Raw genomic sequence first — 71,514 nt, forward strand, 5'->3', positions numbered from 1 at the left:
ATCTACTTCGTGGCAATGGAGGTTATCCAATTTACATCAATGGAAGAAAAAGAAATCGAGAAGGCAAACAAAGAAGATAAAACTATTCAGGCAATAAGAGAAGCATTGGAGGAAGGAAAAAGGAGATGAAAGGAATCGCTCTGGGTTTATGCCAACGGGAGGATGGAAACATGTGGTATGATGGAAAATAATAAATTCCTGAAGAAAAGATAAGAACAGACATCTTGCAACAATACCACGATATCTGAACAGTAGGACACGGAGGAAGGGCGAAAACAACAGAATTCATTATAAGGTCATTTTATTGGCCAAGACTGCGTGAAGATGTCAAAAGATATGTCAAGAATTGCAACATATGCCAAAGGACGAAAACGGCTAAACATACACTATACAGATTACAGAAATCGAACGAAGTTCCTGAACGACCATGGGAAATAATTACTATAGATTTCATCATGGACCTACCGTTATCAGAGAAATACGATAATATCCTGGTCATGGTAGATCGTCTGACTAAAATGAGTTATTTCATTCCGGTCAGAAAAGATATAGACACGAGAGATTTTATACAAACATTCTTCTGTGAAGTCATCCAACTTCACGGCCTCCCAAAGAATATCATTACCGATTGAGGAACATTGTTTACATCAGGACTGTGGAAAAAAGTAACTGGAGAAATGGGGATACAAAACAGACTGGGTACAGCATTTTACCCACAAATGGATGGATAAATGGAATGGGTAAATGCAATACTCGAACAATATTTATGGGCCTACATCAATTACCAACAAGATGATTGGTACAAACTGCTATCAATGGCCAAATTCGCATACAACAAGGGTAAACAAGAAAGGATTGGCATGACACCCTTCTTTGCGAATTATGGACATCATCTACAAAGTCAGGCCATATATTATTTGATTAACCGTATAATACCGGATAAAACAGATATGGGAAATCTACAAGAAATATTACAATACGAAATGAGTCAAGCACAACAACGGCAAAAAGAACAATATGATAAATACCGAAGACCAGATCCAAAGATACAACCAGAAGATATAGTATGGCTAATACCACGCAATATTGATACGACACGGCCATCAAAGAAATTGGACTATAAGAAAATCGGACCATTCAATATACTGGAAACGGTGGGCAATCGAGCTTATAAACTTGACCTTCCCGCCTCAATGCGAATACATAACACATTCCACATCTCACTCCTAGAATTACGCAAGGACAATAAGTTTCCCTCACAAACAATTATTCCTCCTCCTCCAATTGAACTCCACAGAGAACCAGAATATGAACTCGATAAGATAGTCGATTCTCGCTTCTCCTACAGAAATCTACAATACCGAGCCAAGTGGACCAGTTACTTACCAGAACATGATAAAACTTGGTACTCTGCATACAAATTCAAACACAAACAAGATGCCATCTCAACCTTCCACCAGTGATACCCAGGCAAGCCCGACCCAGGTAACAATCACATTCTATCAAGACAAAGGTGAGAGAAAGGCTCCCACACCATTGCAACCACACAAGGGCTGGGGCGATAGCCCCTGCCAAACTACACCAACCAGTCCTGAATACTCATTCATGGGGCCAACCTACGAAGTACGCAGGGAAAGGGAAAAACAAGCACAGCATAACACTATGACATAGACGGAATGCTACAATGATGGAAGTCCTATAAACTATGGGGACAAGGAAGACTCGGGGTGGTTCCCAAGAGAATACAAAAAGTATGTGTCGCGCCCGGATGATGCCCTAAAGCACTGGAAACAGTGCTTCAATACCACGTGCAAGATGTACAGGATGAGGAAAATCACTGCGGGATACTACCCGCAGAAGGATGAAACAACAAAAGAGTTGGACGGGAAGAGCGCCCCGATATGGCAGAGGGCTAGAGCCTCGAGGATGAGGCCCAGGGAGAGGGGAGATCAAAATTCATGCACAGAAACGGAACCAGATACCAGAAGCCTACATAGGGAAATCCGAAGACTCTGAGAACAACTGGACCAAGCCGAGGCCACAATTTTGGTAAACAATAAAACGATCACAGAGCTGAAACAGCTGGATGATGCCCAGTGGTGCACAATCAAGATGGCCAACCTCACCTTGGAAATGGTGAGGGTAAGATTGCAGGAAGCAGACGACAAGTTCAATAGGTTCTGGAGGTCCATGCGTTCAGCAGGACAGGAACTATTGAAACTTGGGGATAAAGCCTGATGGGACTCAGGCTTAGGGGGAGAGGAGCTAATGTCACAGATATGGCTTGGCACGGAAAAGGTTTTCACATGACTCATGGTTATGAGTCATAGGTATGTTATTGTTTCACCCATATAACTCATTTAGATCATATGACTTATTATGTTATGATTTGTTATGTTTCACATATGACTCAATTATGAGTCATGAGACATGTGCCAGGCGAGTATGCCTTGCAAGTATGCCTTGCGGGTATGCCTTGCACATATGATTTATGTTTTACACATGACCTTGTTATAAGGTCATGGGTTTCACGCATATGACTCAATCAAGTTATAAGACTTGTTTATTGTGTTATGATTGGTTTATGAGTTTTCACACATAACTTCACTATGAGGTCATGGGTTTTGAGCATGTGACCACTTTGGTCACATGACTAGTTTGTTATGATTTGGTTTTGCACATGTGATCACTTTGGGTCACATCATTATGGGCAGGAAGAACACTATATAAGGAGGCCAACACAGCTGAGAAGGATATGTTCTTCATGCTTTGTTCTAAGTACTTTTCCTACTTCTTGTACTCTGTGTCGAAAGTGAGCATAACCAATACGATACCTTCTTGCGCTCGTGATAAATACTTCATCTAAGGTTACTTGTTTGTGTTTTTCATTTTGGGCAGTCAGTTAGAAGTAGTTGTTCTCACTTAGAAGATACTTCAATGTGAGATATCCGTGGCCTGGTCCCGGTAATTACTGATTATAGTTTGTGCGAGGATGGCGTCTTTGACAGCCTCCTCTTCAACGGATTAGCCCTCCCGTTCAAGGATGTCGTCCCCTGTTCGGTTTGACTCCAACCCCTCCTCCTCGCTTGTGACAGCCCGTTCGGCCTTGTCTCTTGCACCGGCTACTGAGGCTGACTGTGGCCTTATCCCCACAACTACACCGTCAGACGTTGCACCCAAATGGAACTTTAATTTCCTACAGTTTCATCACTGTCACGGGCGTCAAAATGCGGTGAACCTGTAGTTTGATAATTTAGTTCGGCAAATGGTTGCTAACGCGAGCGTTGCTACGATGAAAGAAGTGGAGGTTTTGGTGAGAGGTTTCTTAATGGGGAGAGACTGTCCAGCCATATGTGGCTTGGACAAGGACACTACCACAGGACTCTTCGTTCGGTTCAACTCTGATCATAGCTCGGAATACTCTCCAGCCCCAGCATCCTCCCCCCCAAAGACTCTCAAGCAGTTGTGCCTGAATCCTCTATACTACTAACCAAGAGTGCAACTACCATGGAGATAAGTTCATGGTCTACTACCCCTCTCCTCGCTAGGGGCGTCTAAAGCAAAATGCCCAGTTTCCTCCACCAGGCCCCTATAGGCAAGGCTGGCTCGTCAACTCCTTCCATTTTAGGTGGGATGTCATCTGGAGAAAGGACTCTTTATGAGACCCCAAAGTTCAGATTACAGGACCCAGAAGATGAGGACTACAAACCCCCTACTGCTGGAACGCGACGCTATGCGCAGTCGGCATCCCCCACTAAACAATCCGCTGCTCCAGTTCGGGGTCCACGATTTTTGAGGGCCATCAATGTCGATGAAGGCTGGAAAAAACAGATCGTTCCCGTCCTGCCCGGGCTGCCCCTTGATGTACAACCCAGGTACCTGGCCATTCCCCTACTTGTGAGTCTCTCGTCGACTATTGAGGCTACAATGCATTCCCCATCTCCGCTGGTAACCGAAGATGTCCTGCCTGCCTCAGAAGTGCTGCCACGGGACACTCTCATGGATTTGGAAGGAGGACGTAACTCTGAAGCAACTGGACTGGGCGACACCATCCACGCCCTTTCTCTGGCAATGGCGTCCTCACCGCCAGCCTTTGATAAAGAATGGACCTTACAGGAAGGAGAGCTATCGAGCTCCTAGGAGGTTTCACACAACGCCCAGACACCATTAGAGGTTTACCTTCCGGATACTCAACCTGAGGAAGCCAATGCCATTCTGGCTCAGGCGGACTCCATTATGGCAGGGGTATGCGAGATGCTTGAGGAAGGTAGAACTCCATCTCCCGGGCCCAGCTCGGGTAGAATGATTGGATCCATGTTGGAAGGGTTGGAGGACATCCGCTCTGGCAACACTCAACCCCTCCTCTCTTCAGAATCTGGGTCCATTGAGGATGACACTGTATATGATGTCCGGGCTTAGATGCACAATGGCTCCGCATTTGGTAATGAAGGATCAGAGGGCGGAGTGAATTACCGGAACCGAGTACACCTGCTGGAATAGGTGGTGAAGGTGCTGATAGATATTGTTGGCAAACAAGAGGAAGAGATAGAGATCCTGCAAGGTAAGTTGTCCCCCCATCGCTGATCCCCTTCAGTAGGGTCTGGCAATACCCCATTTGGTTTATTGGAAACAACACTACCCCTTGCCTCTGTTAAAAGAAAGGAAACTGCTACGGCAGCTCCTACAGCCAAAGCCTCCTTCATGGAGGTAGTGAAATGGATGGAATACATGCCCAAGCCTCGTACCACTCAGAGAGAACAGGCACCCTCCACCCGCCCCATATTAGCAGCATCCTCCCACCAGTCTAGCAATAGGGGCTCTTTCAGTAAAGGGGGAGTAACTCTACAGGTGGCTCGTGAGGGAGAAGGCAAATCGGTGAACAGGGAGAAAGAGGATGGGGAGGAAAAAGGAAAGAGAAGGGAAAGAAAATGTGGTAGACACCTGAGCAGTGCTGCCAGAAGGAGAAGAAAGGCTGCCACAGGATCTGGTGGCGATAAGAAGATGGCAACCCTGGCCAAGACTAAAGGGAAGAACGTTAATAGACAGGAACTGACTCTGGCAGCAGCAGTGCCTGCTACTTTGCTAATTCAATCAGGGCCTGGTGCCATAGCCAGCATCAAGGTAACCGCAGCCACGATGTAACAAGAGTACCAACGGGTCCCGCAAGGACCTCCTGACCTGCTCAACTTGGTACCGGTGCTACCACAATTGTTACCGACCCCGGATGCCCACGTGAGGCCTATTACTATGCAGTTCACTACACACAAGGAGGTTGCCTTACTAGAAGGAGTTGGCATCGAGGCTATTATGAATCAGATCAACACCACCTTCTCAAACCAAGGAAAGATCCGAGGCAATGCCCTATACATCCGGGCCGGGCACATCCGCTCTGAGATTGGTTGTATTTTCCTAACGCTAGCAGGATATTCTGTTACTGAACTAGGCAACCAGCTCAATAAGGCTAGGCCTGATCTACTCAGAGAACTGTCACTCCCGAAATTCGAGTTGCAGAGGAACTTGGAGAAGGTGAAGATTTCGTCTCTGGCGTCCCACTTACTGACACAGGAAGAGGATCAGTTTGGAAAGTTGAGGGATGGACTGGGAGCACGGCATTTGATGGCCTATGCACTAACTTGGAGCAATTCAACACTGGTGTAGTTACTGTTTCTTGACCAGATATTATGGGGTCCATCCACACTACGAGGCAGGCCAATGCTAGGATGTGTGGCATCTGCTTTGTGGTCAAAAAGAACAAGTCCATCGGGGAAAGGCTAGCGGAGAGAAAAATCTGGTTGAGAGGAGGGGCCCGCAACGTCCAGGTATTTGAAGAACATAAGTACCTGAAGGTTTGTGGTAAGTACCAGGAGATGGCCCACTGTGAAGTCACATGTAGTCGCCCACCCCGCTGTTATTTTGTTTTGGAGTACACTTCTCCTGGGAACACATGTGTAGCAAACTTGGACGCTCAGGGGGGGTAGGCCAGGCCTGTGGACACACTAGGAGACAATGTTGGCTCAATGACCTAATGGACCATTTCACTGGATATGAACAGTGCCCAGGTGTCAGGTCGTCGCCCCCAGCTCCGTCATCCTCAAGTCCAAAACAACGGAGTCGGCCAAGAAACCAGAATACCAGGGAAGTCAGACAGGGAGTCCCAGGAGACAACACCATGGTCGTGGAAGGTCTCCAGCACCACGACTGGTTGAGATCAGTAGCGACGAGGAAGATGAGGGTGCCAGTCAGAAGTCGGACAAGGCCAAGGGTAAGAAACCGGAACGTCCCTCCCCCTCCCCCTCCCCGGCACGTGGGATTCTAAAAGCCACAGCCACCACCAAGCCCCACTGGGAAGATACCTTTTTGACCACTCGAAACCAGGATAGTGGTGTCCCCTATGCCTCTGGTCCTTGCGGCCTGAGTAGATCAGTTGAGGCCCCCTTTTAATACTTATTATGATAATGGTATTAAATGTGGGTAGGAGTAGTCAGAATCAGGCACTAGCATTTGATTTGTTTTCTTTTATTGATTTGATTTTTATTATTGAACCACTGGTTAATCCAGAGGGGCTACATGTACCTATAGATGTTGATGGGTAGGATTTGCTATCTTTTGTTAAAAGGTCGGGTGTGGAGGTGTTTGTTCGATCCCACATTTGTGGGATGTTTGAGATGGTGAGGGATGAAGAGAGTAGTGCCAGTTTTGGCTATTGGAAAACAAGGGTGAAGAGGGTACTCGCCGGGGTTTACTTCCAACCAGACTACACGAAGGACCAATTTGTTGGCTGGTTGGACAAACTCGGGAAACCAGACATTGCATTTAGTAACTTCAATGCCAGACATCAAGATTCGGACCCCAATGTAGACCACAACACTATGGGTGGATGATGGCTGAAGCAGTGGTTCACGGCCCTAACTTGCGATATGAACATGGTTCCCCCAACAGTACCAACCTTCCAGGATGTTTTCAGAATCGACCTCTACCTACACCAAGCACCATATGTCTGGCATCGATACCTGGATGCTGCTAGCTATGAGCACAGTGCTCACGCCCTCAAATTAGGAGTTGATCTTCCTGACAACATCATGCGTCGGAGGCCAGCCTGGAAGAAGGTGGTCAGGGAGAAGGTTGGGAAACAGTTGGATGCCCTGCAAGGAGTGGAAGATGGGAAGTCATGGGAGGGAGTGAGACGAGTGGTGGATGCACTCCCACGGGCCTCTGTTGGCAGAGGTCAGTGCGAGTGGTGGACACCTGAGTTGGATACAATGAGGTTGGATGTGGCCCAGCTACGTCTATACACCAAATGCAGGGCAGAGCGGCCGGAGGACTACAAATTGGCCTGATGTGTTTACCGAGCATACCTACTAAGGACTAGATTTGAGCATATCAGGGAAAAGATAGCTGAGAGCCAAGACCCAGACATATTTAGGTTGGAATGGAAGCTGGAAGCTAAGCGAACCCTTCTCTCCATGGCACGACCAGATGGGTCCTATGATGCTACACATTCAGACATTAGTAACCTGATTGCACCGCAGTTGTCCCCTGTCAACCCCACCCCTTGGGAGGGTTCCAAGATTGATACGGACAGTGCTCAAGAAATGGAAATTGCCCTCTCTAGGTCCCCTACGAATACAGGCCCAGGCAAGAACGATATTGGCTATCCCTTCCTACGGTTTTAGAAACAAAGAGATATAATAACGTTGAGGCGCCTGGTAGATTACAGGTTGTGGCACGATATTCCAGACTAGTACAAGGCTGAGGTGGTACTCATACCCAAACTGAACAAACCCAGGTATGATGTCGTGAAATCATGGAGGATGATACATCTCCTTTCAACGCTGGCAAAAGTCATGGAGTGAGTGGTCCTGTTGAGACTGGCCGCCTGCCTGGATCTGGGAGAAACACAATTTGGGTCTCGACAGAAGCAGAGTGTCCATGATGTCCTGGCAGTAGTCTTTGAGTTCTTGCTGTAACCGGTATGGGTACTCGGTTATTGGTTTTGTTTTATGTTTTGTTTTAAGTATCGCTTTGATACTTGGTTTGTTTTAAGTATCGCTTTGATACTTGGTTTGTTTTAAGTATCATTTGATACTTGGTTTTGTTTTATGTTTTGTTTTAAGTATCGCTTTGATACTTAATTAGTTTCACCAAAGTGTATCGATTGATATCTTTGATTAGTTTCGTTCATGCTAGACATGGACAGATTTGTGTATTTAAAGACCGCCTGTTTCTACAATAGAAAAGGCAGACTTCAACAGACAGTATTTCAATATACTTGGTTGAACAGTTACTTCTTTGTTCCCCAGTACACCCTCGAAGCCTCCTTTAGTTCTCAGCTCTCGCCTCCTCTCTGGAAGAGCAGGCCACCTGCCAACTATCGTATCTATTACCGTTAACATGATTAGCACCCTGTGAACACGTTATACTTGCGGTATAATGAGGGCTACCAAGAATTGACCTTATCAATGGACATCGAAGGGGGGTTTGATAACATTGATGTCGATCTCCTGTGTGACTTTCTGGTGGCCAGGTGGTGCCCCGGATACCTTTGCCAATGGATTCGTCGATGGGCTTCCTGTCGGTCAGTACAGTTTCGTTTCAACAGATACATCTCTCACCCCTACCATGTTAGTAAGGAAGTACCTCAGGGCTCGCCCCTTTCTCCGTTCCTTTTCAGTGGGTACGTGGCAGATGCATTCAGGCCACAAATGCGATACTCCCACAGCATATGTCAGCTGGTAGTCTCATATATCGATGATGGTGTTATTATGGTAGCGGCGGAGTACTGCAAAGCAGTCCAATACCATTCGGGAGAAATATTTACAGACTGTGACCATGTAGCCAGAGCGAGGGGAATGGGGTTCAGTGCCCTCAAGACTCAGTGGATTGGATTTGGAGATAAGGCATAGGAAGGAATAGATTTGTTAGGAGAAATGGTGGTGCCTTCAGAGGACTTACGGGTGCTCGGTTATAGGTTTAATGTATTTCTTAATTTTTCTTCTCATGTAAAGTATTGGTTGGAAAGGGGTTTGGGTGTTAGGAGAAGAATTTCAGCATTGGGGAGGAGGTTTGGGAGTGTTGGAGGGTTGGGGGCATGGGAGACATACCGCTTGGTGCAGGCAGCCTACTTCCCCACCATTTACTGTGGGCTTGAGTTTGTAACTAACCATATGTTGTATGTGAAAGCAAATCCAGGTCCACGTTAATGACTGCCTCCAGTCACTGCTCGAAACGCCTATGAGGCTGGCAAACAACATACTACTGGCCGAGTTCGGAACACTGCCTGTTGCTATTCAGGGAAGGTACCAACAGCGGAGGTGCTACAGCCGGTTCATCAATTACCGGTACTCTGACAAGCATCCATGGTTCAGGGAAATATGGTTATAGTGGAAGGAGGAAGGCATGGTGGCATATCGACAGAGTTCAGATAAGGAACTCACCTGCTACCTGACTGTTTCAATTAGGAAAGATAAGGTGATGATGGCTACACGCCGCCAAGTATTGTACAAGGACCTCTGTACATCTTTGGATGTGGTTATATACACAGATATGTCTAAGTGCTCTGAAGGTGCTAGTATAGCCTGGGCGGTGTTTGAGAAAGGGGCCTTGACCTGTATTGACGGGTGCTTGATTCCTCCATCCTAGAGCATTGTGGAATGCGAGTTGTTTGCTGTTGTATGTGCCCTCCAATATGCTCAGGATACGGCCAAAAGACGCCAGGTCCATGTGTTCTTAGATTGCATACCGGCCCTGATCATGGTTGACAACATGTTTTCAGATGGTGACTCGGCTGAGTTGTGGGAGGTAATGGTACCCTTGTTGAAAGCATTCTCACACGTTAGTTTCGGTTGGGTCCCCAGTCATATGGGTATTGATAGAAACAAGATAGTCAACTTGAAGGCTAAGGCATGTATCAGACGCCCCTTACGCTCCCTGCTTTGGGAAGGAATTAGCTTTGGGATTAGTCATGCGGCCCTGGCTTAGGAGCTCCATAAGGAGGAATAGGAGACTTGGCATGCTAAGGAAGGGCATGAGTATTATGCTCGGGAACCGAAGGCGCCTCGACACCTCTGAGGCCTAACCCGGATGGATTCCTATATTTTGATGAGGATCCATAGTGGAACAGGCATGGTCCGCCATGACAGATGTGACAAGAAGGAAGACCGATACCACTGGACTGAGTCCCACCACTATGCTAGAAGCCGCCCTACTGATGAAGATCTGTATAAGAATTCGGCAGTCCCGAGATGGAAGTGCTAGTAGATGGATCATCGGCGGCTGAGCCTTGGAATCCCTCACTATGTTAGATTGATAGATGGAGAATTGGTTGTGGCAGGTAACCCCTTTGACAGCATACTGATGGTAGAAAGGAATGGGGGATCAGTATTTATAAAAGACCCTACAACCTGCACGCAGTATGAGAAGAGACAAGATGGCAGCAGCTGCATCTTGCCAAGTGAGGTGACCCTGCTGAAGAAGTGGTTCTTTTTACCTGACCTCCGATGGTGCGATTGTCACTGTTGTGGTACCGGTATTGCCGCTACAGCCACAAAGAAATGTGCCACCTTCGCAGAATACTTCGAAAGACGTCCCCATTGTTTACAGATTTGTCACGATCAATTTTGGCATTCTCAGCATTTACAGTGGAATGAGCTAAACTTTGCAATGTGGACGTCAGTGGTCTTGAGGTAGGCCAAAGTGAATGGGTCGTTGAAGGAACCCAGATGCCCCTTTTGTGGGGTGGTGTTGACAGAGGGATATTTGGACCTAGGGTTGCATTACCAGAGGACAAAGGGATGTTGGGATAGACAGCATGTTTCTTTTGTTGAGTATGTAGGTCAGATTATGTTGGAGATGGATAGGGGTGAGGGTATGAGGCGGTGGCTGGGTGGCGAGGTGGAAAGATGCGTTAATCCAGGGCGGCACTAGTTGCTGCGAGCACCCGTGAGCCCACACAGGTAGTGATTTTTAGATTTATATTTGGGAGGAGCCATTGCAAGGTGGAGTAGTCCATGGTAGTGTATTTTAGAGAGTTGGATTTATGGGGTGCAGGGGAGACGAGTCGTATACCAGTGTTGGCGGTACTAGTATAAATAAATTTAGATTGAATTCTAAGTACTTTTCCTCCTTCTTTCATCCCGTGTCGGTAGTGAAGGTTCAGTCTCAATCCAATCTGAGTCCTTGATTTCTATCTCATGATAGGCTTGAAGTCTTTAACTTTGAATACCTTTTAGGGACTTCATTGTTATACCTCCTCCTACATTTACTAGAAGTCCTTTCTTCCTTTTACTTATCTTTTCAGTTGTTCATTACAGTCACCTCCTTACAGTCGCAATGGCTAAGCGAGCCTCCACCTCCTCCGCCACATCTGCTCTAGGTTTGTCGGTGGTTTTCTCTCGTGCCGTCGAGAAGAACTTTGCCCTAGAGGACAAAGTCTCTTACCTTCGACATCACATCTCTGTCCTTTCTCAGCGATTTCATCGTGCTGGGAAAGCGATATCTGCCTTGTCGGCTGCTCTCAAGAATGAACGTGCTATTAATCACAATTATCTCACGATGTTGGCAGCTAAAGCTCCTACGGTTATCTCCTCTTCACCTGTCCCCTCAGTCACTTCGGTTACTACAGTAGTCTCAGTTAGGAGGTGTGGGCTAGACTCTGAGAATTCTCAGGGTCCAGCAGAGGAGCTCCCTCGGGGGAATGTTGCGCCACCGGTTATCCCGACCGCTCCTGCAGCTGCGGTTGTAGGAGGTGGTGTGGGTGGACTGGTTCCTGATTCATCGGGGCCTGTTGAGGTTCTTGCTCCTGGTGTAGGTGGGGTGGATCCTAGTACGGTGACACCAGCCACGGTGGTATTACCCCCTTAGGGGGGAAGGTGCCTGAGCCCTCTGTGGCTGAGCCCGTGGCTGGTCAGGGTAACGCCGCTAGTGGTGTCCCTCCTGTAGCGGTGGGTGGTAATGAGGGTGGCTTGTCCACTCCTGTTACTAGACCTGCACCTGGGGGTGGAACAAGGAAGAGAAATAAGAAGGACCTGGTTAAACAAAATGAGACCTCACCTGTGTCCCTTGTCCCCGACTCGGAAGAGTCATTGCTATCACCGGTTTGCGATAGCAAACCGGCTACTACAGAGTCCGTGGTGGGTTCACCGCCTGCAGAGGGAGCTGAGGAGTTGGAGGAAGAGTTGAATTCCTGGGCATGTTCAGTCAAGTGCCGATGGCTTGGAGACTATATCATCCTGGCTGCTTCCATCGAGGTTTTTGGGCTGCGATGCCAGTATAGTGCCCCACTGATTCTCTACGACGGTTAGTACCCCCTTGGCTAGGGAGCCCTCACCTTGTAAGTCGGCTTTCTCTCAGATTTACGCTCTTGGGTATTGGGTGTTTCTTTTGTATGGAAATGGGGATGGGTGCTGGGGTGGTCAGCAGGGTGTCTCGGGATCATTGAGTGGGGATGCTTGGGTAGGTTTCTACTGTGGAGGAGGTTTTTACAGGGTCACATTCAGGTAGTGGTAGTAGAATTTTTGTATTTTGTATGGGTAACTTGGCTGGTGGGTAGGCTAGGCTGAGGAGGATTTTTCTTTACTGTTGATGGCTTTGTATTTAGTGTTCGTGTTGGGGCATGGCGCAGGCATGTTTAAGGTACAGGTTTGGAGATTTAGTTAGTCCGTAGTTAGTGGTATCCGGAATGCGACAACCTGGGGGCCCAGCCCTGAGGCTCATTGTATGCCAGTATTGACGGTACAAGTTTAAATAAAATTAGATTGAATTCTAAGTACTTTTCCTACTTATTACTTGAACGAATATAAAACACCTTTATGATCTTTATCTTTATTGCAACATTATCATTACACCGAGAAAAGCTCTTCATGAAGAAGAGTTAGAGAAAGCTTATGATAGGCGTTCCCAATAGAAGACAAAGGTCTTGCACTCTTGGTAACGTATGCAAAGGCCTAGTGCTATTATAAGACTCAGAAAAGAAACAGAAGAAGAATAGAAGTATCATTCCCCATCACCAAGAACTAACTATCCGAGGAGGAATCATTACACAGAGTTTGAGAAGATGAGGATATTGTCAACGTAAACCCATACAAAATGGTGGAGGTATTTGCTTAGGAGGTTTTCCATAATTCGCAGGAAGGTGGCAGGCACATTCATATCACCTTGTAACATAACTTGGCTAATGAAACTTCCCAAGTGTGTTTTGAAACTGTTATAGCATTCACTTTCTGGATCTAACCTTGTCGGAAAGTAGGCATCGCTTAGGTCAATTTTACTTCGGAATCGAGCCTGTCCAATTGTGTTCAAGATTTAGGTTTGGTTTGGGATAGTGGAACAGTCCATAACCATGTTTTCATTCCATAGTTTGAGGTCAACCAGGGGGCAGATTCTTTTGCTGTCTGCTTTGGATTGAACAAATATAGGTGTGGCACCTGGTTCTTCCACTCGGTAGATGACTCCTCTTCTTTGTTGTTAGTTTATTCAGTCACATAGCCGATTTTTGTATGCCTCAGGAATGGCGTAGGTTGGTTGGTTCTTAAGATTAGAGGGGTCTCGAAGGCGGATGTAGTGGTTCACTTCCCTTACAAGCAGTAGTTTTTCAGGGATCTGATCAGGAAAAACATCAGAGTACTCATCCAATAGGCATTGGGCTGTTGTTTCACAGACTGTGGCTCGGTACTCTCTACTTGTTGGTTTGCATGAGACTCTGACCTTCTGATCTGGAAAATCAATGGTTGATTCCTATCACAAATGTGGCTTAGTAAGGAAAGGGTTTTCACATGACATATGGTTATGAGTCATAGTTATGTTATTGTTTCACACATATGACTCATTCAAGTCATATGATTTGTTATCTGTGGAATTTTTGATGATTTCGCACATGGCTCAAATATGAGTCATGGGACGTGCGCCTGATGAGTATGCCTTACGAGTGTGGCTTGCAGGTATGCCTTGCGCATATGATTTAAGTTTCGCACATGATCTCGTTATGAGGTCATAGGTTTCATGCATATGACTCAGTCGAGTCATATGATTTGTTTATCGTGTTATGATTGGTTTATGAGTTTTTGCACATCACCTTACTATGAGGTCATGGATTTTGAACATGTGACCATTTTGGTCACATGACTAGTTTGTTATGATTTGGTTTCGCACATGTGACCACTTTAAGTCACATGACTACGGGCCGAAGGAACACTATATAAGGAGGCCAATAGGGCCGAGGAGGATAGGTTCTTCACACTTTGTTCTAAGTACTTTTCCTTGTCCTTGCCGTCGCTTCACCCTGAGCGTTTCTTTCATACCCATGATGGGCCTTGATGCCTTTGATTCTGGGGGAGATATCTGAGTTCACTCAGTAGTTCCTGGGGTCTTTGGTGTTGATGTCTGTTAGGTGTTGCATGGCGGACTACTTGTTTACTTCTCGTTTCGTCGCCTGATAGCTTCTCACGATGCTGTCACTTTAAGCACTTCATCACGGTCACTTACGAGCCTCTTTCGGTAAAATGTCTACGGCTTCCTGTTTATCGTCTACTCGCAGGTTTTGCGTTCGATTGGGGCGATTGAACATTGTGTTTGGGGGGATCACCCGTGTCATTCTTTGGCCCAGCTCATGTCTTTTGTTGGGTTTTAATGGAGTCTTTAGTTCTCGCGAGATAAAATGCCCTTGAGTTAGACTGATGACCTTCCCAAGTATCAACACGTCATAATGGCCGCATCCATCAACTGGGAGGGGGGCCTCGCTGGCCCCCCCCTCCTCATTACTATATGTTTCTACGGTCGAAAATCATACGATGTTGTTTATTGCCGTTCCCTTGGAGCTTTGTCCTTGTGGCATTTACTGTGGTTCAGTCAGGTGTCTCCTCTCTGCCTTGGTGAGGATGGCTTTGACCCTGAAAGACTCTGCCCCCTAATGTAGTTATCTATGAATACCTGGGGTGGTGTGGGACAATTGGCTACCAGACACTCACGTTGTCTGTACATTGGATTGATTCGGTTGTGGTTTGTGGTTGGCGGCTTCACCCATTGCAAGTGGAGCCTACCTTCTGTTTGACTGCTTCTGTTTCCCTTGCCCCTCCCTTCTTGACGCATTGGTTGGGAGTGCCTCTTCCCCGTTGTTTGATCTGTGCATTTGCTGAACCTGTGGGGTTGGCTTTGGCTGGCTCTGCTTACTCATTCCCGACTCGGCTAGACTTCAGTTTGGCTGGGCTGGACAATGTGGCTGGTGCCAATGCTTTCGGGTGTTGGTACTGCCTCCTTTGTGGCTCCCAGTAGTGGCTGGTAGGTCCCCCTTGGCTATACGGTGTTGAGAGTTGGGGCTCTGTTCATGTGGCCCAGACCAGTGGCTGCCTGATGGGGCTGGATATACGCTGTCCTGTGGCTATCGGATGGTTGATCTGTCTGAGGGGCTGGGGGGGCTGGATGGGCTCTGTGGCGTCTGGTGTGTAGGACTTGGAGGGGGCTGATTGGGGGGGGAGAGGTACCTGCGAGTACCGGTCAGGCCTGCGTCAGGCTGGGCGAGGTCTAATTAAGTGTTTCCAGTCCCGCTTGGGCTGTTGGGCGAAGCTGCTAAGTGCTGTAAAGCTCCCCGATGGACCAGTTGGCTGATAGCTACCTCTGTGGATAGTGCGTTACGACCACCTGGTTGGACTTGTTTGGGTCTTGCGTGCTAGGCTTTGTGGGGTTTGTTTGGTTTCTTTGGTTTGGTTCTGGGCATGGCTGGCGGAGGCAAGGCACCACGGGTGGGAGATAGGCCCCACTGGCCATGTCGGTCTGTCACCATCTCTCTGTATTTCTTTTGTTTATGGAGTTTTGTTTTTGGGGGACAGGCAGCAGGTACAGGTCCTCCTCACCATTACACTCTTCGGAGGCACTTGGCAAAGTGGGTTCATAGGGTCGATGGCTGGGCATACGGATGCGAGAGGTAGACATGTTGGTCACCTCCTCTCTGCCATTGTGTTGCCTGTAGTTTATATTTGTTTTGGTTTTTTGTTGGTTTTCTACTGTGGTGGAGGTGTTACGGGATGGTGTTCAGGCCGGGCGGTAGTGATTTTATATTTTTGTTAGACGAGGAACCTAGTTAGGTTGGTCTTTTACTCGGCTTCGGCTATGCTTAGTGCTAGTTGGCTTCATACCAGAGGGGCTACGGACTTAGACTAGGGCGGGCGCTAGGTTGTTTAATGGTCTTGTAATTAGTTCTCGTACAGGCATGACTTAGGGATAGTAGGTGCGGGGCCGTAGACTTAGTTAGCTCGAGTTTAGTAGTATACCGGTTAGCGGTATCCCTGTGCCGGTGTGGGCTCATCGTATGCCAGTGTTGGCGGTACGAGTTTAAATAAAATTAGATTGAATTCTAAGTACTTTTCCTACTTATTACTTTAATGAATATAAAACACCTTTACGATCTTTATCTTTATTGTAACGTTATCGTTACACCGAGAAAAGCTCTTCATGAAGAAGAGTTAGAGAAAGCTTACGATAGGCATTCCCGATAGAAGACAGAGGTCTTGTACTATCGGTAACATAGGCAGAGGCCTTGTGCTATCGTAAGACTAAGGAAAGAAACAGAAGAAGAAGAGAAGTATCATTTCCCATCACCAAGAACTAACTATCCAAGGAGGGATCGTTACAATTCTCCACATCTGGTTATAGCTTTGTAACAGTTCAGGAATGGCATCCCTATCAGGGCATCGTATTTGGCTAGGTTTCTAACTAGCATCTCCTGGGGGGGTAGGAGGGCGGAACTAAGTCAGATAGTTGCACTACAACTTTTATGGCTTGTGGATCGTGATCCTTTTACTACGATTTTGACTGGTATAGGCTGATTAAGGTCTCGAGTTGGGAGTCCACGGACAGAGACAAAGGCATTTGTGATCATGTCTCTTCCAATCACGCCAGTGTCGAATAGGACTCAAGCTTTCTTGCCATTTATCAGAATAGTACCTTCTAGGGCGGTGTGTGCTTTAAATGTAGCAAGAGGTCAAATACTATTGCATTCCACATCAATATATCTGATATGGATTTCCTCATATTCACTGGCTTGGGCATCATCACTATCGCTCTCAATATTGTAGGCCGATGCCTCTTGCATTATTGCCTTTTCTTTTTCTTTCTTCGTAGGACAGCCTTTTGCCATTTGTCCTGTTTTTCCGCATTCAAAGCATTCTCCTTTCTGTCATCTCAATTCTTTAGAGGATTTCATTTTCTTCTTGAAACCCATGGGGTATCTTCTTCAGAGTTTTTAGAGGGCTTGTGTCGCAGTTGCCTATGACTACTAGAGGATGTCTGTGTCTTGTATGCCTTGGTTTCATAAAGGATGGCGTCCTTTCATTCTATCCTTGCAATTATTATTGCAATATTATCGTTATCTTCCTCGAGTGGTTCTACCTCTTACCTGAGAGTAGGATGCATGGCCTTATAGAATCACCGCTTTAGGATATAGCCAAAGATACTTCCTTTCTTCATTCAGTCTCTGTACATCATCAGATCTGTCACTACATCTGTAATTCTTTTGACATATGTTCCATTGACTTGGTGGAGCTGGTTGAATTTGTTTTATAGGAGGTCATTTGTGATAGAGGATTGGAATCGGCCTTTCAGGTAATCGAGAGCAGTGGATCCTCTTAATCTTACATTTCTGCCATATTTCTTATAGCATTGGTGGTATGCATTTGTTATCTTTCCTTCACAGAATGATCTATTGTATAGTCCGGTTGTAAGGTCTTCCACATCTTTTCCTTGTAGGAGAAGGTAGTGTGTGTGAGTTCAGTTGCCCATTGATCAAAAGCTTCAGGTTTGATATCTTTTCCTTCTTCTGTGAACTTCACTGAGAGGTGGGGTTTAAATTTCAGGAGTTCAAATGCTTCGGGTATTTCCTCTTCTTCAGGCTGAGCACAAGATTCTCCTCCTCCTGAAGGCCCTCCTCCTGTACTATCCATATCTGATTTGCTACTGGATTCTGGATCGATTGGAGGTTCAAAGAAAGACTTCTTTGCTGAAGTAGAAGGGAATTCTACTGGGAATTGTGTGTCTTCTGTGTTTGCAGGTTCTCCCAGCTCCTTAGTAGAGTGCCGGGGTTGTTTCTTTCTGGTAAGGTCTAGCTGTAGGATTTGCTTTCCACTCCTGGTCGTTAATGACTGTATGTTGGTTTTGAGACAAATTCGAATGGGCCATGATTCTGCCACTTCTCTCCGCTAGCGTTCTGAGGTGGATGTTGATAGGTTGATCAGGCCTAAATCTGATGACAGGTTCTAACCACTTGCTGAGGTTAAAAAAATGTAATGTGTTCGCAAAGTGCTAGTCACATTATCAGTAAATGGTACAATAGTTGGCAGGTGGCCTGCTCTACCATAGAGGAGACAAGAGCTGAAAATTAAAGGAGACTTCGAAGGTGTACTGAGGAACTAAGCAGTAACAGTTCAACCAAGTATATTGAAATACTGTCTGTCAAAGTCTGCCTTTTCTATTGTGGAATCAGGCGGTTTTTAAATACACAAATCTTGTTCATATTTAGCATGAATGAAATTTATCAAAGATATCAAGCAATATTTTTTGGTAAAACAAACCAAGTATCAAAACAATACTTAAAACAATACATAAAACCAAGCTAAGTATCAAACGATACTTAAAACAAACCAAGTATCCAAGTGATACTTAAAACAAAACTTAAAACAAAACTAATAACTGAGTACCCGTACCGGTTACATATCGATTGGTAAAAAAGGTAGAGGAAATTAATAAATTAATTAATTTGGTAAAGGAGGCTTCAGTGGGTGTAGATTTGTAAATGGTCACGGTCGTGATAGGGTGAATGGTTAGGATCAACTTTACACTTCATTAAAAGGTGGCATTTTGGCGAGGCAGCTTAGTTATCTGAGACCAGTTTCATGAACACTTCTGCCGAGTGACTGTAAGTAAATTAATCTAATTCATTTTTGGAAGAATAAAAAAAGGTCTACTGTAATGCTTGAGCTATATACTAATTTTAATTGTTTTTTTTTTTAGTTAATAGGTGGAGAATAGGGGAGAGAAATAACCCAAGTATGTCCAGTAGAGTGAGAAGCAGTTAAACTGGATGGAGAAGGAATGAATGAGAGTGGTTTGGACAGATAAGTCCAATTTTAGTACTGCCCAATTCTCCTATAGGCCTTGGGTAACTCACCATCCTGATGAAGAATTTCATCCAGACTGTTTCAATGAGGTTTGAGAGTATGGTAGGAAAAGTATCATGGTTTAGGAGGCTTTTTGTAGGGTGATGAAGTGTCAGCTCTACATAGTTCCTCCTGGCACAACTATAAACTCTAAGAAGTATAGAGACAATATCATGATGCCTTATCTAGTACCTTTTTAGCACCAAACATGCAACAAATATGGGTAGACTAAGGTGTTGGAGGACAACACTCCTGGACATCAAGAATATATAAAATCCAACTGGGTATTAAACTGAATAGATCATATCTCATGACTTCCTCAATCCGCAGATCTATAACTTATTAAAGCCTTGTAGGCTGATATACAAACGGAACTGAGGTAGATATATAAGTAGGTGTTATATGAAGATATATTGATTGTGATGTTATGAATAGCATGAGAAAACTTTACTCCCAAAAGGCACTGACAGCTTATTAGAAGTATGTGCCGTAGACTGGAAGCTGTGATAACCATAGAGGGCAATGCTATACTATATTAAATTATAAATATACTTTTTTTCTTCTATAGATTGCATAATGCTAAGAGTTCAACGGACTTTTTTCCATCACCAAATAGCGAGAAAACCCACTAATGATATATGCAGGCAACTCACATACTCATAGTAAACTCGACCTATAAGAGCAGAGTTTAGCAGATTTTTCTCCAACTCCTAGTACATACTAGTGGTATTCAAAGTTAAAAACAAATAGGAAAAAATTAGCCTACTTTACAGTTTTATGTAAGCTTGGCAAGTCTAAAAAGACTTAATTTACTATCATTATACTTTACTATATGATACCTCTTTTCAAGTAGATATAAAGGTTTGGAGCTTGGTAACTAGTAAATGTTAGTATGTACTAATGATTGCCAGATAGATTCTTGTAAAAATAGTGGAGAGAAACTGGAACAAACTTCAAACAGTTGAAATTCAATGCTTTACATATCAGAAAAAGCAAGAACTACCCAGCAACTATATAACCTATGGCTATCGAATATGATACCTTATAAACTTTTTTTCTTCTCACTTAAATCTTGCTGTGAGAGCCCTCATCCGGTTTGGCTATTTAGTCTTGCTGCCACACGGTAGGATTTTAAAAGATTATCAAACTTGTAGTCAACCTTGACCAATTCTTTAGTGAGAATGAGTGCTGCAATTTTGTTAACAACTGCTTTCTTTGTAACTCTCAAGACTTATTTTAATCTTCTCCAGATTTGCAGGTTTCTTGAGCCATTGGATTATTATTTCAGTCTTATCCTTGGCCTAAATAGAGCTTTCAGAATAATTATAAGGCATTATTCCTGTCAACCGATACTGTAGCTGATGTGTTCTACATGTTCTATGCTTCTATGGATGTTATTTGTAAAGTGTTCGCAAGGTGCTAATAACGTTATCGGTAAAGGATATGATAGTTAGCAGGTGGCCCACTCTTCCGGAGAGGAGGTGAGAGCTGAGAACTAAAGGAGGCTTCGAGGGTGTACTGAGAAACAAAGAAGTAACCGTTCAACCAAGTATATTAAAATACTGTCTGTCGAAGTCTGCCTTTTCTATCATAGAAACAGGCGGTCTTTAAATACACAAATCTGTTCATGTCTAGCATGAACGAAACTAATCAAAGGTATCAATCGATACACTTTGGTGAAACTAATTGAGTATCAAAGCGATACTTAAAACAAAACATAAAACAAAACCAAGTATCAAATAATACTTAAAACAAACCAAGTATTAAAGCGATACTTAAAACAAAACATAAAACAAAACCAATAACTGAGTACCCATACCAGTTACATTATTGGAAAAGAATTTTAAATCACATGTGACAACTTGAATCTACTTGAAACCAGATTTCCCAAACTTGAGGGTACTCAGCTATGATACTAGATACTTAGTGATATTATAGATCAATTCCCTCAAGTAAACTAATACATATTAGAGTTCTAACTCATTCCTGCTCTCAGACTCTGCAATCTTTGAATACCACTACTTTACTCACAAGCACTTGTGCCTATGATACCTAGTTTACCCTATCATGCCGCCATCAAAAGTGGTCTGTCATTCTATGAATGGTTCTCCCAGTCACTTTTTTTTTTTTTCTTTTTTTTTTTTATCATCATGTATTCATTGTTTAGGTACAAGAACTCGCATGTAGCGGTAGCTATGGTGTAAACAAAACCTTAATCCCAAATCAAACCAAAATAAAAGAAACTAAACCAGTACCTCCAACAAGTGCGAACAACCCATATCACAAAGCGCATAAACAGCTAACCATAAAGGGAAACATTCAAACTAAACTGGAGAGAAATCCTACAAGCAAGGAAACAAAAACAAGTATATTTCCTCTTTCCGCGGTTCAAACCGAGGGCGAGCGGCTGAGAGGGGAAGTGGGACTCCTGACGAGTCAGGCTCCAGAGGAGAGATCTCTGAATATGGGCATGAGCGGTGGGAAGCCGACTGAAGTGGCTGAAATGTAGGCAGATAGGCAGTGAAGCAGTTCTGGTGATGTCCAAATGGGTTCTCCTTCATTCAGGCACTCGACCCCCGGGAGGTGGGCGTCTCTAGCTCTGCTGTGGGAGGGGCAGTCTAGAATGGCGTGATGGAAAGACACATGCTCCTCCTCACAGTAGGCACACATGTCCAGGGCATCCGGGTCTCTCCAGGAACGGTGGGTGGCCAGATAGCTTTTTCCTGACCTCATCTGGTGGATTCTGCCCGCTATGAATTTACCCAATCCCATGAAGGGGTGGGGCGACAGCGAGGGTGTATAGGTGTATCAGGGTGGTGGTGGGTATTGTTTGGTCCACACATTCAGGAGAAACTGACAGCAACCTCTCTTAAGGGCTGGGAACGGGGTGATGCCAGGGTCCACAAGGGGCAGGCGCTCAGGGAGGAGGGCAGGTGATGCTGGAGGTACACGAGAGAGATGACTAACAAGCTTGCTCACACGGTGGGCTATTGCATCAAGTGGGAGATGCCTCCGTACCGGAGGTGATGGCTCAGGTATTTTCCAATTAAGGGGCCTGTAGCCCGGTGTAAGCCCCACTGTCAGGGCATGGTTGTCCTCCGGGGAGCTGTAACTAGAGGTTGCAGGAAATGAGCAGCGCAGTCATTCTGTGGCCGGGTTTCTCTCCGGGGGGAGACAAACCATCCTCAGTGCCGCAAGGCACTGACGGTGTTCAATAAGGCATTGTATCGGTGGAAGTGCCGACTCGCATGGAAGGATACCGGTAGGTATCTCTGAGAAACAGTTGGTGACCCATCGCTGGACCTGTCTCCAAAAGACAGCAAGACAGTCTGTCATGGTAGATGAGGGTGAGAACTGGTCTGCACTAAAGAGGAGTATGGGTGCGAGGAGGGAGGATGCTAGCCTGTGGCAGAGGAAGGGGGCGAGCCCCTTACCGGGACCCGATAGCCTCTTGAGCATGGAGAAGGCACCTTGAGCAAGTGCAAGACGTTTTGAGAAGTGGGTGTTGGTAGCACACCAGAGGGAGCAAGAGGCAGGCTCAAACCAATGGCCGAGCCAATGGACCACCCCTGAGGGGCAGAAAAGGAATCCATCAATAACGATGAGAAGATTGGATGTGAGGTCCCTTTGTCTGGGTGTCCTCCAGTGCATTAGTTCAGTTTTGGGTACAGAGAAGGAGACCCCAAGACACCTACCCCTTTGAGTCAACATTTTAACTAGATGCTGAAGGCGCTGGACATTTCTCCTATAGGAGTGAGAGGCAACAGTCACCGCGAAGTCATCCACATAGGACAGGATCAACCCAGACGGTACCGGAAAATGGAGGGACGAGACATAGATGACAAACAGAAGAAGTGATATTGGTGAGCCTTGTGGGGTGCCAACCTGGACCGGTTTGAAAACCCTGGGCAATCCCTGGAAGATAAGGCGGCATTGTCTTCCTGTCAGGAAGGACCTAACCCAGGAGCAGAGGTATGGAGGTATGCCCTTCGATCGCAGCATATGGAAGAGGTCGTTCGAGGAAACATTGTCAAAGCCTCCCTTGATATCAAGGAACAAGGTTGAGGCAACCAATTGGGGACAGTACAGCGTTTGGACTTCATGAGCCAGAGTTGTACAGGCATCGAAGGTGCTAAGCCCTGGAAGGGAGCCGCTTTGATGGGGGTGGAGCAGGCCAAGCGATCTAGCCAGGGGTGAGAGGCGGTTTGCTATTATCCTCTCAAGTATCTTGGAGACCATTTCACAGAGGAAAATTATCCGGAAGGAAGCAGGGGTATTGTACGAGGGCTTGCCTGATTTGTCTAGTACCACACCATTCGCCATCTTGAGCGATGCCGGGTGGAAACCGAACCAGACCAGCGGAGAGAGAAGCTCAACCAGTAGAGAGGGACGGGATATATTAATCTTCTTCCAAACGGAGTATGGAAAAAGGTCGGGACCAGGGGCCGAGGAGGAAGAGGACTTGCTGAGAGCTGCTGCTATCTCCGCCTTCAAAAGGGAGGGTGCATCCTTGAAGGCCCTGAGAATGGGTGGGCAAAAAGCTGGGGGCCTAGGAGGGAAGAAGTGAGAAAGAAGGGCGTCGTTCAGCTCCATTGGTGAGGTTGCCTGTGGAAGGGATGGGAAGCATTCTGGAGGTTTTCCAAATGCAAACCTCTTGGCCGTCCACACATTTTGGAAGGTAGTACTCTCAAGAAAACGTGACCAGTGCTTCTTCTTAGCCTTCTTGATAGCCTTGAAATAGGCGTTCTTGGCCAAGCAAGCAGAGGCCGGAGTGTCATTTGAAGGGGATGTATGGACCTCTCGGGCACGAGAATGATGGACTTTCCTCAAGTCAGATATGGTGTCAGACCACCAGGGCTTTGATCTTGTGGAGGGCTTTTTCATTGGTATATGCCTGGCCAGGACTAGCCGAATCCTGCCAAGGTTAATGTCGAGCCATGTACTAAGCACTTGCTGAGTCGGGAGGGGCGGGGGTGGCGGAACCATGAGGGAGCCGAGGTCTTCCAGGACCTTGGTCCAGTCAGTAGCTTTCCAATAAGGTGTAAGCTGAGGGGGGGAGAGAAGTGGAGACGTCAACATTATGGATATTGGGAATTGGTCCGACCAGGTAGACTGGAGAGACACATCCCATGTTTCCATGAAAGGCGCGAGGTGTTGATTGGCAAACGCCAAATCAAGCACAGATGGCACATGGTCTTGGCCTAGTGAGAATCAAGTAAAAACTCCTAGAATATTTAGGAGGAAGAAACACTGTTCTTGTGATAGATCTACGTATAGGGTGGAGGTTCAGATTTCCCTTTTCCGTAATGGCCGGTCGGGATCCCATTGAGGGTGGTGGATATTGAAGTCGCCCACCACTAGGGTAGAGAAGTCGAGAACAGGGTAAGCTTTCTCTGGGGAAACAGAGTGGTAGAGCGACGATGACGTCCAAAGAGAATAAAGATTAACCAAATGAAACCTCTCATGGGAGGAGTCAAACAAGCCAGATGGTGTGTAGACATCCACTGCCATCAAGGCAGGGTTGTCGAAAAACACAGGAACCAAAGAAACAACATCAAAAAAGGAACGTAGTGCAAAGACTGCCACTTGTGGCTTCTCTCCTAGAGCCATTGGGGGAGAAAAGGACTTGAAGCCAGCGAACTGTGGTAGTTTTCCACGAAAAAAGGAGGGTCTTGAAGGGCAACAAGTACAGGAGGGGAGGGCAAAGCAACCAAAGCATTAAAGAGTGAGAGAAACACATTCCAGCTACCCATGCAGTTGTGTTGAATGAGGGAAAAAGAGCTAGTGCTCTGTGGAGGAGTAGTAGAAACTGGGAAAGGAGGGGGAGTAGAGCGGTTGTCGCGCATTAACGGGACGAACCTGCTGGTGGTTTGGGGACTGGAGTGGGAGTGATGTCCACCTGGGTACGGGAGGGGTCAGTTCCTTGGGTGCGTGATGGGGTACTGGGGACTGGGAAGACACTTCCAGGTCTTCGGAATGGGGTCGAGAAAGGGAGGTTGGGGGGGGCTCTGGTGGCGAGGCCATCTCCCAAGTCCACGGAAGGAGCAAGGTTCTGGGGCAGCGGTGGTCTGGAGGAAGGACTCTCTCCTCCATCGTCCTACGTATCCATCTCTTCTTCCCCTGGGGGAGGGGACTCGGAGGCGGGCAGGGGAGGGGGCTTTGGACATTGTGTGCATGACTGATCGAAGGCAGGGTGAGTGGAGGAGCAATTGGCACAGAAGGGGACGGAGGTGGGGCAACAGTAGGCCACTGGTTTGAGGTTGCCACCCTTGGGGCATGTCGGGTTCTGGCAGAGGTGGATCACCTTTGTATGGCTGAGGGCGCATATTAGGCAGACCGGGTGGTCGGTCTTGCATCTGGGTGCTTGGTGGCCATAACCCCAGCAATTCTTGCATTGAGTGAATTTGTTTGCGGAGAAGGCTCGTTCAATCTGACAACGTGAGGTGTAGAGGAAGGTCCTGCACACCATCTTGTCCACATCCGAGGGTGCCACCATGACAATATATGAGGTGTTTACCTTGGAGAGGCGAATCTCCTCGTCTTGAACAAGGAACCGTGCTGAGAGGATTCGTACTTCCTTGACATTTAGAATGGTTTCCCTTAGGGTCCCCAACAGGGCCTCTTGATCGTCAGGAAGGAATGAGACAGGGAGGGAGTGGACCGCTAGCTGCACCTCGTTGGGGGCAGGACAGAAACAGAGGTAGCGGTTATCGCCCACGAGGTAGGCTTTATTAAGATAGAAGGAGAGGGCTTCGTAGTATGGTGCATATGCTGTGGCCGGAGTGTGAGGATCGAGGGTAAAGAGGGTTACTGTGCTGCGGTCATTGACTTTGGCTGTAAATGCTTTTGGAAGATGGCAGTTGGCCTCTTTAAGGACCGTTACCGCAGTGTCGGGGAAGGAAGCCGCTATTTCTCTGCTCAGGGTATGATGAGCAGCGAGGGATCGAGGGGCAAAGAACCTTCTCTCAGCAACGGGCAGTGGCCTAGGAGCGGGAGGACTAGCCGGCCTGGTGACTGTTTTTGCAACTTGTGCTGCTGAGGGGGCAGAGCCACCTTGTTTCTTCTTGGCCCTTGAGGGCCCTGAGGACACGGCCTCAGAATAGGATGCTCTGGTCTTGCCAGGTGGGGGGTCATCTGGGTTGGGGATGCCAGGGAGGAATTCAGCTGGGTTGGGGTACTTGCCGTCCCTCCACTGCTGTGCTTCCCATATCCTGGGATATTTGGCCACATAGGCAGCAGGGTTGCCCCTGTACTTGCCTATCGCCGTATCATAACTGGGGAGGTCGGGGTCATAGAATGCCGGATATCCCGAGGGTAGGACCTCAGGGAGGGTGGGGGCTGTGGTGTTGGTGGCTGGCTCTTTACACTTTCAGGAAGGCCGATGGAGCAGGGCAGTGGGGGCCAACACAGGCAGTTGGGGTGGAGGAGTGGGGTTTGCCACCAACCTAGTAAACAGATCCCTGATGGATGCTTGGAGGGAGGCCACGGAGCTCGCCGAAATGTTGGTGGTGTTGACTGGGGTGTCGTTTGAAAGCAGTGTGTTTGCAACTTGGGATAATAGGTCGTGAATTCTCGTATTGAGCACATCGACGGTTCGGGAGAGGGCGGATATGCCGGACACGAGAGAGGAGACGAGGCGAAGCAGGTAGCATTCTCCGGTAGAGAGTTCCAGCACCTCCTGGCGGGAGATGGGGGGTAGGCTTTCGGGGGGCCAGTCTAGCAGGGCTCTCACAGAGGGGATCAGCCTGGCTAGGTTCTCGTGAATGGGGAGAATTGGGGCAGCCGACGACGGCCATGAGGGAGGGTGGGAGGCAGCGCCTTGGTTGGAGACAGGCGTGCCGGAACGTGAGTGAGTGGAGGGGTCCATTGCCTAGTAAGGAGAGACAGTCCCTGGGCGTAGGCTTGGAGGATTCTTAGGTTTGAGGGGTTTGTTCACCAGATGCAGATGGTGTTGAGAGCAGAAGTAAAACGTAGGGGGGGGAAAGAAGAGGGCGCGGAGCATGGGTTCTCCCGGTCACCAGTACGTGATAAATTATTCACCTGATGAAACCATTCGCTGTATTTCCGGGTACCTGTACTAGTACTGTACAGTACAGTATGGAATGTACGGTACGGTGGGAGGGAGGATACTGTGCTGCCCTGTTCGCTAAGAATTACGGCACGGTAATCTAGTTCATTTTTTCTCAGCCGGACGCTCTCCTTCCCTCTTCCCCTTCTCTTGCCACCTTATGATACAGTGTACGAGTACAATTTTGTACTGTACTGTACAGTACAGTGCATACCTGTAAGTTGCCTCCCGCCAAAGATAAAATAATTAAATAATTAATTATTTAGAGCTTAACCCCAACAACAACCCTAACCCTGTAACAATACCTCTCGCTTGCTCTACAATCGCCAAATTTGAATTGTTGTCGCCGCGCGTGTTTTTCTTGGAGCGAGCAAGGTCGGGGAAACAAAGCTTTCCATTGAACCAGTCCGCACTCCACGAAACCCGCAGTCTTACTAAATATTCGCTTCCGTTGCCCTTTCTCCCTTTCTTCCTTTCCCTCTCCCTCTCTCTCTACTTCATCTCTCATAGTTGTTCCCCAATTTCTCACCCAGCCCCTCCCACAATCGTCACGTCTTTGCATAACAATATCAGCCACGCTCCCTCCATCCTGTTTGTCAATCTCGCTTTGACCGTCGGCAACAGCCAGACCTGCTTGACCTGACAAACAACACAGCTTCCGGCCAAAAAGAGAACGGGGAAAGTATCTTTCCGCAAGAATATTCTTCACCAATGGCTCCTTCGAATCCCCCGATATTTCGTATCCCCTCCGATCCTTCACCCTCTGTCGCTCCCTTCTCACCTCCGGTCCCGAACCCCCCTAGCAACGGTCTTTTTTCTGCCGGGTCGACACCCCAGGGACCTCAGCACACCTCTTCCGGGAGTACTCTGTTTGCAGGGATGACTCCGGGGTTAAAATCGGGGGCGGGAAAGCTCGGCCGTCCCAGTAATGGGGGTGGTTTGTTTGGCGCTGACCCATCATCTTCGTCTGCGACTCTGTTTCGATTTGCTACCCCCGGGGGAACTAGCGGAACGACTGGTAGCAACAAGATTCCTCAATTCAGCAAACCTGTCTCCGAATCGGCCTTCGCAGCTGCTCCCTCGGCAAATTTAGCGCGTAAGGGGAACGCTGGGTGGGATGGGAGTAGGTTTCCGTCTACCAACCACGGTGATAACGGGGAGGCCAGCTCCCCAAGGATATTTGAGGACGAATTGCGGAGCGAAGAACCCACCCAACAGGATGACGAAGACATGGACGGGGAATATGATGAAGCGACCAGTATGTTTTTTAACGGCGACGATGACGATGATGACGAGGAAGACGATTCCTACGACGTTCTGCCAGCGGGTTCGGCCAGTAAAAATCGCAAGGTTCAGTACGGGACAGAATGCAAAGTCAAACCGGGGATAGTCCAGGAACCTGGTTCTATGATCATTCAAACTGAGGAAATTATGATGGAGTTGCAAACCCTTTTGTCGCCGGCAGCTCCGTTGGATTATGATTCAGAGTTGGACGAGGAGGATATGATTATGGATGTCGATCGCAACGCACCTCCGCCTCCTCCCAAGAGAGAAGAATATCTTACCCGGGCATCGAGACTTTTCCTCAATACGCTTGCGTCGAATCTTCCCAAGGGTCAGGCTAAATCACGTCTTCACAAGGCCTACTACCTCACATCGCTACTCTTACCCCTGCACCACTCCCGAGCGAATGTGGTCGAGACATTAAGGAGATGGCTTTACACACACAAGCAAGTTCCAACAAGAAAGGAGCTGACGGCGTTGAAGACTTTCTACCCCAATGCCATTTACAGCCATTCGTACTGGAAGATTCTTCTACAGCTGATCCTTCGCGGTGAAGTTCAGGAAGCCATGGATTTGCTTCGCAACGCAGACTGGGATATGCTGAACGAGAGCAACAATTCCGTTCCAAAACCAAAGATTGGCGATACACAAGAGCCCACATGGGATAGACGCTACAGCAGGGAGGAAATTGAGAGCACCAAGAATGCGACAGCCTCCGCGATCAAATTATTAAGTACGTGTCCCGGATTGGCCCGTTCATCATATGCCCCCAGCTCCATGGGATTCTTCCCGGCAACAGGAACCTCTCATGGATCGAAAGGTGATTGGCGGATATGGCAAGGAAAGGTGTTCGCTGCCGCGGAGGATGTGAGGGCCGGGGGTGAAGGCGATGGTGAGACTACGTTTGACGAAACTGATGATAGTTATTACGAAAGCTTCCATCCACGGAATGGAGGCTCATACGGTTTTGGGATCGGTATGGGGAAAGCCAAGGAGAAGAAAACACCGGCGCCCGGCGAAGTCAGCAGAGGTCTCAGAGCAATCTACGATGTTATGAGGGGTGATAGGGAGGCCATCCTTTCTCATGCCCAAAAATGGGAGGATGCAGCGCTTGCGATAATGATGTGGGGAGTTACTGACAGTTCCGATGATCCGGATTCACGTATTGGAGATGATTCGGAAGATGACGACGAAGACGGTGTATATGATGATGGCACCGGGAAAGCCATGAATCGAAGACGAAGGGAAAAGGACCTGATTAGACTCTCAAAAGTGACGGAATGTTTGGTGGAATCCGATACGCCTCTTGACCCAACAAATGAGCTCGAGCTTGCAGCAGGGGCATGTCTAGTCTGGGATACAAACGTTGTTGTCCAAGTTATGCCCAAATTCAGTTTGCTTGTGGCCAGTACTCTTGTCGAGATATGCGGCGCTGCTGGATCGATACAGAGGGGAAAGATCGGGAGTGGGGCAAAAACCAGAGGAGTGATGGGCGGTTTCGATGAGGACGAACTTGCGGTCTTTGGAATGAACCGAGGCTCCGGGACAGAGGCTGAAAAGGCGGATGGTGTAGTGAAGGAATATGCGGCAGGGTTGTTTGGTGTGGAATGGGTCGACGAGAAGGCGCAGGTTGAAGGCTGGGAGGTCGCGGTGGGTGTTCTGCACAGAGTAAGGGGTGGGCGTGAGATGTCGGGAAAGGTTGGTGACCATGACTCCTACTGGGACAACCCGGAGCTGACTGAACTGTGCGCAGCTACTCACCCAGCTGGAGTTGACATCGAAGGAACGTGTTGAGAGGCTTCTCACGTACTGTAGCGAAAAGAACCTCGAAGATGAGGCTGCGGAAATAGCAGCGGTAGGTGTCTTTATCCAATATTGGTAGCGCGGAAAAAAAACCTAACATGAAAAATAAACAGTCGTTTGCAGAACGTCTCTCAGGCACCACTTCCTGTGGCGACAGCCTTCACTTCTTCGCCCTCGCAAACGACCGTTTCTCCCTCCACAACATTCTCACGAAGCTAACCACCTCCTCCCTTCTTCACTCAACCCCTTTGCCCGCCCCCTCGTCACTTGACCCCGTCCTCTCCGACCTCCTGAAAACCCCGACCTCTATTGCCTCACCAATCCTCCGCTTCGAGCTCTCCGGCTACGCCACCCTCCGTAACTTTTACGAATCCCGCGACTCGGGCGACCACCCCCGCGCCGTCAAAGCGCTAGTGGCTGTCCTCAAATCCGCCGGCGAAAAACTCGACGGTGGTGTCTACGATGCGGACTGGGACTCCGCCCTGGAAGAGTGGATGATAGCTGTTCTCCTTGGCGAGCTGATGCCATACATCAACCCACGGAAGCGCCACCTGGGCATGCGTGAGGCCATGGACGTGCTCAAGGTGATTACCAACTTTGAGTGCGTCCGCGGTGACGTGTGGCGGCGGGCGGAGGAATTCCTGCAGCGGGTGCTCGCGCACAAGGATTCCCAAGGTGGTGGGAGCGCTGGCGAGGCGAACGGAATGACGGAGAGCGGGTATATCGCCGGGAGCATGATCAGCAGCTGGGAGAGCGTTCGCGACGGGATTGATTCGGGATTGGTTGGTGCCGGTGCAACAGCAGGGGCAGTCCAGCGAGCATGGGATTGGAGAGAGGGCGCGGAAGGCTGGAAGGTCAGCGATATCATTCGTGTCGTCAGGCTTGGGATTGCGAAGATTGTGGCTGATGCCTGGTTGCTGGGGGAGTGAGTGGTATACGATAATCTCTGTTTGAGTTGGGGGGTTTTGTAATCTTAGTCTCTTTTTTTTTTACTTTTTCATTTTTTTTCATCAAGCGAGCGTGGGAGATGAAGGGTTTGTCCATTTATATATTAAATTTCTGAAATATCACTTTTTTTTCTCTTTTTCTTCCTGCTTTACTATCTTCATTTTTCCTCCTTCTCCGTTACACTTTAGCTTTTTCCATTTCGTATTCGCCAAGTTAATTCTTCATGTAGTCTAAGTCACCAGCAACGTCCCATCTTAGAAGCAGAGGGAAACGATGGAGCATCACACGACCAGCGAAGAGCAGTTACCCAAACTACCACTATCACATTAGCTACACATCCAACTTTCCTGAAACCCATTCACTCCCCGCTCCGCCCGTAATCACCCCCCTTGCAGACCATATAACTCTACTTCCATCTCCAGCTCGTCCCGCACCCCACCGCATCCCAAACCGCCCGAGCAAGCCCAAGGTCAAAAAACAGCACCGCAACGAGCACGCACATACAAACATGAGTCCCAAGGCAGCTAGCTAGCTAGTTAGTTTATCAATAGCAGGAGAATTATATCGTATCGCAGGAAGGGGCAAAGTCAGCGGAATCCAACGACGGGAAGGAAGGAAGGAAGGAAGTGCTTGGGTAGCGGACCGAGTGACGCTACATGATTCTTTTGTCGGTCGGATTCAGAAAACCAGTGCTACTAAATTATAGCTTGCTTGCTTGATAAATGCAGATCACACATAATTTATTGCTTTGATATAGTAGTGTACTGTATATCCACGATATATGACAACCAACCAGGAGCACAACAAACAAGAGCATGTTTTCCTGCCCAGGCGGGGGCTTTTTTTTATCGTAAGTTTCTGCTCGTTGTCGAGGAGGGCCCTTTTCACGCTGGGATGTCCGACGGCGACACAAGTCCCCGACCTTACTTGTTCCCCCCCCCAAAAAAAAAAAATACAAACTCTTTTGAAAAAGAGCCACTTCAAGATCATTCCATACCAAGATAAAAATTACCAATAGCGATTCAGGATGATAACGAAGAAGGATAATATACGTCCGCAAGGTATCATATCACCATATATCATAATCCTTTCAACTTCACGATTCCAATCCCATGCCGTCCCATCCCACCCCTGATAACAAAACAAAACTTCCACTTATCATAGCACATACGGAAGAAAAAAATTTACGCACAATCTGAAATCTACGAGTGGTCGGGTACGATAACTTTCCGCCACGGATATGCAACCTGCAATAACAGTAGACTGGTCTATCATACCCTCGGAGTTTCATGATGGTGTGATGGTCCCCGTGGCTGCTGAGATTGTGTCGTTCAGGGTGGGGTGTTGGGCGGTGGTGGTGACGGCGTGTGAAGCGAAGGGTAGTATGCATAGTAGTAGCTCGATGATGACACAAGCTGGATTTCTTGTGAAATTGCTGGCCGGTTCTTGGGTCTAATACTGACTGCGGCGCGGTAAGTGTGATTCCTGGTGCGGCGATGGATTTTTTTGATGCGTGGGCGGGGTTTGGATGGATGCTTACCGTATTTGAGGTTCTCGTACTGTATATTAGTTTGAATGGGAGAAATATCATGTCTTAGGACGTCCAAGTTTTTTTTCTCTTTCAGTGGCGAGTTTTGTTCTTTGCTGGTATTTTTCAGCAGTCCCTTGCTAAGACACCTGTAGGAAAAACAAAGAGCTCCTGAGACACATTTTCTCTCTTATCCAAGTTGATACGGGTACCATAGTTCCCTTTGTTGATGCTCTAGCTATGCAGCTTGTCACTTGTATTATGGCTTGCCGGGGGTACAGTGCCGGGTCTGGATATCAGGAACTTTGAGGAAATGGTGACTTATTTTTCCGCTTTGCTTTGTGTATCGTGTATTCCCCCCCCTCCCCTTGTTTTTTTATATTCGAGTAAGATTATCACCACGTTCATACCATCTACCCATCACACCCCTATTATACGGCCACCACCATCACCCGGGGTTAACACCGGCCAACAAAATCTTGGAAACCTCCAACTCCCCCCTCAAGCCAGCATTCCTCGAAGCGTTCAAAAGCGCCGTCTCGCTAATCCCGTTGAACCCCAGCCCTTCTCTCCTCCTCTGCAAATACCACTTGAGCACATCCGGCCAGAGCGCCCCCCAACTCGCCACGTTCACCATGGGCGCATCCCACGATGGGTCGCTAATACTCAAGTCCGCGCCCAACTCTATCAACCGCGTGAACACGTCCTTGCGAGAGCTAGCGGCTTTATGCAACGGTGTTCTGCCCTCCTTGTTAACAGTATTGACTTCTGCGCCTCGGGAGATGAAGTACTCCAGGTAATCTATGGGTGTTGAGCTGTATACGAGGTGGCGCACGGCGAGGTGTACTGGGGTATCGCCGTACGGGTCCGGGCCGTTTATGTTCACACCTGCGGATAGGAATAGGTCTAGGAGTTTGTACTCTGAATCATTACGGATTGTTTCGTATGGCCAATTTGTGTCTTTGGTGAATCTTGGTCCGACCAGGCATGCCAAGTGAAACGCTGTCGTCTGCGACGAGAAGGTGGCGTCTACGCCGCGGGAGATCAGCATTTCTACTATATCGACATGGGATTCCATGGGTGTGCTTGAACCGAAGTAGAGGCGTCTGAACAGTCGTATTAGGGGTGTGTCTAGAAACAATCCTCTGGGGAATTTGCAATTTGGATCTGCACCGGAGTCTAAGAGGATTCTCACCAAGTTGGTGTGGCCCGAGTTTATAGCTTCTTGCATCGCGAGGTTTAGGTGGTCCTTGCTGGCTCCTGGGATTAGGTGATTTAGTAATTCCCCGTCTCCGAGTTTTGCTGAGAGGCACACAGGGGGTGGGTCTATGGTGACGCCGTGGTCACGAAGTAGCTTTACTATCTCAACACAACCACTCTTTGCAGTAGTCCCCGCGGCACTCTGTGCGGCACCCTTTATGGCATTCTCCAGTGCAAGTTCCCGCTCCCGTGCCCGAGCGGCGAGTAGGAGTCGTACGGCATCTACCAAGCCGAGCGCGCTGCATAGTACAAGTGCTGTCTGTTTCCTTTGCGCTTTCCGTTTAGCTACCGGTATTCCAGGTACAGCTTCGGTATCGGCTCCTGCCTCGAGGAGGAGTCGTAGGATCGTAAGATCTTTGGCGCGCATGGCCGACCGAAGCACTGACTCACCCCGAAATTGAAGTCGATCGACGGGTGTACCGGTGTTTAAGATTATTCGCACCATCGGAAGGTGGCGTTTGGCTACGGCCCAGTAAAGGGCCGAGCGTGTGTCGTCATTGATTAGTGCGCGTTTGCGGAGGGGCGGCGTGAGAACTGAGGCGAACCGGTTGCTGGTCCGGAGGAGAGCGTTGAGGGCGGGAGTGGGGAGGTTCTCGGATATCAGAATTATTAGCTCGTTTGGGAGGTGGTTGATCGACATTGCGGGGAGAGCGGATGCGATATTGACCTGGACGGATGGGATGTGAAATTCAACTTATCCCCCCAAGATTTGACCCAATGGAAAGGGGGAGAAGGCTCTGAGGTTGCCCGTTTACCCTTTCCACCGTATGGACAATCGGCGCTCTTGTCGTATTATGAGACTCGGGCAATCCGCTATCTCCGCCAGGCCTCTGATCTCCGCGGCCAGAGATAAAACACTTCGTGAAGCAGTATGTAGTGTTTGACGCGGTGTGGTTTAAGCGGGCTGAATTTCCTGCATCTCATTTACTTGTTCGGCCCAGATTATTGTAGTTTGGCTCCGTTGCCTATCTGGTACCGGCAGTGTATGGTTTTTTTTTACAATATCATTCCGGTAGTCCCGCGGTGTTGTTCGACTGACGATAGATAACTCGGCCACAGTCTTCATCGTGCCATCGTGCCCCACGACGAGACGGGATCGGTGACGAACAAGGGCCAGTAGCGGGTAATTTCTGTTACCCTACTTTAAAAATTTCCTCTTTCGACCACAAAATAGTCCAAGTTACCTTACCGCAGAGACATGATTTACCAGCACAAGTATCGCGGTGCTAATTCTGTACCCACGCACGTGCCACGGAACTCTAGTAGAGTTAGTGGGGGAATCCAGCCCCAGAGTTGAACAGCGATTCTGCAAGCTTTTGGAGTGTAAATTCTTTGGAGTGTGTAACGCCTTTTTTTGTACTGTGCACACTTATAACTTTACGAATCATCTCAAAACTTGGACTCGAAAAACGTTTTTTCAACTCTTGGGCTGAATGCCTCAAGTGAATAGTTAATTCAGGTTAACATACAAAATGATCCCTATCTTGTGCTTACAGTACTCGAGTACGAAAACATCTCCCTGGCACTTGTGCTCGGGTCCCGGTATGGGACAGGGGATACGGGATTAAGGTGTTTATAGTTAAGTCGCTGCGCAAGCACCGTCAGTGACACAAGCACGAGTAAAAATAACAATAATATTCAATTCGGTAGGAGTGATGCCAAGAAGAGCAGGAGGCTTTGATAGTTCGAACCTCCTGCCCTTCTCATCGCCAGTCTCCATCCCGTGTGAGTGAGAGTTAGAAAGCTCTTCATTCTGCGGCATGTCACGGTAGTGTCTCCGGTGGGTTCGGCTGGTTGAAATCGGGCCGGTAATCAAAAGACCAGGAGGCCCGGTCTGGAGAGGTTGGAGCCAGTTGGATGGCGCGAGACCCTTCCAAAGTTCTGGTAAAGTGAACAAGATGTTTCCCACGAATTCCTGCTGCAGTTGATCCTCACTGCAACTAAAAGAGCGCTCGAGGACCGCAGTAAGGTGCCGTCCACCACTAAGCTTTTCCATAGGCACAAACGTTGACCGGTGCATATCAGGGCGAGTAATATGTGGTCTGGTTCCCCTCGACCTTTGTACATTGGCCTTTCAAATTTGCGGTCAACTGGGGCTTGTATAGGCTAACCTATACGGCCTTTGGGTTTTCGGACAGTCGTCGGCGGGCCCGCTAGAAGCGTGTGTTGCGATGACATCCAGACCGCCCAAAAGGTTCTAGATAATGGCATCCTCGATACCGTCGACAACGCTACCTACTGAGCGCCTGTATGAGTGCTTTTAGCGCTGCCAAAACCTTATCCACACTTTACTCGCTTGTGATATGGATCCCAATGCACGGGCATGCTCCTCCCACGACGTGCACCCCACCGGGCTCGTATGAAGCGGCAAACACAGTGACCTCGGCGCAGTTAAAGTGTTGCTAACCCAGGAAACAATCCCTCTCGATGATCAAGCCACACAGCCTATCAGACGCCTCCTCTGTAGGTAGCTGTCAACTTCGGCCGCCGGCACCGGTAGGTTGTACGTAGCCTACCTCCTCCCCTGCGGCGCCCTGGGCAAACTCTAATCTCGAGGATACCCACGACCCTCAGGCATATCGTGACTTTGGGGATATTCACCATCGGGCATTGCTTAGTGCTGCTGTGCAAATTGGCGACTTAGGAGTTGTGCGGGTACTATTTAATAGAGAAAGGGTTGATCTGAACCCTTATTTCGGGTGGGGGCGCAGCTCTGCACGGTGCTGCTGAGTTGGGAGAGCTGGGGGATTGCGTAGATGCTATCAGGAAAACGGGAGATCAGCAGAGACCTGAAAGATGGCTTTGGATCAATAGCTCTAGGACCCACCGTGCAGAACAGCCACGCAAGTGTCACGAAGGTTTTGCTCATGAGTAAGGCAGAGATGGACCGGGTGACTAGAGTATGGGCAATCTAGCCGAGGAAGGGATAACGAGGGGCTAGCTTGCAATACTGTACGAGTAGAACCACCTGAGAGGAATAGAGCAGCCAATGTGTTGGTAAGGTGCTGGGCTGACCAGAGGGGGTACTTGGGAGAGTTTATTATAAGGCAGAGTGGAGGTCTATAACAGATGCCTGAGAAAGGTTGAACGAGTTATAGAATAAAAGGTGGTTTTCCTTCGATATCTATCCAGGCATAGATGGTATTTCTTCATCGGAAGGCGGGATAAGGAATTGAGAAAATAAGGGGTAAACTCGGCCACGGCAAACACCTATGAAACTAGTGGGTTGAGGATGACTAATAACAACATTGGGAAGGTACAAGTACTCGTATTTGTATCGGCGTCAATAAGCAGAAAAATACATAGAGGTGACAAGTGATAACACGCAGCTTTCTGATTTTTTATAACCTACTACTAGCCTCTGTCTCTTACTGAGCTTGAGGCGCACATGATTTGATGTTTTCAAGGAGCGCAGTATTATTATTGCGTCTATATTCGACTCTGGGGTCCACTCAACTTTCGCAAATAGTCACAAACCATGACTCGTATGCTAGCTCCAGTTTCTCCCAAAGCAAACTCATGACGCCCGACCTGAAATTCGGACATAGTCCCTTGAACAGGGCCATCACAAGTCGTGGATCGAGCCCCACAGTGGCAGCTTTTTTTCTTTCTGTTTTTTCTCGTTGCGCACCTATATGCGCTATCTGAGGGTCTTTTTTGCCCCTGCGTGTGTGGTTTGTAACAGCTTCAGGATCCTGTCTTGCATGTTTTTTTTGTTTTTTTTGGCCACCAATGCTCCTGTCCTGACTGTTTATTTGGACGTGTGAGGTCTCCTCCCACCCTCTAGCCGAATACCTCATCCGAAATAGCATTAGTTTAACGCATTTATCCCCGCAAGACAATGTAGCAAACTGTGAATTCCGTTTTTCATTCTTTATTCCCATCCACTACCCGTTTTTCTCCTTCCCCTCTGCGAATGGTGCAAGAGCTAAGGCAGCCTGGCACATAAGGCCGGGGCCATGGCATGCCGGTACTCGTACGAGTATAACATCGTGGTCCCTGCAAACTTGGTTTTTCCAAGTCCCCAAGTTCGGTTCCTCGCAGACAATAATTATTCCCTCGAGAAGGGAGAAACGAGATCACATGCCCTCAGATGGGGGCGGAGGCCGAGGGGGGGCATAAGGCCGGAAGAAAAGTCCAGACAATGGATCCTTTTTTTCTCCCTTACTCCTCCTACCCTGCCCTCTCTGTGGACATGTGATGGCCCTGAAGAAGGAGACATCTGAACCTTTGTTGCTGGTGGTTTTTGACAACACTTTGGAAAGGATCCGCAGTGTCTAGGGAATTCCCGGCCTCGGTTGGCCTAGTTGATATGTTAATTCTACCCGAGCCTGTGGGAGAAGATAACGAAGTCATTGCAAACTTTACTAAATGCGCCAATGGCATCAGAAGCTTCAAGCACAGTCGAGTGGGCCAGGCTGGGACGGGATAGCTTCTAAGAGTTATGAGGCATGGACATCGCTGCAACTCACACAGACCATCCTTATCAGACAATATTTGGCCCTCTACCCCTGTGATATACAAGCATTCTAATTCCTTTCAACTGCGTAGCCAGATATAGATTTTCCCTTGTCGTACGAGTACTGATATGATACTCCTGTTGCCTCAATATATCTCAATACAAGGGAGGGTGCCGGCAGCAAGCTGTTTTTCTCATGTTCACGCCGGTCCTTCAGGCCGGTGGGCGGCCTTCTGTCGCTCCCATTTGTTGGAGGAAAACTGGCACCTAAGTGCTGGTGGAGTCGAAGTTGCTGACAAAGCAACGTGGGCTCTGGCGTATCCACGCACTATTGCCTGTCCTTCCAGAGGGTGGTATGTGTAAAGGGACTTAAGCCTTCTGTGAGCACCAGAGCTGGATTAAGAAATCTTTCGGATACAGTAACCCCTACGGCACCGGTACTGTGATCTTTGATGAGGTTGCTTTTTTGGATTTATCCCTCAACACAACCCAATTGCTGTCGAATAATCAGCGGTTCCCTCTCATCTTTTGAGTTCTGGATTTTATACCTCGGAGTACCCGCTTCCCCCTAATATTTCATAGGGAGAAAGGAGCTACCATATCGATAGTCCCGAAGTTGAGTTAGGACGTGGGTTTGACGAAATCGCAACGAGTGATACTGGGGGTAATTGCTGAAAAAGCATCAGCAAAGGCTAGACAAGGGAATCATAAAAAAGAAAGCTTCACTCTAGAGAACAACCTCCTCCGTGCGTCTAACAATATCCTAGGAAATCTTGCTCATCGGATAAAACGATTTCGGCAACATTTCCCGCACAGCCAGAACCTGCTCCCTTCCCCCCCAAAAAGCAAAAATTATACCGGTACATGTTCTTCACTTGCTTTCGGGGCGAGGGAGGAAAATGCTCTAGCAGTGCACGGTATGATTATGCTTCTCCTTCATATTTATCGCTGCTCTAAATCCTGCAAGATTGTGCTCCAGTGAGCTCATTGCCGTGTTCCTTCAACCAAAGGCGTTTTCAAGCCCCCCCCCGCACACGCAATACGTGTGTGAACTTGAACAAGCTACCATACGACAGCTATTCTTATGTCCACATATCCTGACGTGTTATCATTCTATTCCCTTTACACCTAATCCAATTATGCCCAAGATCGAAGAATGGCGGGTTTTCGAGTGATGCATAATGAGCGCGGGAAACACATCTATCTGCTTTGGCAGAAAAATGCCAGGGGTCCTTAAAATTTGGCCGCGCGTCCATTGGCAAATAGGGAACAAAGTAGATATAGGGCAGAAGGGCTGTTTCCAGAAGCACAATAAATCCTTACGCTACCGGCAATACCAGTACGAGTATAGCTACAGCCTCGTTCAGCTTGGTCATCATTACACACCGGAACCTGCAAGTTGTGGGCGGCGACCAGCCTTGCGCATCGGACGGTCTTACAAACCGGGCCGGGCCTTTGGCATCGATGGCCGAACATGGCCCGAGGATGCAATCTTGGCTCGCGCTTTGACGTGGATCGAATGGTGATTGCTTGATGCAAGAGGATATTTTCGATCCTGTGCCAAGTGATCACACGATGAGCACCAGGTATGATACCGGTACTGATGTAGCGACTGTTATATCACACAGGTACTGTACCGTGCAGGCAGGTTTGGTGCCTGAAAAGGTTCTTGTATGCCATAGCGCGACATCCCTCTGCCATAAACTCAAGACATAAATTGTGGTAAAAAATAAAAAGGTTCGGTGCCTGAACAGTTTAATGCTAGTGCCTCAAGACGACCATCCCTGGAGCTGACTGATTGGTTAACCCTATGGTGGGTAAATAACCTTATCCCATTATCCTCGCAACAGGGGTCCATCGCTCCAACACCACACCGTATCAGACTATCAGAAAGCCAGCCAGCAGCTCCTCACCCCCCTCCCCCTCCCTCATTCTGCAAACCAGCTGGTGGGGAGAAGGCGTCAAGCCAAACCAGACAGTTTCAGATAGAAGGAGCACTTTCTTTTCGACGAGCGGGCAAAGCGATGGATCGGGATATCCGGATTGGACCCTCAGCTTCTGTGCTTCTGTAATACGATACGATACGTATTAGACGGATCATTGGGGTCACATTTCTGTTTTTCTTGGCAGATGGGATAGGGTAGGATATGGTAGGATGGGCAAGGGTAGTGCGGGGATGAGTTCAAAATATCATGGGGAAGATGGGTGAAAGGGAAGGTGGTGCTGGAAAATGCGATTCAACAGCCTGTGTTTGCGGGGGTAGTCTGTTGGCGAGAGCGAAAACAGTGGTCCTCAGCCGCGAACTACCGCCAGCGGGAAGATATACTGTTTCGGGGCGTTCAATTCCAGTGGTTTCTGATTACTCGTAATGCAAAGCCGATCAATGTTAGCCTCCATTTTTCCTTTTTATTTTCCCTTCCTCCTCCATCCCTCACGATCTCCCTTCCTTGCTCTATAAGAATGAATACTCGAGTAGTTTGGGGGGTGTAAAGTGTTAGTGAGTGAGGTTCGTAAAAGCACTTTCCTACCTTTGCGGCGGTTTGTAAGCATGTAACATACCGTATTTGTTCCGTTTCACGAGCCGTGGGATGGTGCTGCCATGGTGTCGATGCTCTCGATTTCACAGGCTTCCCAGGGCCCAGCGCGGTATTCTGATAGTGTAGGAGTGGAATTGACTCTATCCTCCCGATCGTGAGAGCATTCTGTGGGCGCAGGTGTATCAAAAAGCGTACGGGTAGTAGGCCTCTCACATCATGAAAAGTGGTGAGAGAGTTTTGTTGTCGACAATTGTTGCCCGGGTATCCTTGCCTACTGCTTTGATGGCGGGTTGAAAGGAATCAAACACAAGTTACAAATCTTCGCGTAGCGCTATCATACGTGGCTTCGTTTGTCCCCATTACGTCTAATACCGGTATGCTATGAGAGCTAAAAAAACGGGTAGGACCACTGCCCAGACGGACAAACTCCACCCGCTTCCCCAAGCACCATCACCATCATCATCGTAGCCATCACCGTTATCAACACCACCCCGCAAGCCCATTGCTTTGTGCTTTTAGCAGCAGCTGCGCGTCCTCGCTGATAGGACCAACCCTCTCGAACAAGCATATGCATTGCTCGCCATGTATTCCGCCTAGCGGAGAGGAGGGGGTCCGGCGAATCAAGAGATATGATGCTCTAATTCCTGATCAATTGGCTCGAATGGGCTAATCGAGGGGGAATTTACCTTTTGCGGGTAAAGTCTGAAACATATACAGTGCGAGCTACTCTGGTGGGATACCGGTGCACCGTGCGCACCCTGCTGGCGGAAGAAGATTTTGGGATTTAAATGCTAAGGTTTGGCTGCTGAATACAAAGTTCACGGTTGGATGGGTGTCGGTACTTGCGGGTTATCGGATCCTAGGCAGTTCTATATGTACGGCACTCGTACTCGAGCAATGCGTTCAAGGGGGCCCTTGAAGAAAGCACGGATAACAGGGATAGTACCGGATTGTACTGTACTACACGGGTGCGGTTCTGTGATTCTCGGAAAGAAAAGAAAAAGAAAAAAAGTTCCTTGGGCGAAGGGTGTGTATATTGCACTGCACAAGTGTCGAGGGTATCTTCCTCACCAACCCCGTAAGTTCTAAAGGCAAAGGGGAGGGCATTTTTTCATATCAGAGACATTGGGTACTTGTAACCGTCAGGAAATCGAGTTTAGCGGTATCATGGTCTCGGTACGAGTAGAGAGAGATGTGCACCCCACCTGCCACACCCTCCCGACATCTGCAATAAACCACCAACAAACTGCAAGCCCTGTTTCGCTCACCAGTCGCCACAGTTTCCAGCCGAGAGAAATATGCGATATCACAAGACGAAAGCGAATGAAACGTGTTCAGGCAACTTCAGAGAGTGCAAATGAGCTGTCACAATGGCTTTGTCGCCCGCGATCTTTCCCCACACCATCGCCGAGAGCAATTGCCTATGATACAGCAAAAGTTTAAGTTCGAGAACATTTAAGTAGGTCTTCCCCCCTCACCCCCTTTCCATTCATCCACGCCAACCCTGGCCCCTATGCAACCCTTTAACACTATTCAAAAAGTGAAGCGAGATGGATCCTGAAGATTCGACAAGACGACTTGAATCTTTGAAGAAAGTCAGCAAAGACTCAATCGAATTCGTGCAAGTATGTTTTCTCCATCCTTTCACTTTTGATTAACCCTAACCTAAACTCTATCCTAGGAACTATTGGAGGAAAACAAAAAACTCGGCAAAAATCTTGCAGACATGCGGGTGATTCACAATAGCATGGTTGCGACCTGTCGAGAGTATGAACAGCTACAGTTAAAGTTTAAAGAAGCAGAACGCCTTTTGGTATGCTGCTGCCTTACCCGTCCGAAATCCAGCTAATAGGGTAGAGTAACAACCAATACATTGTCGTCCTAGTTGACGGTGATGGAATGATCGTACGCTTTACCACTCCTAATCGTACCGAACACCAGCTGACTTTATAACCGACAGTTTGCAGAAGAGTTGCTAGTTAGAGGGAAATCCGGCGGGGCGGAGGCTGGGAGGCTGCTTATCCAAGCTTTAACTGAACTTCTTGTGGCAGAAGGCACGCCGGAGGTACATGTCATGGTTTTCGTCAATATGTATAAGCTTGCAAACGTTCTCCAACTTTCTGGTCGAGTTAAAGAGCCCAAGGTTTTTAAAGATTTCGCTAAAGGATTTATCCAAGCCAAAGAACACCTCTATTTCATAGACGTCGGGGATGGAAAAGAGATGGTAGACAGTCGTATTAGAGGTTTCCTATACACCGAACCCAAACCTCACTGAATAGCCAGGCTGACACGATTAGCGGAATTAAACTTTCATTTACAGAATTACAACTGCCAAAAGGTTGTGCTTGGAGCCTCGCATGATAATGGATACGTCCGAATCCTAAACAGCATACAATCTTCCGCCACACCCGACGAGAGTAAGGTTTGCCTATTGGAGGGTCCCCCGTTCGCCAGCGAATTTCAATCTTTAGAGTTCGAGACACTCAAGTTTTCTCACATCTTCGATTCCCGGAAATTGGAGACTCCCCGTCTGCCCCCAGGGCTGCCGGTCCCATCCAGGCCTGTAGATGTACCGAACCCGTACCCACAAAATCCGGTATCGTACGCCGGTGCAGTTGTGGCACCGCCGCCCCCAGCAACTGCATCGAGACCAGCGAACACGGCCCAGGTGGGGCTCGGGAGCAGGATTAACATTATAACTCCGCAGCAAAAGGCAGCAATGACCAAAATTAAAAGTTTGCAGCCGCCACCTTGCAACGACCATTACATCCTCGGACAGTGCTGGAAAGAGCCATGCCATTTTTCACACAAGTATAATCTAGCGCAGGTGGATATTCAGGCGATGCAGAGTAGGGTCGGCGCTACCCGGTGTGAATTCGGCGAGGCATGCCGGAACGAAAACTGTTATAGGGGCCACTATTGCAGCGCAATTAGGGACGGCAAATGTGTCAGGCCGAATTGTCCATTTTTGGAGAGCGAGCATCCAGACGGCGCTTATACGGGACCACCACCGACGAGGTTGTGGCGCTAGTGCTGGTGCGCACTGGAGCGGTTTGGCGGTGGTGTCGGTTGACGGCGGTGGTGGTGTGGTGTGATGGTGTTTTGAGGTGATGGCGGCGAGAGAAGGTGTGGGGTGATGTAGGCATTTGTCGAGCTTGGGCGCCCCTCCGCCGGCTAGCCGACGTGAGGAAATTCATTTCTATTTCTTTAAAGCCTGTTCTCGTTTTAAAGTTTTAGTTTCTAAAATCTGAGGATTTGATTGGTGACTGGGCGGTTGTTGTTTGTCGGGGACGGGAGATGCGCAGTTAGTATTGTATCGTGCAGTACTAAATGCACCAAGTATGGGAAATCTGTGCCCGACCGTCATCGGCCCTCACTCGGTAGTGGGTATATGCACTCACTCGGGCGAAGATAAATGAGCCAGAGCAGCATGGGCATCGGGGTGGTGGCGTTAACATCTAAGTTTCCCAAACCACGTACAACGTTTTTCTCCATCCATTCATTCAACTATTTATCCATCATCCACACCACCTTCATTACCCTCACCACTGCAACCACCCAAGGAGAAATCCAGTGCCATGATTCAGGAGAGAACCGTTTCCCGGGGGAACAAATAAAATTTTCGAACGGAGGATAAAGGGTCAAAAATTCAATAGCATAACAGTAAGGCCCTGTTTGGCACACTATAAAAAGAGCGTTTTTCTGACTTTTGTGGCATCTTGCGAATGAAATATCTTGATATTGAACCTTTTCAACTTACACCCCTGAAAGATCTTTGTTTTGGTCAAACAGGGCCCTAAGTTAAAAAAAAATAAGGGGGGGGAAGTTATGGCCCAGCAGGAGTCGCGGTAAACTGCCTCTGGTTAGTAACCACCAAACCCGCAACACTAGCACTCGTCAAGGTCGAAATAGCGCCAGCGATCAAAGCGCTTATCGCGAGGCGTGAGACGTCGCCGCTGCGGGACGGGGCAATCTGGGACAGCACGCCAATGGCGCCGCCTAGCGAGCCGATATTAGCGAAGCCGCAGAGCGCGTACACGGCGATGAGGCGGGAGCGGTCGGAGAGGGTTTGGAAGTCCGGGTCTGATTGGAGGCGGGTGTAGGCTACGAATTCGTTTGCTTGGGATCACGTTAGCTAGGGTAGAAGCGCGCGCACGCGGGGGGGGGGGGTTGTTGGGTACCGATCAGTTTCGTCCCAATCAGTTGGGCAACTTTATATATGTCATCGCCCTCGCGCGAGACGCCGAGGAGGAAGGATATTGGGTAGCAGATGTAACCCACGATTAGTTCCACCGTTAGTGGTGGGTCGTTGATGTTTAGGTATCGGCCCCACCACGTTAGCAGCCCGTTGACGAGGCCGAGAAGCGCGAGGACACAGAGCAGGATTGTCATCACCATGCCAGCTATCTTCAATCCCAGCCATGCGCCGTCCGCGAACGCGTGGAGGCTGTTGACGGAGGAGTTTTCGTCTTCCGGTATCACTACCTTCCCCGCCGTGAGACTTTCTTCCGTCTCTGGGTAGCGCAGCTTGGACACGGCGAGGGAGGCAGGGATACTCATTACGCAGGAGGATATCAGTGCCTGGGGATTCACACCCATGGAAATGTACGCTACTAGGACACTACCGGCGATGGTAGCGAAGCCGCTGGTCATGACCTGGTGTATTTCCGCCTGCGTGAGGTGCGCTACGAACGGGCGAATTAGCATCGCGCTCTCGCCCTGGCCGACGAACGGACTTGCGGCGGCGACGACCGCTTCCGCGCCGGAGACCTGCATGCTCCAGAAGAAGAAGGAGGCGAACTTTCCGATAAACCATTGCAGCACGCCCCAGTAGTAGAGGAGTTGCACCAATGCGACGAAGAAGATGATGGCTGGAAGGACGCCGATGAAGAAGTACGGTAGCTTCGCCACATCGGGAGACGTGAGGAACGCTGTCCCGTCGCGCGAGAAGCCGAGGAGCGAGCGTGCGAGGTCGGATACGAAGGTGAAGATGTCGAACCCCGCGCCCGTGCGGAGCACGAAGAGGGCGATTATGAATTGCATTAGCATTCCAACGAGCACCGTGCGCCATTTGATTTTCCGCCGATTGCGGCTGGTCGCTGTGAGGGCGCCTATGAATACTAGTAGGCCAAATAAGGATACCGCACGGTTGTCGCGGGTGTTGTTGAGCGATTCCTCGCTGATGAAGGAGCCCAGCAGGAATACCGAGATTACTAGCGTTGCTCCGGCCGCTATGCGGAACCTCGGGGGGATCGCGGCGACGAGCGGAATTGCGGTCTTGGACCACAGGAATTTGGCGGGGCGCAGGACGTGGTGTGCAGGTAACCAGAAGGTTATGATGCGCAGAGTTATGCTGAGCCAGAGGAGGAAGGGGATGATCCAGTTCTTGTCGTGGCGGTGGAGGACGAGGGACGCTATCCACCATCTGTCCCATCCCATTCGTCCGGACCGTTAATGCTGGAATTGCTGTGATGCCCGGAGGGGGAGGGGGAGGTTAACGTACCCCGTGAACAGTGCAAAAATAAACAAGTGCACAAAAGGCTTATACTTCCTATAATACACCCCTGCCTTCCCCGGTCTCCTCCCACTCCCCTCGCCAGTACTCCTCACGCTCCCACCCTCGACCGCGTCATCTCCCTTCCCCGGCTCTCCTGCCAATGCAGCAGCATGGTTCTCCACATCGTGCGAGTGCTCGTGCGAGAATCGCGGGGGGGCGTGACAGTCGATAACATACGAGGGCTCGAAGGCCGGGTTGTGTGCGGCGTATGCAGCAGCGGAATGGTGGAGGTGCGAGTGGTGGTGCTGGTTTTGAATGTCTAGGGCGGGATCTAGGAGGTGCTCTTTTGGGGGTGATGCCGGGTTGTGGTCGTCTACTACCGCTGTGGTGGGGGCAGCAGAAACGGGAGTGGTGGTAGTGGTGGTGGTGGTGGCCGGGGCGTAAATTGTGGGTGAGGTCATGCTGAGCGCCCTTCCCCGGGTGTTGAATTGTTATACTCGATCGATACGATAGTTACGACGGAGGTGAGGGGGGGCCGGAATGACGGACGGTCACAATGGGAGAAGAGTAGAAAAAAAGGGGAGGGGGGTGGGTGGGGGAGGATATATCTATTCCACTCCGCAATTCCAAAGTCGCGCACATCCTAGGATCTTTGCTTTAATCCTCTTTTCTATCTATCAGGATAGTAGTACATTCCTTCCTTTTTGAGAAAGGTTAGCGCGGCTGCCCGCTCTGCTATCGTAGCTGAGCGGGCCTCTCTCTCCATGTGTGGGTAAGTGAGTGAATCAATAAATAGGGTACTGGTATTGGATTAATGGATGAGGGGAGGGGGGGGGAGCACCTTCCCCGCTTGGATCTGGGTGAGGTCTTGACTGGTCATAGTCCATGCCAGAGCTGCGGAGTTATAGCAGCGGTGGCAACGGGATTGGCTGGATTGGGCAAGAGAGATGGCATCGGTACTTGTACTATACGAGTACTATGATAGTATGATAGTCTAAGTGGGAGTGTTCCGAGCTGATAAAAGCTAGACCCAGATCCTAGCTTACCGCACCCGTCATACCGTGTCATGAGCCTAGGCTCATCCATTGCTGTTTTCTATCAATCAATCTACCTATTCCGTTCACACTTCTAGCCATACTAAATATACCATACTCAAGTATGATACCTGTACCTTATTGTCCGGCGACCCACCATACAGTCCATAACCACACGCGAGAACAAAAGCCAAAAAACCCGGTTCTCGCGGGCGGCCTAAAGATTTCTCCCATCTCCAATCACACACATCCCCCACCGTACCTGTACCATTACTCCACGTTACACTATCTATCCTGTCCTGCATTCACACGGCGGTTTTACGGTAATGGGTATACGGTACCCGCGCTTGTCAGCAATTACGATACAAGTACAAGTAGCGGAACCGGTTGATCGACAAACTTGTACGACGGAGTACAGCGCAGTACTGTACCGTAGACTACTCGTACAATGCTCGTGTGTATGATAGCGTGAGTGAGTGAGATTTGGATAAGGATTCGGAGGGTACGGTATCGGTAGAGGCCTTGCGCTAGCGGGATGTGTTTTTTTTTTGCTGCTGAGGAGGTTGTTGCATGGGGTTTGTAAACTGGACTTTGTTGCACTGCACAAGTATTGTACGGTACCACTCTGCAGGAAGGCCCTGGAAGGGTGCGTGCATGTGGGCGCGGGGGGGGAACTGAAGATATGATGGAAAGGAAGACCCGGAGGTTATTATATGGGAGTTCCAAGTTCTTGCTTGCTTGCTTCTCATGGCTTACTTACCGTACTCGTAGAAAACTACGGTAATCGACAAAGTTAGATCCGGGCATTGATTAGCTCGATATCGTAAATTCCCCCCATCTCTCCCGCAGTGGTACTGTACATACAAGTACGAGAAAGGCGCGTTCGTCACGGCACGACATTTGAACCGAGTTCACCTCAACTCACCAGCGCACTTTCTCACACGTGGTATCATAATATATCGCATGCGAATTTATCGTACTTATTGTACAGTACCTCCGGGACAACGTCCGAACTTTTCATACTTGCAAGACAGGCTTCACATCACTTCACCTTCCTTACTCCTCGCTACGGTTACGGTTACGGTATTTACCCCGGATGGTCCTGCTCTCGGAAGGTGCGTATTGATGGATCGACTATGATACTTACTGTTATCTGATTTCTCTCCGGGGGTGGGGGGGGGGTGCTCAAGGCCTTGTTCCTGGTTTGTGTGCGTGAGATCGGTGAGACGTTTTGGGAGCTGAATTGGGTTGCTTTGAAAAGATGTGATGGGAGGAATACCGGTACGTATCTGGAATTTGCGCTTGGTAATTTCTGATTGATTGTGTAGGTATTATGATAATTAGGCAGGGCGGGGAGAGCATAGTGGAATCGTCAGTTCGCGGGTATGGAGTATGTGTTTTTGGTACTGTACTGTACGAGTACTGTACTGACTGTGTGCTGTAATTAACTGTCCTGTGCAAGGATCGCTACTACTCCTTTCTGAATATGGAGCAATAGTATGACGAAGGAGCAAAGATGAAAGGGTTTATTATACCTCACCGTATCTAAAATGCGTATTATATCTACGGACACGTCTAAGAATTGACACATGCCACGGTTTGTGCTTGAGGAACTGCGACTCATACAGTAGGTTCTCGGTATGATATGATACAGCAAAGAGTACAAGTACTTTCGGCATTACCTATAACTTTGAAAAAAAAAAAAAAACGGTAGGGGAGATTTTTTTACAAGTACAAATCTTTGAGGTAACCTATGCGGTGTCTTGGGTGGCGAGAATTTCCTCTGAACTGGCACGGTGGCTTTTTTTTTTTTTTTGACTATGATACTGTATTTTTCACCATAGTAATTACTCGAGTAACTCAAATACCTTAAGTTTGGCTTGACCTGGTAACTATCATATTATATCCCAAGTTTATATCATTGTGCCTGCTTCCTGTCCCATAACTTCCTTTCGCTCATGTTGTGATCAAATAATAGCCCTGGCGTTTCACTTGTAATTATACACTTGTGAGCGGCATTAGTACTGTACAGTACTCACCTAAAACCCATATTAGCCGAGAAGCACTGGCTAACTTGCGTGCTGGCATTCCTGAGCTTACCAAAGCCCGTGTTTCCCATCCAATCCAATTCTTACTCCCGACCAAAAAGAGAATAAAGTTTCACAGAGTAATATTTTGTTATACAAGTGTTCATTTTTTCCAATTTTTATTGTTGAAGGGCGCAGTTTCAGACGCAGGGCGCAACCGTCAGCGAATTTGAGGTTCTACTGCGATTCTGAGCGCAATGCGGACTGGAAGGGAAGGAGGCCGCCCCTCTTAGCCCGTGGTGTATAACAACACTGCAAGTAGCTCGCGTATACCCCCCTCCCCCCAGCTTTCCTTGCCGACCGACCAGTTACCGGTTACTACAGCCATCTTTCAATCCTGGGTTCTGGCATCCGCCCTTCGCAGCACTATCGATACGCCGGTTCACGACTTCTGATAGATAGCATGATCGGTAGTCGTCACGAGTAATCACTCGAGTGGCAGTGCATCAGCGCGGAACTATGGTGTGATACCCTGGTATAATACTTGTCACACTCTCGGATGATGAGATATAGAAGCCCTCTCTCCCTCTATCTCCCTCCTTCCTCTGCTATGGACATAGCGAGAGATTACTCAAACCACTAATAGTATGCCTCCAATTGTGTGCTCTGAAGAACTCCGTACTGGTACCGACACAACCCTGGCTCGCCAAGAGCAGGTGACCATACCTTCCTTCCGTCCCATGAGTACTCGAGTACCGGTACGATATCTCGACCTGTTTGTCTGCCTGTTTCATCCGGCACGCATGATACACTGTATTATAACCAAATCGGCACACTCCGAATTGGAACCCTCAGTTCTTTGCTTATTATTTTTTTCACCAAAATTTCAGTACTACCACTATATCCTTAGATGTCTACCCCGCGCTCTCTTCTGATTTTGCCCTCCCCGTCATATTAACTGATGTCTAAACTGGTTTGCTCCTGCTACGGTGGATGGGATGGAATGGGTTGGGGTCGGGTAGCTGCTTATCGTGAAGCGGGGGATAAATAAAACACCATGAAAAGAGCTACTGAAAAAGTACCGTTACTGACGGGTTTATGCAGTGGTTGAAGCAACAGTGGTGGTTATAATACTTTTCATTGTTGGCGATGGATGAATGAGGGATACGGGATTGGCCGTCGGGGGTTTTCAGGTCCGCATGGTTCGTATTGGACTGGGTTCAATCGGGGAAGGATCGTGAAGTATGATAGGTAAATAATTTACCTGTAGTAAAATGTCCGTCCACGGTAGATTGATGATTAGTTGCGAGTTAATTAATGCCAGGGAAAGCTGGTGCTAAGCAGAGTGAGTCGACGGGTCTGGTCGACTTGGATGGGCCAGGAAGGGATTTTTAATCACCAAGTAGAAGTAGAATAAAAAGCGAGCTTGGGAAGGAATTCACTTCAGCTAAGCTATCTTTCCTTTTCTCCTTCGTTACCGGCACAAAGTTCAGCCGCACTTTGAACAAACATCACTACGGTACCGCTGCCTCACCCCACGTTATGGCAAACTCGATAGATATCGACATGGACAAGCAGATATCTGAGCATTTGGAGAAGCGGGAGGCGCTGGTCACTAAAGAGAAGGAGTTCCGGCATGGTGAGCCTTCCCCCAACCAGCTTCTCATACCAGTGACCTAATGCATGCATCTTCCAGACCATAAATTCCGAAAATCCCTCTCGACAACGGCGAAACGTGCCGCGGCAATAGTCTCCCGCATCAGGCAGCACGAAGCAGAGACAGTATGGACGAAGGAAACCGTGGAGGAAGAAGGGGACATATACCCCGGTATGATGTTCACTCTTGCTAGGGATCGCATGGAAACGACCGAGTTGTGGAAGATTGTGAAGAAGATGCCGAAGGGGTGTCTGTTACATGCTCACTTGGAGGCTATGGTTGATAGTATGGCTTCTACCTTCCCTCCTCCGCTGTTGTGGGATATTGGATCGCTGATGGGGGTTAGTGGATTGGCTGTTTGGGGTTGCGTTGAGTACGCCTGGGATTCATATATATTCGGATATTCCTCTCACTACGCCGAAGGCGTTGGAGAAGGCGAATATTCGGTTTACGTATTCTCCTACCACACCGAGGGTGGCTGGCGGGCTCTACTCGTCGCAGTACGAACCTGGGAGTCTAATCCCGGCGACTGAGGTTGCAGATTCTTTCCCGGCGAATTTACTCCTGAACGAGCCTTTGGGGAAACAGACCTCCCGGGAGGGCTTCCTGAAGTGGATTATTCGCCGCACTACCATCACCGCGGAGGAGAGTCTGAAGCATCACGAGGGGATAAACATGATTTGGGCGAAATTTCAGAGCATTTTCCTGGTTATTCAAGGGATTATCTTCTATGAGCCTATTTACCGACAATTCGTACCGCCCCCTCTAGTCACCGGACTGCTTGGTTGGGCCACACTGACTTTTACAGGTCCGCCATATCCTCGACCACCTCCACCAAGACGGTGTTCTATGGGTCGAGCTCCGCGCAGCCTTCCTGATGACCTTCAAGGCCGCCAAAACCGGCGCCACACTCCCCCGCTCAGACGTCGCAAAAGTCTTCTCGGAAGTAGTAGAAGCCTACAAGGCCTCCCCGGAAGGCACCGGCTTCTGGGGTGCGCGCATGATCTGGACTAGCATCCGCCGGTTCGACCAAGAAACGATAATAGCCGGTATGAAAGAATGCGTAGAAACCAAAAAGTTATACCCCGGTGTGATTGCAGGCTTTGACTTGGTGGGACAAGAGGACCTCGGACGAACACACCTAGAAATGCTCCCAGAGATATTGTGGTTCAAAGAGTACTGCAAGCAACAGCGCCTCGACATCCCATTCTTTTTCCATGCAGGAGAAACGCTCGGCGATGGGAATGGCTCGGACGGGAACCTCTTCGACGTGATACTGCTCGGCACCAAACGCATCGGCCACGCCTTTTCGCTGCACAAGCATCCACACCTGATCTCCCTGGTTAAGCAGAATAACATATGCGTTGAAGTCTGCCCCATATCAAACGAGATGCTCCGCTTGACGTCGTCTATCCTGTCACACTCGCTACCGGCAATGCTAGCGCATGGCGTCCCCGTGTCACTTAACAATGATGACCCGGGAATCCTCGGGCAGAAGACCACGGCAAGCATGACGCACGACTACTGGCAGGTGCTGCAGGCGTTTGATAACGTTGGTCTGGAAGGATTAGGAGATTTGGCGTTGACGGGGGTGAAGTTTGCCGCCTTCGAGGGCGGGGATGTGGGTGTTATGGAGGGGCCAAGGGTGCAGAGGATGGAGGAGTGGTGGGAAAGGTGGGAGGTGTTTTGCGAGTGGGTCGTGGCCGAGTTTGGCCATTGGGAGGGGAAAGTAGGACTTGCTACGAATACAGTTGAGAAGAGTGGGTGGTGAGTGATTAGTGGTGATTGGGAGTGGAACCATTCAACATAGTCATGTACTGTACGCCATTTGATTTTGATATATCCTTATAATTTTGGGGGAAGAATAAATAATTGTCTAAATAAATATCTGAATAAATTATTGTTCAACCATTCCACTTGTTCAGTATGGGAGCAATGTATGGCTATGCACATGGGCAGCCCGAGAGTTTTGCCTGGGAAACATTCCGCAATTCCCCCCCTCAAAGTTTTTCAACTCAACCACTCCAACACTCCAACAATAATTCCATCAGATGACAGAGTGAAAGATCCCCAGCACATCAACATAGAGAGAAAACAGAAAACATCCCAAGTTTTCAAGTAAGAATGCAGGAGAACACCCTGGGTACGCTACTAGGTATCTAAAGAATCATCAGGGACTAACGGAACATCCATTCATCCGCGAAACATGAACAATTCCGCCGAACGAACGAACGTGGCACCACAATAACCCCCTTCGGAGAGAAAGAAAGAAAAAAGCTTTCTTTTGTCAAGTCACTGAGACGGGGCAACCACCGCGCACACAATACACACAGGCCGTCCTCGAAGCACTTTTTACCTGAATAAGTATACGACACCCCGGTGAACCCATCAAAGTGAAACGTTTGAGAGAATAATAAGCGGTGCAAACTAGCAAACCACTCGGACTCCGAGTGACACTGCATGATCGCTAGGAGCGCTGTTTTTTTTCCTTTTCGGAACACAAGACATGCTCATGTATCGTAACTACCGTACCCTCCCCAGGGGGAAACATCCAACCGAGATCGCTTTTTTTTTGAAATACTCAACTCGCCGTTTCCCTGTCCCTGTAATGTCCGACGGGAAATAGAAGGGAATGGAAGTCTCCGGTCACACAAAAGCTGTAGCTAGGAAGGGCATATTTCAGCATTTTTGTTGCCGTGCGCGCTTGGCAAGGGACTCGATTGGAAGTTGTGCTCGAGTAACCGGTACTGCACAGCCGATTTGCCAAAGTTGCTGAATGAGCTTTCCTTTGGGGGGGGGAGGGGGGCTATTGATTTGATTGGTGTTTTAGGATACTATGATACCTACCTGAGCGTGCAAAGTATTTCGAGTGATAAACTATGACTAGATATTTTTCCTATTGGGATGCGTATTTCATGCCTGCAAAGAGGGTGGGGTGGGGTGGGGTGTTGGGATTTTATCGAGCTTTCTCGAGAGTTTGCGCTGAGGTTATGGCAAGCGCTTCAGACAAGACAAGACCTCGGAAACCCCACACAAGCGGCACTTCCGAATTCCCCCAGATGATATCTGACAGATCCCGGCTCCGATCACTCAAGTGGAGTAAGTTAGGGCTGGTGGTTGAATTTCGGCGCTCCAGGATCACCGCTTTGCCCAGTCTGGTATCGCATATATCGGTTCGGCCAAGGGCCTATAATCCCCGAGACGAACATGTGCAGTACTGTACTACGGATAATGCGGTGTGGGTGTGAGTTTCCACCAACACTGCTACAGCACAGGAGGGAGTTGTAGACTATTCTCACATGCGCAAGTTCGGAGTGGGGTGTTGTATCATTATTTCCTTTTTTCTCTTTTCTACCCGGAGGTGGTCTGCGGGGGATTGCAGTGTAGCGCATGAGTGGGCGTGCGGGGGGGGGGGGGTTGTACTGTACTGGTACTGTAATGCGGCTAAAAATCGGGGGAACCATGATTCCTACCATACCATAACTCTCAGAAAATGGGGAACCCTCCGCACGGTATCTTTTGAAATCGGATTGTGAGTTGGGGCATGCTGCTGCAATGTAATGTACATATTATTTGATCCTCTTCATGATCGTATTTTCTCAGGGAGCAGAGAATGGCAAGGGGGCATGCAGTGCCAGGTACTGTACTGTACTTGGTTGCGGCTTGATATCAGACTTGCGGCGCAAATTTAAGTTATGGTGCACACCAACTGCGAAATACAATGCCATAACTTGGTTTTGCGCGCAAGTAATAGGAGCTGGGTTTTGCGGGTGGGCATGATACCTCGTAATAGTATCATGCCGGTAGTCTACTGTGCTCGAGTATGATAGATTGGGTTTTTAGGTGCAAGGAGGTTTTATTCAAAGAGAGACAAAGCTCCTCACACTGCCATAGAAACAATATCGTGTTTCTAATAATGTGCGGTAGATGTCCAAGTTTAATTATTGCACGGTGAAGCACGAGTTGATATCCTCTCCTCTCCTCTCGGGCACTTGTGTAATTCTCTGTTCTATAGTCTACGGTGCGGGAAATTCAGCCCAGACTGCTGCATCTACCGTACCGGCATGATACTGTACTGTAGTTTACTCTTGACATGCGCTCAACACTCGGGGTGTGGTTACAATCGCCACGAGTCAAGGGGAATATCCCTAACACGGCCACAACTGTTGCACCTGTTTCCCGTACTCGTACTCGTAGGCTTGCTACCGCGCCACAGTACAATTCAGCATATCCCACCCCAGGACCCACATTCCTCTGGCTACTGACTGCCGCCGACAACACACAACTAACCTGGGGGCTCATCTCACAGAATTACCCCTCCCCCACCATCCATGTTCCGGCGAGTCATCTCCTCTCTTGCCTCCATCTCTCCATTCCCCGCAGCAGCCTCTACCAAACCAATGACATCACCTCTTAAACGCCCGGTCAAACTTGCCTTGATCCAGCTTGCTACTGGTATTCCTTCCCTTTTTCCCGTGGGCGAGGACAGTATTTGGGCTGATGTTATGCGGAACAGGAAACGACAAGGACGCGAATCTAAAGCGGGCATCCGAGAAAGTGGCCGAAGCCGCAAAGAATGGAGCAAACATCGTTGTCCTCCCGGTACCTTCCCACTTCGAGTCAATCCCTTCGAAATCTCCCGCGACTAACGAAAAGTTAAAAACAAAAATAGGAATGCTTCAACTCCCCCTATGGCACGGAGCACTTCCCAAACTACGCCGAACCGATCCCAACCCCGGCGCGGACCTTCCCCACTTCCGAAACCCCCTCCTACACAACCCTCTCAACACTCGCCTCCACGCACAAGATTTACCTAATCGGGGGCTCAATCCCGGAGCTGGACCCCGAAACCTCGGAACTCTATAACACCTCGTTGACATTCTCCCCGACCGGCGTGCTCCTTGCAATACACCGGAAGATCCACCTTTTCGACATCGATATCCCTGGGAAAATCAAGTTTATAGAATCGGATGTACTAAGCCCGGGCTCAACGCCCACATTGATACTTACCGAGTACGGGTTTATAGGATTGGGAATCTGTTACGACATTCGCTTCCCTGAACTCGCCATGATCGCAGCGAGGAAGGGCGCGTTCCTGATGCTCTACCCTGGAGCGTTCAACATGACCACTGGTCCCATGCACTGGGAATTACTGGCCCGTGTAAGAGCTATGGATAATCAGGTTTATGTGGGCGTCTGCTCGCCCGCGAGGCGGAAAGACGGGGAGGGGTATACCGCCTGGGGACATAGCATGGTTGTGGACCCCAATGCAGAGGTGGTTGTGGCTACGGAAGAGAAGGAGGGGATTGTGGAGTGGGAGTTGAAGCCGGAGAGGATCTCTGAGGTTAGGAAGGGGATCCCGATTGGTGGACAGAGAAGGTTTGATGTTTATGCCGACGTGGCGGTTGCTGGGCCGACGAAAGGGACTGAGGGGTGAATCCGTTTTTGAGGGTTAGGGGGACACCCATCCAGCACTCCCTTTAGCTGGGGGGGGAGCTGTTGCTACTATGGCGTTGGAGATTTGATGGGATGTCAAAATCCAACGCCTAATAGCAAATAAATAAATATAATAAGTGAATGAACTCATGATGTGCTCGGGTACAAACCAGTGCTCTAAAACGATGCGGAAAATGATTGGACCCAATCATGATATCACCATATTTTAAGAGCCAACAAAATTGATGATTCACGGATTATCGGTACCAATAGCGCAATGGTTTCATCGGGAGGGGGGTCGTACGCACCATTGCTCGAGTTCAGTACTACTGTTTTCACTATGGGCTGTCGCAACTTTGGAAAACTGAGGATGCAGTTTTTCTTTTCTTTCGACAGATGGTGTTTTTTCCAGACCAATTTCCCGGCTGCGAAAGAGTCGGAAGTGTCCCCTCAACCTCAAAGATTATCGTACCCAGTGGCGCACTTGAACCGTATGAGATAAATTTATAGTACTATAATAGTGAAAATAGCAACCGTCGGACTGCCAGTTACCGTATCCCCTCCAACCCGAGCCGGCAACCCGGATTCTATTTTAAGAGACATCATCATCACATCACAACAACCCAGATAAAACGAAAACCCCACCCCGTACCCACTCTACGACAAACCGCGACGTGAAATGCCCCTCACCAATGAGCTCCTCCTCTAAATCTCATCTTACCTTCACCCGCGACACCACTCCGCTCTTATACGAACGAACCTCGCCTGCACAGCGCCCTTTCAGACGTGCTCATAGCATCCCTGTGCCAACCTCCAAGAGAAACCACCGACAACGGTTCCAGCAAATGGGCCCCAAAGGCACTCTACTCCGCCCTCACATCTCAGGATGTGAAAACAGTGCAAAGGCTAGTCTCGCGGGGGGTTGCGAGAGTCGTGGGAAAACCCATGGAGGTGAGAGATATATTTGGCAGCACCGGCAGAAATCGCGCTCTCCTGAATGATGTGATCGTTACTTTGGAAAGCACCGACGCGGTCAGGCTGCTACTGCAGTGCGGTGTTGATGCTGACACCAAGGAACTCCTCGTTGGCTGGACGCCGCTCTTCCGAGCCATACATCTTGGGAGGGGGGATATGGTGCGGCTATTTGTGAATAGGAAGGATGTTGACGTCAATCTCCAGGACCGCCGCTCCTCTACACTACTATATAAGGCCATTCTTTGGTGTAAGGGTGAAGCAGCCCGAGCTTTGCTGGAAGATCCACGAGTAGATGTCAATCGACGGTATTGCCAAGAAAAGGGAACGGTGTTACATCTCGCTATTCATTGTTACAACATCGGCGTTACGAGGGCATTGCTCGACAGGCAGGACATAGATATTAACATTCCGACAGAGCACGGGGGTACGCCGTTGTATCATGCTGTCATCAAAGGGTTCGGTAGTGGTGTTGAAGCGCTGCTCGAGCGTCCGGATGTAAAGTTGGACAGTGTAGACTCCGAGGGGAAAACGGTGCTGCATGCTGCCGCTGCCGTGCCGGGTACGGGCGAGATACTTCGGTTGCTTCTTGCACAAGACGAGAGGCGGCTCCCGTCCCTGAACCTTCGGGAGTTGACGGGCGGCTGCACGCCGCTGCACCTTGCTGTCATTTCCGGGGACCCGAACATCGTGCACACCCTACTTTCGGACTCGAGGGTTGATGTTAATGTTCTGGACGGCGCTGGTGCGACGCCTTTGTACCGCGCTACCGCCATGGGACGCGAGGTATTATTGAGGATGCTGCTTGATCATCCGGGCAGCAACCATGCCAGAGCATTTGCAGGAATGGATATCGGGGACACTTCTGCCTGTGAGAGCCCGTTACCGGATGTTAGTCGAAACATGATGGAATATCTCTCCTAAAGGAAACTAGGAGTGGGGGGTACGGGGGTTTTTTTTTTTTTTCGAAAGGTTGGCCAGGCCAGACATAGCGCGGGGGGTCCAACAGCATCTACTAAACAAGAGTCACAAGTGAGAGATACAGTAAGCTATCCATGCCCTACCGATATATAAAACTACTGTGAATGATAAAAAAGTATATATTCTAGCCAAGATCGAGTCAGGCAAATTCCTAATGAGCGCGTGCCATATCATCTTTTCAAGCCTGAGAAGAGACTCCAGTAATGGGAGGTAGGGACTATGTGTACCTGAAGAGCGGAGTGCCACCCGCCCATGCTCGTCAATCGGCATCCCCTCACCGATTCTCACTCATATCTTGACAAGACCAACGAAATAATCCCCTAACCTGCTAGACCGAATGCGACAGGGGACAATTTGCACAGTGAATGATAACGAGAACAGGAAACAAGGAGATGGTCAGGGTGAATCACCGGTGCCTTCCGTAGATACGGGTAGAATAAGCATCGGTACATGTGGCTTAAATGCCCCTGTTTTCCGGTTCACCCTAGCGGTAATTATATGTGGATGCATCGTTTCCTGATGAGGTCGAGGCCTTCTGAATATTTGCGTTTTGTTTGATAATAGTTGGGCACAAGTCATCGTCTGTTGGGTAAAGCATGATATCACCCCTAAAACACCAAAACCGGCGAAATTTGGCCCTCCAACCAAGTCCAGGAACCCCAATATACTAATTATTGCCAAAATGTAGCGATGGGTAGCTGGTAACCTGGGGATATGGTTCATGTCTCTTTAGCTGCAATTAATTGTGAATTGGCCATTCCGTAAGCAAGAGAGGCTTGGGGTGTCTGGATATGTTTGTGCCAAGCCTGGAAAATTGTATTGTACGAGTACTGGTATGTATCATACTGTACCAGTACTTATTCACACCCTGACCCACAATGCGAGACACATCTGATCCGGCTGAAATTTGGGCATTGTGAAGCCCATACCGGTATCAGGACCTGATATCTGGAACTTATATATAATCAATTGGGGTCGACATGGAACAAAGGAAATAATAATATGATACCTGTTTGGCTTACAAGTAACGCGCTGTCCACACACAGACTAATCCTTATCGGTACCATAACGATTATATAATCAGCGGTCGTCGATGGCCCTCAAGTAGGCTCTGGGCCTAGTGAACCAGGAGGGCAAACGCTGCCTTCAAGTTCACTGAGCCCACAATAGCTCCGGTCGGCGCCCGGTACCCAACCGCTATATCGAATCCTTAACTTCAACCCGGTGCGAACCGCACTAATAGCACCTGCTACAACTCGAGATCTGTTCAAGCCTTGTGGGGGGTTGGGGCGAGGAATGGATCCAGTCTCGAGAAGGAGATATGTCGATGCCGCGTTGGCAGATACACAGGGCCGAACACCGCTTTCATGGGCTGCCCGCGGGGGGCACGAGGAGATTGTCAAGCTGCTATTAGGGCGGAAAGGTGTTAGCGCCGATAGGCCGAGCCGCGATGGCCGAACCCCGCTCTGGCGTGCTGCCGGTAGGGGGCATGAGGGGGTGGTAAAGCTACTGTTGGAGCGGAAAGAGGTCAACCCTGACAGTATAGACAATCACTTTGGACGAACACCACTCGCTTGCGCTGCCTGGAGGGGACGTGAGGGAGTGGCGAAGCGACTACTGGAACGGAAAGATATCGACCCTAATATACCCACCCACCAAGGGCTAACGCCACTCTCATTGGCTGCTGCGCAGGGGCACGAGAAAGTTGTGGAGCTACTGCTAGAACGGGGAGATGTCAAGCCCGAAATGTCGGAAGGTAGCAGTCTACCACCACTCTCATCGGCTGCGTTTGGGGGGCACGAAGGAGTGATGAAGCTACTACTGGCACGAGCAGATGTCAACCCCGAAATATTAGATCGGAAGGGCCGAACGCCCCTGTGGTGGGCTGCCATGAGGGGGAAAGAAGGAGCTGCTAAGCTACTATTGGAACGGAAAGAAGTCGACCCTAATAGACGAGACATCAGCGGCCAGGCGCCACTCTGGGTGGCCTCCCACCGGCGCCAGGAGGGGGTGGTGAAGCTGCTATTGGAACGAAGTGACGTCAACCCCAACACTCAAGACCAATGGGGTTCCACACCACTCTCGAGGGCTGCGGAGTGTGGCTGGGAGAGAATTACCAAGCTACTCTTAGAGCGGGAAGATATCAACCTCGGCATCCCGAGTGCCCCCGACCGAACTCCCCTCTCTCGCCATTGAGAGTCAACGTTTTGGAGTCGTGAACTACTACGAAGGATATGCGCCGCTTTCGCCAGACTCCCGAGGCATACCGACCACTGAGGAGGCCGCTCAGCCTACACGTTCCTCTAAGCTCCTCCCGATCCCCTAGAGGGTAGGACGCTATCCTATGGGCACCTCCGTATCTCCCTTCCATTCCACATCCCATCGAGAAATACAGATTCGATCTCAACCTCTGTTCGAGATAATATGTGTACGCTCGCTTGGACATTCCTGAACCCTTGCTAGCATTCACGAGTGGAGATGATACACCTATCGCCTGACCCCCCCATATTTTCCCTTTCCTTTCTTGTATCTGAGTTACTTTCTGGTTACGAATTCTGCGTCTTTTCTACCCTCACATCCTTCCCACCCTTATCTCCTGAGAACGTTCATGCATATATTAAAAAGTTCACATCAAGATTTACTATCAACGCAACCACTGTATGTAGGAAACAAATGCACCCGAAACAGTAGTTAGCCCAGATAGCGGGGAACACTATCCCCGCTGCAAAGCGAGATCATAAGATATTTGTCATGCGCCAAAGACCCAAGTTACCCGGTGCATTGCAAACAGGTTTCTGAAAATATTAACGGTGACCAAACATCCGATGTGCGGAGTGATCCTGACGAGAAAATGAGAATGGAAGGTATTATGAACACTCCCGAAATAGTGCGCTACCGTTCACTAGAGAAGAGAGAAGCGGGGATAGAGGGGGGGGATATAATGATCCAAAATACGGAGGAGGGAATACCAACCCGTCCGAGATGGTGGGTAAGTATCATAGCTCAACCTACATCCCATCTCTTGCTAATACATTGATGATGCTCGACGATGACCTACTGTTGAATATGTATCTCTCGTAACTACAGATTTGGAAGGGATTCCGGATTGTTCTCAGAGGAGAGTACAGCTGCATTCGCCCCCATTATTTATGATAAGTCTATTAATAATATTCTCAGAAATATTGATGACTTACTAGTTTGTTTATTCTTTAGAGCTCATTGAATCTCACTCGCACCTCAAGACTGGGAAAGGCGCCCACGAATTGGCATGGCGGAGTATGCGATGAAGGGAGAGATTAGTTGAGCATATCATAGCTCAAACAAGTACACATGCCCACCCGCATACAACTTATTCCCTTGTCAAATTGAACGGCCGTTCCAGCAGGAACCATCGCGCCCAGAGCGCTTGATCGTGTGTCGACTTTTTTTTTTTTTAGTTTTTTTTTTTAGTTTAGGGATGGCGTCCCCGCACCGCACAGCACCCTAACACACGCCCAGGTCCACCGAAAAAAATAGAGCTTGAAAAAGTGTCAAAGACGAGCCTGTTTTGGTTATGGCATCGTAGCAGCAATTCTATGGAGGGTTTCTCCTCTGGGGGACCGCTTGTCGTTGCGACCCTGGGTTGGTCGGTCGTCGGTTTTCACGCTCCCTCCCGGCTGGCTGGAATCGGGCCGGTGTGGGTCAAAAGGTATGGCCCGGGGTGACCTCGGGATCTAGCCATTTGTGAATCTACGCTTCTAGGTAGGGGGATAACATACTGGGTTATGAAGGGGTGGGAAGTGGGAAGGGTCAAAGTTTGTCAATGGCATTATATCTTACTACAGATTTGCACAGTACAGCGGCGACAAGAAAGTCGTGGGACACTAGCGGGATAAGTTTAGTGAACTGCCAAGGAAACTTGTAGGATATTTGGGATAGTATTATGATGTCATTGCAACCGGTTTCATCGCCCATCGATCCTTATTATCCACAATGCCAGCTCCAAGCATGAGTGGAAAACAGCATGAAGCCACTGAAGCTGAGCGTCTTAGAGCAGTTGAGCTTTATTTTCAGGGCAAATCCTATCGCGAGGTTGAGCAAACAACAGGTTATGGAAAGAGTTCAGTTCACTGAATGGTTAATCGTTGGAAAGAACAGAATGATGTCAAGAATGCTCAACGTTCAGGGCGGTCAACAAAGCTCCACAATAGCAAGAAAGCAGTAATCATGAAACTTACCGAGAATGATCCCGATGCCACGATTGCAGACATTACACAACGATCTGGTTTCCATGTTAGCGAACGCTTGGTTTCAAACGAGACTTTAGCTCAAGGCTATCACAGCTATATCGTCCAAAAGCAGGAAACGATACCTCCATCAAACTGTGCAAAACGGTTAGCATGGGCTGAAGAGAAGAGAGGTTGGACTACTGAAGACTGGAGAATGTGTATTTTTACAGATGAAACTACATATTCAAACAGTGGTCAGCAAGGTGGTCCGAGAAGAGTTCGTTGAAAAGCAGGAACCTGAAATCAAGCATGATATTTGGATAAGCAACAACAATTGAACCGGTTTTCAACAGGATTTTATGCTGCCATAACATTTGGATACCATACACTGCTAGTATATATTCAACGACGAATACCCTCTGAACGAACTTCTACTTGAGATGCACTTGGCCTTAACAGTTTTCAATTTGTTAATGAGGTGCTCGAACCTCACCTTCTCTCCTTTCTGCAATCTCTACCTGATCATGGACAGCAATATCAGATCGCTGAAGACAATCTCGGAGTTCATCGCTCAGCTTTAACAACCAAGTTCGACCGGACTCACAATATCACTAAGTTAGATTAGCCAGCGAGATCACCTGATATGAACCCCGTTGAAAATGTTTGACATATGCTAAAACTACAACTTAAGCGAAGGTTTAGGCATCAGAAGCCAAGGAGTGAGGAGGAAGTAATGGCAGTCGCTAGGGAGGAATAGGAGAAATTGAATTGGAATAAGATTTATGGGATGATTGATGGTATGTCTCGCAGGATTAGAAGGTTGATTGAAAAGGATGGTGAAAGAATGAAATATTGAGTATTACTTGAAGACATTTTTAAACCCGTAGTAAATGTGTATTTACACTAGTGTCCCACAACTTTCTTGTCGCCGCTGTACTGTACTGTACGGTACTCGGGTAGAGTTTGGTAGGTAGGGAAAACTATTGTTAGCTAAATATCATTTGCGGCCTTTCACAGCCTAGTATAGTGCAAGAATGCAAGACTGTAAACCAGGTGGTAGCAATGGATGCAACTGTGGCTGTGCAATAAATTGCCAAGCTACTATGGTATGGTAGTGGTGTAAGATGGAGAGTGTTCTGCTCCATTCGTGCCGGGGCCTGGGAGTATGATGGTCAACTGGATTTATTTATTAAGCCCGAGTACGATACTCGAGCACTCGGGTACCGGTATCGTAGCATGCCCTACGGTGCAAAGTGCCTAAAGGTTAGTCCTCCGGTGGAACAAGAATTCCGTGGCAACCTACCGGCATTGAACCCGGGATTGTCAAGACAATCTGAAATGATATACCTACCAGCAACAGTAGAGGGGAATAAAGCAGAAATCAATAGAATAAGATTAATGTATTTAAAGAAGGAAGATTTTCTACAGCCACTCGGCAGAAGTAGTTGTGATTTGAGACAAAGTAAAATTGTAGTTGTGCGATAGTAGGTTCTGGGCTATGTGGTGGGGTAACAGTGGGATTGTCAACGGGCAAATGATCAACGTTTGATATTGTGCGTTGACAAAATTAACTGCGATTCAATAATCGATGGCAACCCACCCCTCTTTATCACCCCGCACTCTCAACAGTACCTAAAAAAATTGCTCTAAGTCAACTAAGAAGAAACCATTCTGCTTAATTCTTTTTTTCAATAAACTATGCTTCCTATTCTTCATAGTCATGCTAAAAAACTTATTCCCTTCACCCATCACTCTGAGTTTACCAGGGGGAGGATTCTCAGGTTACACGAGCCTCAGATGAGATATCAGCAAATTTCTGACTACCTTAATATTCCCTATACTACTGTCTGAGACACAATTGCAAAGAGACTTCAAGAGGGCAAGGAGAATAAGGGTAGAGGAAAATATCCTAAAACTACCAAGTTACAGGATGATGCTATAGTGGAGGAAGCTCTTAAAAATTACCATACTATCTATTCTGACATTGCTGAGCAAGTTGCTCCAAATGTTTCTAGTAGGACAGTAAGGAAAAGACTTGAAAAAAAGCATCTTAGAAAGTAGATAGCATAAGAGAGAGTTTATTTGGATGAGGATCTAGCTCAAGAGAGGTTGGAATAGGTATTAGCTCATAGGCATTGGACAAAGAAGGTGTGGAGAAAGAAGGCAATATGGGAGGATGAGGTAGCTGTGAAAAGGGGAGGAGGAAAGAGGAGAAAATAGTTTTTCAAATACCCATATGAGAAATGGAATAAGAATTGTGTTGAACCTAAAGCTAGGAGAGGGGAGAGAGGAATTAGCTAGATGAGGACTGGTTGTTTTTATAGTCAAACTAATGGTCTTTTTTTGCCTGTTTTTTCTGATCCTTCTTCTACTAGCGGTGGAGTTACTGGGAAGTCAATTATTGATATTTTTGATCATTATGACTTTCTAGGCATATAGGAGAATATCAGAGAAAAGGCTGGAGAAGAAGAGGTATTTTTTATTATTGACAATGCTAAGACTCACTTGCCTTTTAGGAGATAGCTCAAAGGGCAGAGAATTACACTGATGGAAATTCCTGCCTATTCACCAGATCTCAATCCAATTGAAAATATTTGGTCTCTAGTGAAAGGTAAGCTTCACAAGTACTACCCTGAGCTATATCTTATGAAGGGTGATAGCAATGTGGTCAATAAGGCAATAGTAGAGCCCATCACTCATTGTTGGTATAACGTGTTCGCAAGGTACTAGTCACGTTATCAGTAAAGATACCATAGTTGGCAGGTGGCCTGCTCTATCAGAGAGGAGGCAAGAGCTGAGAACTAAAGGAGGCTTCGAGGGTGTACTGAGGAATAAAGAAGTAACCATTCAACCAAGTATATTGAAATACTGTCTATCGAAGTCTGCCTTTTCTATTGTAGAAACAGGCGGTCTTTAAATACACAAATCTGTTCATGTCTAGTATGAACGAAACTAATCAAAGGTATTAATTGATACACTTTGGTAAAACTAATTAAGTATTAAAGCGATACTTAAAAAAAAACATAAAACAAAACTAAGTATCAAACGATACTTAAAACAAATCAAGTATCAAAGCGATACTTAAAACAAAACATAAACAAAACCAAGTATCAAACGATACTTAAAACAAACCAAGTATCAAAGTGATACTTAAAACAAAACATAAAACAAAACCATTAACCGAGTACCTATACTGGTTACACCCAAATCATGAGTGATATTGTCTTATCCTTCTCCTTTGAATGTATTCAATCTGCCAACCATTTCTCTGCAGGTTCTCTAAACACTCATTGTTGCATTGGATTCTTGGATTTTCCACACTACACTCATCACTTCAAATCACTTTCTCAAAATACTTAACTGTCCAGTCCTTATAAACTGTAGTCCACTTCAATCTCTTAACAACATGGTCTGGCTTCATCCTGGGTCTTGACTTGGCTAGCCATTTTTTTGATATTTGCCTCTCCGACTACCTGGTCCACTGCAGCCAAATATATTAGAGAATCATATCATTTCACTTAAGGTTGCACAGAATTACCTGTATCAAGAGAAATACCAGGTGCATATTTATCCCTGAAAGCAGATCTTGTCATTTTCTGGTTGGATTTAGCAACCTTGATGATTGTGCAATGCTGCTGACAACTCAAAATGGGTGTGCTACTGGGGCAAAGAACATTTTCTAGAGATTGGTGCTTACATGCCCAGACAAGGAAGCTCTTAACTGTTGTCCAAGGCCGTCCAATGATTTGAGCCACTAAAGCAATATTCCAGAGGCAGTAGAAAAAGGTGATAATCATGCCCTTCTCTGCAAGGCTCATTTCTCTCCAGGAGGTTTTGGACAGGAGTCTGTTTTTTACCGCATGCTTGGAATATCCAGATCAGCTAACCATTGGTAAAAAAGATTGAGGGAATGAATTAATTGTGAAAATGAGACTTCGGTTAGTGGAAATTGTATGAACAGTCGGTTGCAATGGGTTGAATGGTCACGGTCGCGATCACGATCATCCTCCTTGCAAGCTGGCATTTTGGTGAGGCCGGAGGCAGCTTAGTCACCTGAGACATGTTTCACGAACACTTCTGCCGAGTGGATGAAACTAGTGCCTTGAGCTAAAGATACTTTTCAGCGCATTGTTTGTTGATCCTCCTAAATCACAGTCAATCACATCGTTTTACCTATCTATCTAGAGTTAATAGTATTTTTCAGCATGGAAATAGGTACATTCTGTCACTTGTTTTACTCTCACCCAAATTTTCACTTTTTGTTCTCTTTCTTCTTCTCCTGCTAAAGGCACGTAACCAAAAAAAAAAAAAAACTCATCTGTTCTCTTTGGTAGTATCTTTGTCTCAGTGCTTTTTCATTCTTCAAGGTTCCTTGTTGTTGACTAGATAGAGATTGCGTTCTGCCTGTTTTGGGGACTCGGTTTGAGCCCCAATTGCACTATACTTTGCACCGTAGCCAGGTGAGTGGGAGGCGGGGTGGGCTGTGGACAAGGAATTCTTGGAGTGAGCGTGGACTGAATCTTGCCGAGGGTTTCTTTCTTTGTCCGAAAAACTTTGGTAAAACAAGAATCATGGTATATCACTGGTACTGGATTCCTTGATTGCCGGCTTTCTGGCGGACTTTCTTTCGTTCCTGGTTATACAAGCAAACTTACCACAAAATCGAGCGAGAACTTGGCTCATCCATGGCGACGATCCGGCTACAAGGGGAAGAAGAATCTCAGGCAATTACTGCAGACTTATTATCGGATCCTGAAGAGTAGAGAGGACCACTCACGTCAGGAGCCTATTAAAATTGCCAACACGGTATGATACCGCGAGACCTTCCGGAATTATGCAACCAATATTCTTTACAAAATACACATACCATAGCGAAACCCAAATCTCGGCTATAGTGGCGGTAGCTACGTGACTTAGTTAATACTTTATTGAAAGACCAAGTTGGGGGAAGTTTTTCCTTTTTACCCAGAATTGGACTATTATTTTCATGAGTACAATATGTGATCCCATCCCTACAGGTACTGTACTGCACTCACTTGTCTTCGCTACAAGATCCCCTGCCAGCCGATATTTTACAGGAGTTCTCAACAAATATTCTCTTGCGGAGGTATTCTTGGCAACGACGAGTGCGTACTATGTAGTTGAGGGGGAAACACCCCTCCCACTGCCACCTCAAGAGTATCCTCATCTCTTTTGGCGTTTGGGCTTTAGCAAAGACCTCGTATCTTGGTCAGTGACTTGCTGTATTACAATTATCTCTCTTTATGAAAGGCTCATAACAACGTCGATGAAAGTCAAAAGCGGAATAAATTAAAATCGAGACAAAAATTTAATAAAATGTTTTAATTTCTTTATTTTTTAAACTGAGCCTCTAGCATTCAAAATAATTAGACTAGTACATTCCCAATCCCCATCTGCTCTGGTCCACAGTGATAGCAACAAAGTGGGCAATTGGAGGTACCGCCTCGAGTGTTGAAAAATCTGGGTGGGGAAGCCTTGGTATCATACCAAGCTAGGAAGTCAATGAGAGAAGGCCGGAAATCTGTACCCAAAGTTCAGCTTCAAAATTCCAAAATTATAGACCTCATTTGGTCCAAATTTGCAAGATAACGTAGTGACTCTGGGCTGATAGAGCCCACAACTTCATCCCAGTCCAAACATCCTTCAGCCAAACTCGGGAAATGAGCAAACACCTCGGGCTTGAGTAAATGTTCAAGTTAGTTTTAACAGATACAGCAAACCATGATGTAAGGGACTCGAGGATATACCTTCATCAAGCCAAGCAGCACGATGGCAGCGGCTTCCACCCCCTGTTCCATAGCCTCCTTGTTCTTATGGTCCTCGCCCAGCACCATCACTTGGTCTTCCTGCTCATCCTGTGCAATTTCCTCATCGAGGATCTCATCAATTTCCTCGAGATCAGTATCACCTGGGGACTCTCCCTCAGAGAGCTCATAATTCTGGCTCATCTCCATCTCATCGCAACCTTCAGTCTTCTTTTCAACCACCCCCAAATTATCGGTCTCTCCGCAATCATCCCCAATGCCAATGCTCAAGAGTTGCACAACCTCATGAACAGTCATATAGATCCTATTATTTCGTAATAATATTAGGCCATTTAAATCTCCGAGGAAAACCCAACAATAGACCAAAGCAAAATGGGATAGGAAAATATATACCCAACATAGTCTTCCGGCCAGGCCAACCCTTTACCTCCCTGTGGGAAAAATCTCGGCCCAATCTCCTCAAGTGCATTATTGAACCATTAGTGGTAAGCCTTCTTACTCTCTTTGTCACCAAGACCGTTACACTCGAAAGCGGGAGCGCCGGGAAGAATCATGGACTTGATGTAGACTTTAAGCTCGTGGCGCTGTTCCGGGGCCATGCCAATTTCGGTGAAGAAATTTTGGGATTTGGTCATTCCGTTAGTTTTCCTGGTCGTGGTTTGGTATTTTCTTTTTTTTTTGATGGCGGTGGGACTCGAGGTGGTGGTTGGTGATGGTGGAGTGGTCCTGAAGGATGGCTCTTGGTTTGTTGACAGTTCTCCAACATACATCGGATTGGGCTCTAGCCTGGTGAAAAATGGAGTTAGGGTTTAAGGTCCACTGCCAATTCTATTAAATTTTCAACTTATCATATATACCACGATAGGGCAAGCCCCTGACAAGGACACTTACCCTGCCAGCAAGAGACTCTCAATGTCGTGCACTAAAAAATTTGCAGTTGAAACAAGTATCCTATTTTTAACATCTATGTTGGGTCCAAACGGGGGGTGTTCATAATGTATGATACTATACAATACAATGCTATCTATCCTAGTAGCTTGCTATAAACTTGCCAGACGTAGTTAGCCAGCCCAATATAGAAAAACACTTTGGGTCTCAATGCGGGTGCAAGAGGGGGGTGGCTACACATGGTGCGGGGAGGGGGGAAGATTACCCAGTCCATGTTTTACAGTGCGCAATTTCCCTAGGGGCATTGGAGGTAAGAATATCGTGGATCCAACTTGGCTTCTCGTCAGTGGAGCTCCCATGTGCACAATCCTCCTCATACGCTGCTAGAAAATCACCTTTATCTTGTGTTTAACCATCCTCTGATCTCTGCAAGTTGAGGATCAAAAGGTTGCTCTTTGTGATATAAGAAACTTAGTTTATCAACACTTTCTGCAACATGAACTCCTACGGCAAAGCTCACCAATATCTAGTATTAGATTTAGTAGTGCAAGATGCCGTGTTCCTATATTGTACCTTCTGTAATTTACGGTATCATACGATGCTAATTTACAATCAACTGGTAACATAAAGCATTATTCGGATATTAGTATATACCGCAGAAACCCCTTTCAGAACTACGGGAACATAATAAATACTGTCCGATTTTGGCCTCAATTCCACTCTTTTCCTAGCTCACATCCTACTCTTGATTCTTTGGGTTTGGAACCTGATTTACTTTTGTAGTTCTCACAACGAGGTTTAGTTTTGGGAGAGAACTTATCTCTCCCGATAATCAAGAAGTTCTCGACTTGGCGATCAATATATGGGAGGAAAAGATATCACCGCACAACACAGTGTTTTTTATTGGCCTTCGTAGTTTGAGGGAGGGGTGTGATTCTAGAGGCATAACTGCACATTCACAAGAGTGCCATCATACACGCGCCGAGGTATGACTTATGCGCCAGACCATAGCAAATAAGTTACTGACCCTTTCCATCCTGCACAGTACCGTTCCCTTCGTCCATCGCTGACCCTCTCTCACGATACTGTAATAGCACTACCCTACCCCCTTACATAACCTCTCCGACCTAGTATTATACCATCCCGTTTCGTCATTTTTTATAACTTATAGCATTTTTTAATACTCCACCGTCCACCCACAAACCAGAACGTCTCCCCTGCCTCCAGCAGTATTCCACCAGCTTCCATCTGGCAATCTACTTTACTGGAAATTTTGTCTGCCGTGCTTAGTAGTACATGTCCTCGGTGAAACCACCTTGAGTGGCAGTCCGACGATTGTCTCGGGGGGGTTCGTCATCCCAGCGACGCCTCGGGCGGGGAGAGTCTCTAAAATCCTCCGGAGAACGGGAACGGGAACGGCGCGAACGATGATGGCGAGGATAAGATTCTCTAGAATAATTTGGGGAGCGGGAGCGGGGACGATAAAGATCTCGGGAACGGGCGCGGCGCCCGTGAGGATAATTCAATTTCCTTGGATAACGATCCGGATATAGGGAGGAGGGGCCTGGAGAATCCAAACGCCTAGGATGATCCCTAGAGCCAGCGCGCTGTCCACAGTCCGAGTGTCTTCGATCCTGTCTGCCGCGAGCAGAATAGTCATTGCTGTAATAGGGGTCTTCGGGATATTCCTTCCGACCACTCGAATCACGGCGACGAGGAGATGGGGAGTAATAACTGGGGCGGTAACAATCGTGGAGTTCAGAATATCGTTCGCTACCACCAGGGGAAGCACTCCGACCACGTGGATAACCAGGATCTTCCGGAGGAGATCTCTGACGATTGTGGCCATTATCTTTCGATGGAGGATCTCTACCGCGGCGCCCAGGTCCAGTAGAATCGTACCCGGAGGGCTCTTCATTCACACCCGAAACGCTTCCACAATCAGTAACACTAGAATCGGTAGTCCCGGGATGCACCTGAGCACGCGGTACACTTGCGGGAC

At 48.1% G+C, this 71,514-nt stretch overlaps 6 protein-coding genes; 4 read left to right on the plus strand and 2 right to left on the minus strand.

Annotated features, from left to right (window-relative positions):
• Positions 1–29,718: 29,718 nt before the first annotated feature.
• Positions 29,719–31,381, plus strand: GSTUM_00007153001 (uncharacterized protein; the record flags this gene model as incomplete). XM_002839221.2 has 3 exons in its annotated part: positions 29,719–30,189; positions 30,245–30,346; positions 30,408–31,381. 3 exons carry the CDS (start codon positions 29,719–29,721, stop codon positions 31,221–31,223), a joined length of 1,389 nt encoding a protein of 462 aa, XP_002839267.1. The 3' UTR covers positions 31,224–31,381.
• Positions 31,382–35,442: 4,061 nt separating this feature from the next.
• GSTUM_00007155001 (uncharacterized protein) lies at positions 35,443–37,182 on the minus strand. XM_052355782.1 has 1 exon: positions 35,443–37,182. Exon 1 carries the CDS (start codon positions 36,048–36,050, stop codon positions 35,610–35,612), a length of 441 nt encoding a protein of 146 aa, XP_052211749.1. The 5' UTR covers positions 36,051–37,182; the 3' UTR covers positions 35,443–35,609.
• Positions 37,183–42,576: 5,394 nt separating this feature from the next.
• Positions 42,577–44,292, plus strand: GSTUM_00007157001 (uncharacterized protein; the record flags this gene model as incomplete). XM_002839223.2 has 5 exons in its annotated part: positions 42,577–42,651; positions 42,708–42,839; positions 42,884–42,931; positions 42,987–43,269; positions 43,324–44,292. The coding sequence occupies 5 exons, from the start codon at positions 42,577–42,579 to the stop codon at positions 44,055–44,057; spliced, it is 1,272 nt and encodes a 423-aa protein (XP_002839269.1). The 3' UTR covers positions 44,058–44,292.
• A 560-nt stretch (positions 44,293–44,852) lies between these two features.
• Positions 44,853–47,313, minus strand: GSTUM_00007158001 (uncharacterized protein; the record flags this gene model as incomplete). XM_002839224.2 has 3 exons in its annotated part: positions 46,530–47,313; positions 45,208–46,451; positions 44,853–45,145 (listed from the first exon to the last, which is right to left on the minus strand). The coding sequence occupies exons 1-3, from the start codon at positions 46,982–46,984 to the stop codon at positions 44,853–44,855; spliced, it is 1,992 nt and encodes a 663-aa protein (XP_002839270.1). The 5' UTR covers positions 46,985–47,313.
• Positions 47,314–51,065: 3,752 nt separating this feature from the next.
• On the plus strand, positions 51,066–53,012 carry GSTUM_00007159001 (uncharacterized protein; the record flags this gene model as incomplete). XM_002839225.2 has 4 exons in its annotated part: positions 51,066–51,223; positions 51,281–51,526; positions 51,588–51,994; positions 52,050–53,012. Exons 1-4 carry the CDS (start codon positions 51,151–51,153, stop codon positions 53,010–53,012), a joined length of 1,689 nt encoding a protein of 562 aa, XP_002839271.1. The 5' UTR covers positions 51,066–51,150.
• Positions 53,013–55,334: 2,322 nt separating this feature from the next.
• Positions 55,335–56,823, plus strand: GSTUM_00007160001 (uncharacterized protein; the record flags this gene model as incomplete). XM_002839226.2 has 4 exons in its annotated part: positions 55,335–55,456; positions 55,551–55,696; positions 55,758–55,843; positions 55,914–56,823. 4 exons carry the CDS (start codon positions 55,335–55,337, stop codon positions 56,676–56,678), a joined length of 1,119 nt encoding a protein of 372 aa, XP_002839272.1. The 3' UTR covers positions 56,679–56,823.
• Positions 56,824–71,514: the final 14,691 nt, after the last annotated feature.

The sequence above is a fragment of the Tuber melanosporum genome, assembly GCF_000151645.1.
Source record: "Tuber melanosporum whole genome shotgun sequence assembly, scaffold_32, strain Mel28".
Lineage (NCBI taxonomy): Eukaryota > Fungi > Ascomycota > Pezizomycetes > Pezizales > Tuberaceae > Tuber > Tuber melanosporum.

Coding starts and splice junctions, on each gene's coding strand:
- GSTUM_00007155001 (XM_052355782.1), bottom strand. CDS start 36,050: ATGCACCGGTCAACGTTTGTGCCTATGGAAAAGCTTAGTGGTGGACGG.